At 41.8% G+C, this 72,089-nt stretch overlaps 1 protein-coding gene across 1 annotated transcript; it reads right to left on the reverse strand.

Moving 5' to 3' along the window:
* Nucleotides 1-11,278: 11,278 nt before the first annotated feature.
* LOC100352643 (uncharacterized) lies at nt 11,279-59,626 on the reverse strand. Its single transcript, XM_070067735.2, is given in 5 exon segments — nt 11,279-24,320; nt 24,323-26,653; nt 30,092-30,184; nt 30,429-30,555; nt 58,836-59,626. Coding segments are annotated over 4 exon segments (2,724 nt in total). The 5' UTR covers nt 30,553-30,555; nt 58,836-59,626; the 3' UTR covers nt 11,279-24,144.
* Nucleotides 59,627-72,089: the final 12,463 nt, after the last annotated feature.

Raw genomic sequence — 72,089 nt, forward strand, 5'->3', positions numbered from 1 at the left:
CATGAACCGGCCGGCACCGCGGCTCAATAGGCTAATCCTCCTCCTAGTGGTGCCGGCACACCGGGTTCTATTCCCAGTCAGGGTGCCAGATTCTGTCCTGGTTGCTCCTCTTCCAGGCCAGCTCTCTGCTGTGGCCTGGGAGTGCAGCAGAGGATGGCCCAAGTGCTTGGGTCCTGCACCCCATGGGAGACCAAGATAAGCACCTGGCTCCTGCCTTCAGATCAGCATGGTGTGCCGGCCACAGCGTGCTGGTTGCGGTGGCCATTTCGGGGGTGAACCAACAGAAGGAAGACCTTTCTCTCTGTCTCTCTCATTGTCTATAACTCTCTCTGTGTGTGTCTCTTTCTCTCTCTCACTGTCTACTCTGTCTGGCAAAAAATAAATAAATAAATAAATAAATACATAAATAAATAATTGCACTGTGGAACTCAGCACAGCAACTCCAGAAGCTGCCATTAACTCAAGTAGGGAAGACTACCTAAGGGACAGGTATGAGAAAGAATAATATTAGTAATATTTTGGACGTGTTGGGATTTAAATACACAATAGGTGATCAAAGAGAAGTCTCAAGTAGGCAGTGTGATATACCAATCTGAAATTAAGGAGGGGTTCCTGCACTGTAGATACAAATTAGGAAACCATTAGTACAAACAAGGTTGTACAAATCATTAGAAAGGATATCAAAGATTGAGATCTACAGCACTTCTATATTTAAAAAGGAGGAGATGAGAAATAAAAACAGACTATGATGGGTACACTAGAAAAGCAATAGTAAAACTAGGTGAGTGATAGTTTTCATGCTTATTTCAGAATATGTATGGTTGATAATGAGCAGCATTTGCCATTTTTTATTTTGGATGATAGCCATTCTAACTGGGGTGAGGTGACACCACACTGTAATTGTTATTTGCATTTCCCTGATGGCAGTGATCCTGGAATTTTTTCATCTGTCTTTTGCCCACCCTTTTTTTAAGGATTTATTTGTTTATTTCAAAGTCAGAGTTACACAGAGAGACAAGGAGAGGGAGGGAGAGAGAGAGAGAGGTCTTCCATCCACTGGTACACTCTCCAAATGGCTGCAATGGCCGGAGCTGAGCCAGTACAGAGGTAGGAGCCAGAAGGTTCTTCTGGGTCTCCCACGTGGGTTCAGGGGCCCAAGAACTTGGGCCATTTCTACTGCTTTCCCAGGCCACAGCAGAGAGCTGGGTCAAAAATGGAGCAGCCAGGACTTGAACAAACACCCATATGGAATACTAGTACTGCAGGTGGTGGCTTTACCTGCTATGCCACAGTACTGGCCCCATGTTGGCCCTTTTTATTTCATCCTTTGAAAACGCTGTTTATGCCCTTGGCACATTTTTAACTGGATTATTTTGTTGTTGTTGAGTTTCTGCAACTCCTTATATATTCTTGATATTAATCATTTATAAGATGCATTTTTTCAAATATTTTCTCTCATTGTTTTGATTACCTCTTCACTTTGTTAATTATTTCCTTTTTCGTGAAACAATTTCTTTTTTTTTTTTTTGACAGGCAGAGTGGACAGTGAGAGAGAGAGAGACAGAGAGAAAGGTCTTCCTTTGCCATTGGTTCACCCTCCTTTAAAATGTGAATATGGTTTATTGCCCTTGTCTATCCTCTTGAAGAACAGTGATTTTCTTACTTGATATCTATTGAATTCTTTACTTAGTGGAATTTTAAAAGTATGTCATTGTAAAAATTAAAAGAAAATTTAAGAAAAGAAGGAAGAGGGAAGATGGGAGCAAGGGTGAGAGAGAGGGTTGGTGGGAAGTATTACTATGCTCCTAAATCTGTACATATGAAATACATGGAATTTGTTCACCTTATGTAACTAAAAAATTAAAAAAGAATTCTGTTTAGAACTTCAGTTTCTTTATAGTTCATGGTTAGATGTGATTCTTTATTAAATGGCTCAGAAATAGAATTGCTTTCATTTTTTAAATTTGGAAGGCATAGAGACAAAGAGATAGGAATGTAATGAAAGAGCTAAACTCTTCATGTCCACTCCATGAGTGCCTAAACACTTGGGGTTAGGTCAGCAGAAAAGGCACTCAATCAAGGTCTCCTAGGTGGGTAGCAAGAGCAGTTATCTGTCTCCCAGGGTCTGGATTATCAGGAAGCTTGAGCCAGGTTCTAGAGCCAGAAATGAAACCCAGGGACTCTGACATGGGATGCAGGCATCTTAACTGCTAGGTTACATACCTGCTCCACAAATGAAATATTCTAGCACAATTGAACATTGAAATGCTGAACTGAAAGTTGACCTATCATAAATTTATGTGATAATAAACAGAAACACTAAGGACATGCTGAATATAATATAGCCATTTGTTTCCCTCCCTAGGACTCCTGGAAAAGGATGACATGAGGCAGCTGTGGGAATCTCTTCAGTGTAGACACTTGAGAATTAACTTTTTTTTATTGGAAAGACAATACTGGGTTATGCTGCAAATTTGGGCTTTAGGTTTTGCAATTCACTTTCATGAAATTAATTTTATTTTCCATTTAGAGTTCTGATGGTTTCTTGTAGTAATAATCATTAGTTTTTATGCAGAAGTGTAAGTTTACCTACTTAGAGCTTTGAATGTAGTAAATTATTCAAAGGAAATAGCTGCTATTATTATTATTAGAGCAGTGCATTTTTAGTAATAATGTCTATTACTGTATGAGTGTCTCTAGAACAGTTGTCACAGACTTGGTGTTCTTTTCCTTTTGAGAATTACCCTAACAGTTTCCTTGAAAACCCCAGGAGGCCAATGAAGTGATCCTAACCACCCCCAAACTTAGAGAAAACAAATGAGGACATTGATTTCATCCTGGAAGGTCTTCACTTGTGGTGAAGAAATGAGCAGAACTCAGCATACACTTTGGTTATTAACATCTGTTTTGTTTAGATAATTCTGATTTCACAAGTTGGGAATTTGTACAACTGTTGTGTGTGCATGTATATTTTGCTGCATCAAAGTAGCTGCTATATGTTATTCAGATTTGATTTTTTTATATTCTTAGTTATACTGTAGGATTTGTGTGTAGTAAAATCTGATTCTTGCATCACATGCATTTGGGATTGTCTTTTAATAAAGAAATAAGAATTTTAATTACTGTTTTCTGAAGGCCAACTTCATATGTATTTAAATTTCATAGTAGTTCTGCAAAGTTGATGTTTTATCTCTGCAGATGAGGAGACAGATGCTGAGGAGCAAGATAATTGGCTCAAAGTCTTGTGACAGACTAACATGTTGCAGGACCTGGATTGGAACCAAGACTGGTGAGTTAAGTACATGTTGTCTCTACTACTCAAACCTGAATTACACACTTCTCCATATTTCTTTTTATTGTGCCTTGTCTTCACTCGAGTTTGGCTTACCAGTCTCTCTGGTCCATCCAGCTACAGAAGCTGGGGATGTTGAAGTAGGGCTTGGGGATGGGGTATAAGCTTCAGTGCTGCTGAACAGGGTACATGCCAGCTGATGAATGATGATGGCTACAGTTCAGCTAGGGGGGGAGTATGGCATCTGTTTGATGGCTGACATTACCAATAAGGCACGAGACCCTGGACCGATGCTTCATGAGGTGGAGAACATACTACAAGCATCATGTTGAAAAATGTGTTTCTCTTGTCTCATTGGAGTCAGCCTAACTGGATTCTTTATCTGTCTTTTCTTCCTGGGGCATCTCAGTTTCTGGGAAGCTTGTTTCTGAATTTTGGAAAGCAAGAACTTTTGGTGTGGACCATCACTCTTTCAGCTGGGGTTGGCTTTTGCTAGCTCAGAGCTTGCACTCTTGTCCAAACTCTTTTCTTCCTCAAACTGCCAGCTGCCTCCATGAAAAAAGGAAAAAATAGCAGCACCCTAGGTTCATTTTCTTATTCGTTCCATGATGCTATGTTATCTCTTTGTCCTAACGTAGTAAGTAGCTGATCTAATAATCTAATGAATTTTAATTGGCTAATAGAAATGTGTTAGAGGAAAACCTGACCTTTTTTTTTTTAATAGGGAACTCTATGCTGTCTGTCTTGATCCAACTCCTTGGTGACCTTAGCCATGAGAACTTTAATCTACGGGCTCTGGGAAGACACAAAACCCATGAAGTGTGGGATTGCTCTTGTCTTTTTTTTTTTTAGTGCCTGTTTGTTGAAGGATGTAACAGTGACCATTGAATGACAGAGTGGCTGCTTTTGGAGGTAGAAGCACACAAGTGTCCAAAAAGCAGCATCTAAACAGGAGATGAAGTGATTTGCTCTTCACATTAGTTGGCAGGTGCATTCTTTTTCAGGGAGTGAAGAAGATACAGAATCCAAGTTAGAGAGGGCAGTTTGTAGGAAGGAAGGTGCGGTTGGGAAAATGAGCTTAGGGTGAAGCCTTTCTCATAGTGTTCTCACAAGCATGCATCCAATAAAAGCAATTTGAAAGATGAAATTTAGCCATTCCTTAGCATTATATATATGACAGTGTCATTGACCCTGTTATCATAAATGGCTATGATTTTTCAGGGTGCTGTATAATAGTTGTTTATTCTCTAGGGAAAATGAGAAGACTTGGTATATGTACTTTAGAAAATAAAATATTGGCAATCTATCACAGATTACCATTTTTATTATAAAATTTTAAAATTTAAAAGCCATGTTTCTTTCCACCGTGACTACTATGGACATGCATTGGTTGTTCAATAAGTATTTGTTGAACTCAATAATAAACAATTGAACAGATGAGTAAAAGCCTATTGATGAATTTCTTGAGAAAAAATAAATCAAGGATTGGATTAAGATGGAGGAATAGAGGGAGCTTATTGTTGTAGAAGATAGTATGAAAAAAGTGGAGAGAGTACAGTCTCAAGGAAGAGTTAGGGAAAAAAATGGCAGAGGAAACTCCACACAAATAAGAGGGACACTGTGGACCATGTGCAGGGTGTGGACATGCACAACTCAGAAACCCAGCAGCCAAGAACCTCAGCAGCAGCTCAGGAAGTGAGACCAAACTGGAGGAACCCAAGCCACTGGTGATAAAGTTGCAGAAAGATCCTGGTGGGAATCCAGCTAGGAGCCCTAGGTAGGACAGTGTACCTGCCGTGTTTCTGTCTCCCTGACCACCCTGAAACTGGCATTCTGTAACAAGCTGATAGAGAGCAGGCATCATTTTGGACATATGTAATAGATGCACCAGTGTCTGTACATTCAGCAAACAGCAGAGCAGAGAAACTTGAATTTGGTGGGGAGAACTGATGGGGGGCTGGGTGCTCATGACTGTGGGAGGCTTGTGTGCTGGGACTGTGAGAACACTGATGCTGTGTGGGAGGGCTCAGGGTGTGGCTGGGAATTTGGGCAGTCACTGTGGGAAGTTGCATGTACTCAGGGCTCACTGATTACCTGGAGAGGATCACTGCATATCGGTCTCCCACATATGTGCCAGGGGTCAGAATATGTGTGGAATCCACTGCTGCTTTCCCAGGAGCATTACTATAACTGGTTTGGAAGTGTAGCAGCCAGAATTCAAATCACCACTCATATAGAATCCCAGTAGTGTAGGAGATGGCTCAACCCATTATTTTTTTTTAACTTTTATTTAATGAATATAAATTTCCAAAGTATGGCTTATGGATTACAATGGCTTCCCCCCCATGCCGTCCCTCCCACCCACTACCCTCCCCTTTCCCACTCCCTCTCCCCTTCCATTCACATCAAGACTCATTTTCGATTCTCTTTATATACAGAAGATCAGTTTACCATACATTAAGTAAAGATTTCAACAGTTTGCTCCCACACAGAAACATAAAGTGAAAAATAATAGATGATTTTTTAAATGATGATGAAATCAGATCAGACCTATTGTCATGTTTAATCCCAGTGAGAGTCAAGTTGGGAATTGATAATTTTTTTTTGTACAGAAGATCAGGTTAGTATACATTAAGTAAAGATTTCAAGTTTGCACCCCCATAGAAACACAAAGCGAAATATACTGTTTGAGTACTCGTTATAGCATTAAATCTCAATGTACAGCAAATTAAGGACAGAGATCCTACATGAGGAGTAAGTGCACAGTGACTCCTGTTGTTGACTTTACCAATTGACACTCCTGTTTATGGCATCAGTAATCTCCCTATGCTCCAGTCATGAGTTTCAAAGGCTATGGAATCCTTTTGAGTTCTCCGACTCTTATCTTGTTTAGACAAGGTCATAGTCAAAGTGGAGGTTCTCTCCTCCCTTCAGAGAAAGGTACCTCCTTCTTTGAAGACCTGTTCTTTCCACTGGGATCTCACTCACAGAGATCTTTCATTTAGGTTTTTTTATTATTTATTTATTTATTTATTTTGCCAGAGTGTCTTGACTTTCCATGCCTGAAATACTCTCGGGCTTTTCAGCCAGATCCGCATGCCTTAACTGCTGATTCTGAGGCCAGAGTGCTGTTAAACAGTATTTTGAAAAGAAGTTTTTGGGGCCATGCTTTGGCATAGTGGGTAAAGCTGCTGCCTGCAGTGCCGGCATTCCATATGGGTATGACTTTGAGTCCTGGCTGCTCCACTTCTGATCAAACTCACTGCTATAGCCAGGGAAAGCAGTAGAAGATGGCCCAAGTACTTAGGTTCCTGCACCCACATGGGAAATTCAGAAGAATCTATTGGCTCCTGACTTCAGCTCAGCCCAGCTCTGGTCATTGTGGCCATCTGGGGAGTGAACCAGCAGATAGATGATCTCTCTCTCTCTCTCTCTCTCTCTGCATCTGCCACTCTGTAATTCTGCCTTTCAAATAAATAAATAAGTCTTGAAGAAAAGAAGTTTTAGACTTTGATTAAGTGTAAATTATCCCTGTACTCAATTATAGATTTTAATTTTTTCTTGTATCTAGGAAATCTTTGCCTAACTTAAAGTAAAAAAAAAATTTCTTCTATGCTTTTTCATTCTGGAAGTATTGTAGTTTTCAGTACTACAGTTAGATTTGTGGCATATTTTCTTTTCAATTTTGTAAATAGAAGCTATTTTATTGGAAATTAGTATCTCATTGTGTTAACACCAAGTGTTGAAAATGCTATACTTTCTCCCCTGCACTGCAATAGTGCCTCTGTAGAAAACCTGTTCACTGCTTGCTAAATGAAAGATCTCTGTGAGTGAGATCCCAGCAGAAAGAATGGGCCATCAAAGGAGATACCATTCTCTGAAGGGAGGAGAGAACTTCCACTTTGATTATGGCCTTATCTAAATAAGGTTGGAATTTGTGAACTCAAGAGGCTTCCAGAGCCTCAGCAGCTATAGATAAGAGCCTTGGGTGATTACTGACATCATAAATAAGACTGTCAATTATTAAATCAACAATGGGAATCACTGTGCACCTGCTTCCCATGTAGGATCTCTGTCCTCAATGTGTTGTACTATGTGAATTAATGGTAAAACTACCACTCAGGCTGGCGCCATGGCTCACTGGGCTGATCCTCTGCCTGTGGCACCAGCACACTGGGTTCTAGTCCCAGTTGGGGTGCTGGTGCTGTCCCAGTTGCTCCTCTTCCAGTCCAGCTCTCTGCTGTGGCCGAGGAAGGCAGTGGAGGATGTCCAAGTGCTTGGGCCCTGCACCCACATGGGAGACCAGGAGGAAGCACCTGGCTCCTGGCTTTGGATTGCAGCAGTGCACTGGCTGTAGTGGTCATTTGGGAGGTGAACCAATGGAAGGAAGTCCTTTCTCTCTGTCTCTCTCTCTCTCACTGTCTAACTCTGCCTGTCCAAAAAAAATCAGGCAGACTTTATTTTTTTTAAAGATTTTATTTATTTATTTATTTATTTGACAGGTAGAGTTACAGACAGAGAAAAAGAGAGACAGAGAGAAAGATCTTCCATCTGCTGGTCACTCCCCAAATGGCCAGAACTGGGCCAATCCAAAGCCAGGAGCTTCATTCTGAGTCTCCCACCTGGGTGCAGGGGCCCAAGGACTTGGGCCATCTTCCACTGCTTTCCCAGGCCAAAGAAGAGAGCTGGATGAGAAGTGCAGCAACAGGGACTCGAACTGGAGCCCACATGGGATTATGGCACTGTAGGCAGAGGCTTAGGCCACTACACCACAATGCCAGGTCCCAGACTTTATCTTGAAACTTAACTTTACTCTGACTGAAGTTATCCCATCTCACAGATATTCATCTGCATGTTCAGGCTGTTGAAACAGGATGTGGTATAAAATGCTAATGGACCACATGATTTGTGAGCTCATTTCCTTTAGCAATAAAATTTTTTGTATGATATGTTATGACCACTTAGATTGTCCCCAAAGACCACCAAGGAGCCTATACTGTTGTAAAACACATGAGTTTTATTGCAGGTCTGGGCTTGGGTGATCAACTATCACTGATGCCTTGGGTCTGGTTGAAAGCCCCAACTTCAGTGAAGGGGGTTTTTATAGGGTTTTCAGATACAATCTATACATTCTAGCACCATTCAGCAAATCATCTCATTCCATGAGAAATTTAAAGAACATCTCTTAAAACTGATTAGTGCATCCAGCGGCAGGCGTGGACCTATTAAAAGTGGTGGGATGGCTTCGGGGTTGATGCCTTTTAAAATGATTGGCTAAAGTATAGGGTCTGAGCCACTAGGGTATATGTGCCAAACTGCAGGATCTCAGGATATAATCAGTTACCTTAAGTGCCTGAAAAGACACCTGAAACTTTAGGTATCTCCCTGCTATCTGATGATTGGCTGTTGTTAGGCAGGGTTTATTGCAAGGGGAGTCCTTTCAGTTGGATAATCTTTGCATTATGGATTAGTCCAGATGTATTCTTCCTCTTTGTCATTTGAAAAGTGTGTAGAATTACATTGGTTTTTCCACTTTTTCTCCAGTTTTATTTACTTCTTCATCCTGTCACAATGAAATTGATTATGAAAACAGGCTGGTGTTCAGACATCGGGACAGACAAGTGCTTTTGGGTGCTTGGCTCAGGGGCAGTGGTGTGGCTTCTTTATGTTGACACTATCCTTGCTGACAGAGGCCATGCCATGCACTGAGCAGTGCTGTGGGGCCTGCTTCACCATGTCTGAGATTAATTCTAGGCAGCCAAGGCATGAGCCAAGTTTTGCATGGAACTAAGGCCTCATAGCCAGCATGATTCACGTAGTAACCAGTCCTGAAGTGAGCAATCCTCTGCCAGCAACAGGAAGTCCACCAGAGGCACACTCACTGTCCTCTGTGAGACATGGGGAACTCCTGGCCACACTGCCATGGGTCCTTGACCCTTGTAGAGACTCCAGCTCCAGGCTCCACCTCTGTCACTGTGGGACTGTCCTTGTTCTCTGCAGTGATGCTGGCAACCCAGTTTCCTGTAACAGAGAATGGGGAGCCATGCCGGGATCATGCTGAGGTCAAGGTGGTCAAAGTCAGAGGGGCCTCTGGGTCCATGCAGGAGGTGCTGCATATCCTCAGGCTAAGTTTTACTGATTTTCAAGTGCAAATGATCTATGGCCTGACCAGAGTCACTCCATTTTGTCCCTGATTGTCCTCTATTTTTTTCTAACCAGTCCCACAACTGCTAGCTACTCAAAAAATAATCTTCTGAGAGGTTTTTTTGTACGTTTATTTACATTAAGTACTGGGAAACTTGTTAATATCCCCAAGATAAGCATAATGTTGCTTGCTCTAGCTCCTGCAACAAATGCTTGGCTTTGTAATTAACTTCAACAAGATATGCTTTTGGCCTTTAGAAGCTTAACTTTGAGCTCCTTCAGGGCAGTATGATTTGGAGAGCACACGCCCCTGTGCAGCCACTGGCTTTTAGAAATAAAAGACTCCATAATTAGGCCCTGAGACTTCAGCACTTATTAATATTTCTGAAATTAATAATCTGTGTGGGTTCTTGCCATGAATTCAGAGACAAATTCTGAATACTGGCTCAAATAGACCAGATGATAAGCTGAGTTTTTAAGCTTTTATTCAGTGAGAGAAACACATAGGAGAGTGAGGGCTCTATCTAAAGGAGAAAGGAAAGTCTGGAAATTAAGTAGGGGCCATACCAAGCAGGGAGCACGCCAAGAGCTGTGTACTTGTCTTGTGAGGCCCACACCATCGGGGAGGGTGAGGCAATGGTGTTCTTCCACTGGAAGCACCGGGGACAGGCTTCAGTGAACATGTCCACCTTTATTAATGACCATGTACCCTTTCAAAGGGCAGGCAGAAGGGGCATAACTAATTCAGGGCAACCCTAACTCTATAGGATAGAACCAACACTGGCACCAATAAGCATCTCCAATTAGCTTGAAGGTCTCATAGTTAGAATAACTTTCTAGGTGGGCCTGGACCACCCACAGCAACAGTTTACCTAATTAGCAGAAGGTGGGGGTGGGAGAAAATGTGCCTGAGGCTCCCACCTCCCGCCATCAAAAAGGCTAGCCACATGGGCTAGGCAGAAAGTCTCACAGGATCACCCACATCTCCCCCCTTTGTTTTAGGGCAAGTGTGACTCTGCTTAGCATGACACAGCAACAAGCCACAGCCCACAATAAGCTTTAAATGAAATTGAAGAATGCCTAGCATGGGGATTAAGGCAGGGAGGAAAAGAAGGGCAAAGGGAAAAAGGCCAGGCCCACCATGTTTCAGGCCTTTGTAATTGGCAGGCGGTGCACAGGTATAGGAAAGCAGGGGCATGAGATCACATGGGGGCTGGGGACAGTGTGATGAGGGTGTAGCCTTCCAGCTCTTGTCTAATGATATATGACTGCCTGCACCATCCCCCCTTCAGAGACTCCATTCCCTTAATCCTAGGGATGTTGAAGGGTGTAGAATCATCACATCCTCTATAGCTGCTTCCTGTTTATGAGGGATGTAGTGCAGGCCCTGCCTGTCCTCGGTCTGGAAGTCTCTGCCTACCTCATCTAACAAATTCTCTTTGTGAACTGGAGCAATCTTGGTCACCACCAATGTCTGTGTCCCCTGTATGGTCAGTGACTCCCAGAAGTTGTTGAGTTCTGGAACATATAAGTTTCTTAATTAGTATGAGCAAAACTGGAACATGACCAATTGTAAATGGAGTGCCCCTTTAAGATGAAAAGAACACATCCTACAGACTCCCAGATAGTGGGTGGTGATACATTATAAACCCATTTAGCTCGAGTATAGAGAATTATATTAGAAGAACATATTAGGAGTTTTTTTTTTAACTTTTATTTAATGAATAGAAATTTCCAAAGTACAGCTTATGGGTTATAATGGCTTCCCCCCCATAATGTCCCTCCCACCCACAACCCTCCCCTTTCCCACTCCCTCTCCCCTTCCATTCACATCAAGATTCATTTTTGTTTCTCTTTATATACAGAAGATCAGTTTAGCATACATTAAGTAAAGATTTCAACAGTTTGCTCCCACACAGAAACATAAAGTGAAAAATACTGTTTGAGTACTAGTTATAGCATTAAATCACAATGTACAGCACACTAAGGACAAAGATCCTACATGAGGAGTAAGTGCACAGTGACTCCTGTTGTTGACTTAACAAATTGACACTCTTGTTTGTGGCCTCAGTAATCACCCTAGGCTCTTGTCATGAGCTGCCAAGGCTATGGAAGCCCCCTGAGTTCACCGACTCTGATCATATTTAGACAAGACCATGGTCAAAGTGGAAGTTCTCTCCTCCCTTCAGAGAAAGGTACCTCCTTCTTTGATGACCCATTCTTTCCACTGGGATCTCACTCGCGGAGATCACTCATTTAGGTTTTTTTTTTCCCAGAGTGTCTTGGCTTTCCATGCCTAAAATACTCTCATGGGCATTTCAGCCGGATCCGCATGCCTTAAGGGCTGATTATGAGGCCAGAGTGCTGTTTAGGACATCTGCCATTCTATGGGTCTGCTGTGTATCTCACTTCCCATGTTGGATCATTCTCTCCCTTTTTGATTCTATCAGCTAGTATTTGCAGACACTGTTCTTGTTTATATGATCCCTTTGGTTCTTAGTCCTATCATTATGATCAATTGTGAACATAAATTGATCACTTGGACTAGTGAGATGGCATTGGTACATGCCACTTTGATGGGATTGAATTGGAATCCCCTGGTATGTTTCTAACTCTACCATTTGCGGTAAGTCAGCTTGAGCATGTCATGAATTGCACATCTCTTCCCTCTCTTATTCCCACTCTTATATTTAACAGCAATCACTTTTCAGTTAAGTTTCAGCACTTAAGAAGAATTGTGTATTCATTACAGTATTCAACTAAAAGTATTAAGTAGAACAAACAAAAACAATACTAAGAGGGATAACATATTAAGTTGCTCATCAACAGTCAGGGTGAGGGCTGATCAAGTCACCATTTCTCATAGTGTTCATTTCACTTTAACAGGCTTCCTTTTTGGTGCTCAGTTAGTTGTCACCAATCAGGGAGAACATATGGTATTTGTCCCTTTGGGATTGGCTTATTTAACTCAGCATAATGTTTTCCAAATTCCTAACAGGGATCACTTTTCAGTTAAAATTTAAACACCTAAGAATAATTGTGTGTTAATCACATTAGGAGTTTTATTGTTAATAACAGAGAGAATCAAAGAGGCAGGTACACCATGCCTGCCTTCAGGAGCAGCACTCTTGATGTGAGGAAAGCAAAGGCTTTACTTTTCTTTTTGCTTAAGATCTCTGGTTTACAGGAATAATCAGGCATGTCTTTTGAGTACACCTGTGAGGACTTGAGAGGTAGACATTTAATCCTAATTTTACCGAGGTAGTCATGTTCAGTAGCACCTGGTAAGGTCCCTTCCATTTAAGATGTAGCCCATCTGAAGAGGATCTTTCTATGAATGGCTTGTTCAGGGAAAGGTGCTGAAGTTGGTTTGTAGAGGGTCAGCTTTCAGAGACTGGGTCCAGCATTTGGCATTTCAGGCTGCTATCCACACAGGCTGCAGAGTGATCTCTGGAAAGCACAAGCAAAATGTTTGCCCATCATTATGAGGGGATCAGGCCCCTTCCATTGTTGGGTGGTTGGGTCCCTCCATCAAACCAGAGGCAATTGGGTTGCACCTGTGAAAGGTCTCCAGTGTCTCACTGCTGGTGGCTCTCCAGGGGGTGAGACCTGTAAGAACTTTATGGTGAAAGGAGCAAAGTTAACACACTGATAGTGGGGGTACCGTACTCTCCCCTCTGTTTTTTAAGCATAGTCTTAAGGCCCTGCATGGGAAATTAGTGCACAGTGACTCCTATGGTTAATTTAACAATTCACACTCTTTTGTGTGCTGTCAGTGATCACCCAAGGCTCTTGACATGAGCTGTCTAGGCTATGGAAGCCTTCTGAATCCACAAACTCAATCAATATTTAGAGAAGGCTGTAAGCAAAGTGACAGTTCTCCCTTTGAAGAGAGTACATCCTTCTTTGATGACCACTTCTTTCCACAGGAGTCTCACCCAGGGAGACTCTCCATGTATGCACACCTTTTTGCATAAGTGTCCTAACTTTCCACACCTGAAATGCTCTTTTGGGCTTTTTAGCCAGACCAGAATGCCTTTAGGGATGACTCTGAGGTCATTGAGCGTTACTTAGAGCAATTGCCATTCTATGAGTCTGCTGTATGGACTACTTCCCATGTTCAAGCATTTACTACTCTTTAATTCTGTTGATATGATCACTTTAACAATTAGTGCCTCCTATATGACCAATCTAAAACTTAATGGAATCAAATACAATCACTTTTAAACTTAATCATATATATATATATAAATATGTTAAAACTTAAAATGTCACTTTCACCATCTAGCCCAAGGGGATTTGGGATCCCATGGTGAAGTAAATCCAGATGCGAAATTATGATTTAAGCTCTCATTTTGGCTATGTTGTTACGCAGAATATGTTAGTCACTCCTTTCATAAGATCTAAAAATCAAACTACATCTTGAGGAATCCCTCAGGACAGAGTCAGTGTCACATCTTAAAGAGAATAGAGAAATGTGGGAGCAAGTCAGGCTTGCCAGAATGCCCACTGACAAAACCACTCTTAGCAAGTGGTTTTAACCATTAAATAATAGCTTATAAAATATTTACCGTAGGTCCAATGCCTTCTATAAATTTTAAGAATACATGTATTTAAATATATCTTAAATATCTAACATGATGTGGCTTGTTTAAACAGCAAACAGAAACATAAAACATTTTTTAGTTTCTTTCTATTGACAATTTAAAACATCTGACAAAGAGATTCAGGTCACATGAATCAAATGTATCTTCAATTAATTTTAACTATTAAATTTATGAGCAATCTTTCCTTTATAAACCAATTAAGACAGAGCTCAAAATAAATTTTCCCATGTAGACATACAATATGAACACACACATAACACAACATACAAGGCAGAACAATAAAGAAGTTTTAGTAATAGTTTCCTAAAATCTTTAGCTTTTTTTTTATTACCAATCAATTAAAATTACTTTCTGTTCTTGGTTAACTTGATTAACCATACTTTCTTCCAGTTGGAACCTGTAGTGCATTATTCACTTCATCTGTTTACAGAACAATTCAAAACTACTGAATTCAATAGAAGTGGCTGGGAAAAAATCCATCAGAACCTCTAGGAGGGCAGCTAAACACAGAACCAACAATGTTTTAGTTTAGAGCAGCAAATCTGATATACAAAACTGTGGATGAGAAAAGACTTTAAATAGCTATGTTTAACATGATAAACTCATTAACCAATAAGAGACATTTGCTTACTTTACACAGTATTTTCAAAAGTACCTGTAGGATTTTACAAAACATTTAATTCTTTTAGGCCTCTGGGCCTTTCTCATTAAGATAACCATCATGTCTAGTAACACAAGATCATTAGACTTTTTAACTTTCAGACATTTGTATCAGTGGCATTTTATATTATCAAAACTTAAAATTTAGCATGACTTCACATTTTAACAATACCTGTAATATAACCTAAATAGCCTGATTGATTAGCTGGTGTCTCTTCAAGATGAGAGACATATATCCTTTGACATTTCCAGAAACCTAACTGGAAATATCAAAGTCCAAATTATTTGGAACTTTGATTTTTTTGAATGCCCGTGAAAGATGACAAGAAGTCTTAAAATATCTGGTTAAAATAAGATCCTTAACATCATGACAAAGTATAGACCATATTTGATCAACTCATAACTTCTTTAAAACTCAGTTGTTTTAAACAATTAGAACTTAAGAGGCATTAAGAGAACATAATAGATTACTTTAAAATAACACAAAATCTGTCTCTTTGGTTGTTCAAAAGTCAGAAATAAAACCTTAAATTTAAGACCTGGTGCATTGAATCAAATCCCATAATTTGGAACAGTTTTAAGAGTCAGAACTAGGGAAAAAAGAATAGCACCCTCATGGGACACCAGGAGGAAGCACCTGGCTCCTGGTTTCAGATTAGCACAGCATCCTGGCTGCAGCGCGCCAGCCGTAGTGGCCATTTGGGGGGTGAACCAATGGAAGGAAGACTTTCTCTCTGTCTCTCTCTCTCTCACTGCCTAACTCTGCCTGTCAAAAAAAAAAAAAAGAAAGAAAGAAATCAACAAATGACAAAACTGATGAGGATGTGGAAAAAAGTTACCCTGGTCCACTGTTGGTGGGAATGTAAACTGGCACAAGCCACTGTGGAAGACCGTATGGAGATATCTTACAAATCTGATTATAGACCTACCATTTGATCCAGCCATCCCACTCCTTGGAATTTACCCAAACCAAAAGAAATTAGAATATGCAAGAGTTATCTATAACCCCATGTTCATTGCAGCACAATTCACAATAGCTGAGATCTGGGAACAATCCAGATATCAATCAATTGTTGACAGGAAAATTATGGTATATACACACTATGGCATACTACTCAGTTATTAAAAAAAAAGGAAAGAAAAAGAAACCCTGTCTTTTGCAACAAGATAGATGAAACTGGAAACCATTATACTTATATCCTATGTTTTCCCTGATCTGAGGTAGCTAATAGAGTACCTAAAATGTAATGTATTGGAGTTAGATACACATTTTGAGATTTGATGATTGTTTAGAGCCCTTGTCTCTTCCATTGAGGAACAGTGATTTTTTTTTTTTATTTTTTTGCTTCATACTATTTGCTGACTTGTTGAACTCTTACTTAGTGTAGGGTTAACTATACAATCATTAAGTAAACTGAAAACAGATTTTGTAAAAGTTAAGTGGGAATGTGAGAGGGAAGAGGAGAAAGGGTTGGACTGTGTGTGGGAGGGAGGGTATCAGGGGAAGTGTCACATTCATTAGTCTGTATATATGAAATATATCAAACTTAAAAAAAATTTTAAAAGGAAGTAAATATTTAAAATTCAAAAAATTTATACCAATAACATGGAGAATTTTAAAGGTGTTTATATATAATATATATGTGTGTGTGTTTAATTTATGACATTACAATATAAATGTACATATAATTTGTAATATAAATATATATAGAGCAACATTTTGAAATGTTTATAATGTATTTATCATCAGAAAAGAATAGCTCAGCTTTCTGTAATAATCCAGTTTCTGATCATTACAAGAATGAAGAGTAAGCCACCAAGTTGTAGCTCATAATCTCTGTTTCTCTGTGTCTCCAAGTCTACCAACCTCTAAAATTAAATAAACATACATAATTCTGGGATAGAAATCACATTAAGATCCCACTATTTTCCCGCATAATTTTCAGAAAATATACTAGTATCTAAACACACAGTGGCAAATTTATCTATGTATAAAATATATGTATGTTATATATGTTACATATATTCATATATATGAATTATATATAAAATATATAAATTATATATATATAAATTGTATATAAAAGAATTATTACCCTTGGCTAAAATGGCCCTGAGACACTGTGTACCTGACAGTTTCCAGGGCAACTTACAGAATGTTGGGGGTGATGATGATCTTACAATAAAAGTGAAATCACCATGGCCACAGAGTCACAGAGCTAGGATTGGCCTAGAATAAAATATTTGTGCAAAAGAGTGACTCCAGTGAATTTAAAATTTTACTTAAATTTTCATTATTAAAGGTTAATTTCAAGTTCCATGAATGTCTGTAAGGCGAAGAATGAAATCTCCTGCTAATGAGTGATGGAACTGGCCTTAAATTGTTCTCATATACTGTGAAAATAAAATTTGTACATCTTCCAGAATTTGATGGCCTTACAATATTAAAGTAAATCATGGTAGACTGAAGTTCCCTGTACTAGAATTGGCACAAATTAGGTTATTATTTATTGAGGTGGTAATAATAAATTTGAATCAACATGAAAAATAGAGAAATGTATTCAATATATTGACAGTTGTGTGTACAAATGGTAAATTTAGTAGAAGCAGGAATAAGGTTACAAGGAGATGTAACAGATATTAATAAAAATAGCCCTAAATACACATTTAAATACAGAAAATTTGTGCTCTCTTAAATCAAAGAAAGCTTATGCCATTGAATTCAGTAATTTTAAAACCAAGATAAAATTGTCTTGATCCAATGCATGGAAATTTTAAAGAGAATGACAATTTTGATTCTCGAAACATAAAGAAGCTATAAAAAAAGTGTCCTTGAAAGTGTAAAAGAATGTAATGTTCTAAAATTATTTGATAGGCCATAAAGATGGAGGTTGCTAAGACAACTTGAACATTATTTAGTGCATTCATGATATGAAAATATAAGTGCCCAAGAGAATCATCATTCCTTGGCAGTGCTAAGATTGCTTTCCATGTGGATATTGACATACTCAGATGAAATTAAGAAAATGAAAGACAAAATAAAAAATAGAAACCTGATGCACATGGAAATTAAAACTTTGCCTTGCCATTAGTAACAATGTGTATTTTAATGTGAGCCATAGCTAAAAAATATGTGGATATTTGGTGAAAAAACAGTCCGGAATAAACTGGAAAAATTACAGTATGATACAGACTTGCAGTTTGGAAAATTTCCACAATCAGAAAATAATTTACAGTTCCAGGAGCATCTAGAAACATTAAGAATGTATCCTATGCTGATGACCATGATGGTGCTGGCACTGCAATGTACTCAAATCCTATACACATGACAGTTGCTTGGACAACTTCCAGCATTTAGAGTGAGTTGATGACCACACAATTATAAATCAAACCATGGTACCCATCATTTCCCTGTTAGGAATGTCACAAATTGGGTTATTCATTACACATGCAGGTGATAGTAGTAAATGACAAAATAAATATGCATTCCATGGAAGACATTTAATTTTGATTATATGGTGTATAAATTAGTAATTTGGAAGAAACAGAGTCATAATCATATAGAGATGGGCTAATAATTGGATGGTAGAGTAGGGAGGGAGCTTACTGCTCTAGCCCAGGAGAAGATAGTTTTAAAAAAGTGGAAATAGAGTAGTCTCAGGGAAGAGTTAGGGAAAAAATGACAGAGGAAATTCTACTGACATGAGAGGGACACGGTGGACCCACATGGAGGGCATGGTGCCCACGGCTCATGACTCCAACAGCTGAGAGTCTATGCACTAGAACTGGAAAGTGAGGTGAGACAAGACCACAGTAGCCTGAGCCACCAGCAAAAATGTGGCAGGAACCTAGAGGGAATGAGGCTTATATATCTGAGGGAAAGTGTGCCAGCCAAACTAGAGGAGAGGAAAAAAAGGGACACTACAGACACGTTTCTCTCTCTCCAATCACCTCACAAAGGCATGCAAGCTGATAGAGCAGGAGCCATTTTGGACATACATAACATCTGTGCCAGCTTGTGTCTACACCAGGCAAGCAGCCAAGTGGAGACTCCTGATGCTGGTAGGGAAAAATAACAGGAAACTAGGAACTTGTGACTGTGTGAAACTTCTGAAGCGGGACTGTGAAAAAATAAAAAACTGAGGGTGTGTAGAAAGATTCGCGGTGTGACTGGGACTTTGAGCACTCTCAGTGGGAGAGGCCACAAGCTTGGGGGTTCCTGGTTACCTGATGAGAGACATTTCTGGAGAATCTGAATTTATACTGAGGACTACACAGATCCTTTATGTGGTTCTTTGGACAGAGCGGACAAATATTATACCTGCTGTGAGTCTAATTGGAGATCCTCTGAGAGTAATCTGATGTTTCTCTTATGCATTTTAGAATCTTCTCTTTTTGTTTCACTGTGGCAGTTTGATTACAATGTGTCATGGCAAGGTTGTTTTCTGATCATGTCTATTCAAAGTTCTGTTTGCTTCCTGTACTTGGATGTCTCTTTCTTTTTCCAAACCTGGAAAGTTTTCTGCTAGTATTTCACTAAAAATGTCTTCTAATCCTTTCTCTCTCACCATGCCTGCAGGAACTCCTAGAACCAGAATGTTGGTTTTATTTTTTTTTATATATAGTATCCTGTAGATTCCCAACAGTCTTTTTTAGATTTCTAATCTCCTGTTCTTGTGTTTGGTTTGACTGTATACTTTCCTGTACTCTGTCTACTAAGTCTGGTATTCTCTCTTCTGCCTCACTGATTCTGTTTTTAAGGCTCTCCACTGCATTTTTTATTTGTTGTATTGAATTCTTCATTTCATTTTGATTTCTTTTTAATATCTCAGTTTCATGTTCTGTTGAATTCTTCATTTCATCTTGATTCCTCCTGATAATTTTTATTTCATGGGAGAGATTTTCTTTCATGTCCTTCATGGATTTCAGTAGTTTGTGCATTTGCTTTTGCTTACTTCTATGAAATCTTATGACCAAATTTTTGAGTTCTATTTCTTGCATTTCTTCTCTCATCATCTTCATGACCTAGTATTGGAATGTCATGTTCTTTTGGGAGCATGATGATGTTTTCCTTATTCTTGCTTCTTGGATTCTTGCATTTGGCATTTGTGGAAATACTCATCTTTTTTTTTTTCCTGGCAGTTTTTATCATTGTATTATGACTGTAGATAAATGGACTTCCTGCTTTCACTGAATCTCTAGAGGCTTGTAGTGGGTGTGGCCAGAGAGCTCTGTTCAGTTTTCAAGGGTAAAGGGTATGCCTAAGGTGACACACCCAGGTTTGACATGGTAAATCTTTTTTTAATCAGAAGGAAGTTATATTCTGTTCAGCTGAGTTCTTCTCTTCAATGGAGACCAGTGCCTGAGTACTAAATCAAGTGGGTATAATATTCACTATGTCCCAAGGACCACATAAGGATCTGTGCTCTCAATGTGGGACCTCTGTCCTTAGTGAGAATTAACAGTAAATCTAGTCTTCAAACACCTGTTTAGCTGGGAGCCTAGGAAAAAGTGCTCAGGCAAGTAATATTGTGAAAAATTAGTTCTAAGTAATATGAAAGATAACCCAGACAAAACAGCAGTCCAGCAAATCATTCAACCTCACTGAAACTACCAGAGGCTACATCATTCATTTTCTATTAAATCTGTTTATAATAAGATTTAATTTGATGAACACTTACAAGAAGCTGTGGGGACTTAAACAGGGATGAAGAGCTATTTCTTATGGGTAGTAATGGAGGTGGAATGGATTAGTTGCACAGCTATTATCTAGATGGGAAATAAAAGAGTTACTGAAGCTAGATGCATCATAGCATTTGTAGCCCTGTTATCATGGGATAGCCAAGCAACCTAGGAAAAGTGTTCCTCCTGAGGGTATCCTGAGGAACTAACTGAATGTAAATCAGATTTATATCAATCCAGAAAGGACTTTGTAAATTGGAAGGAATAAAAGTACACATTTTCAATAAAAATGAGGGCCACCTGCAGGAGCAGGGAATAATGCAACAAAAAAAGGTTGTGAAAAATTACAAGTTAAATTAATACAAAAGTGTACTACAGGGGCCAGCACTGTGTCACAGCAGGTTAATGTCCTGACCTGAAGTGCTGGCATCCCATATGGGTGCTGGTTCGAGACCCGGCTGCTCCACTTCCAATCTAACTCTCTGCTATGGCCTGAGAAATAGTAGAAGGCCCAAGTGCTTGGGTCCCTGCACCTACATGGGAGATCTGGAGGAAGCTCCTGGTTTTGGATCAGCACAGTTCTGGCCATTGTGGCCAACTAGGGAGTGAACCATTGGATGGAAAATTCTCTCTCTCTGCTTCTGCTCTTTTTGTGTAACTCTTTCAAATAAATAAACCCTTTTTTTAAAGAATTACTACATTTATGCTCCTGCTTCTCTATTGCAACGGGTACCACATGGATAGACTTCATTCCATGTTCTTGTCTCAAGGCAATTAGGAATAGAATGAAAAAGAGTAGAAAAGTGGCATCATGAATGAAAAAGGTATTATGCACTCAGTTGTCACTCCCCCTCTTCATAGAGGAACGACACTAAACCCTGCCTAGGTTTCCTATCTGAGTCACGGCACCATTATGTTGCTCCCCCTCTTCGCGGAGGAATGACACAGGACTCTGCATTGTTCTTTTGTCTGCTCGGCCCTTCCCGGGTTTGCTGCTGGTTCTTCCCGGGTTGGCTACCGACCCTTCCACCTCCGTGGAAGGGCGGTTCCCCCTGCCACTTTCCCCACTTCCACGGGGGAGCGGCACACCGCCAGCTGGCTCTCTCGGGGGCTGCTCAGATGTTATTCGGATAGATGTTCCCCTTAGATGTTCCTGGTGCATGTTGTCTCTCTCCTCCTTTATAGTCCTCTTCCACCAATCCCAACTCTGCTACCCACATGCCGAGTATGCTGCTCTCCTCCAATCAGGAGCAGGATCAGCTCCTGCAGGTCATCACTCAAGTTGGCGAGAGGCAGCTGCGTAGAAGTTGTTACTCCCTTCTCAGCGCCATATTGTGGGAGAGCAGATGCATAGAATAAGTCTTAATTCCAGTAACAGTCTAGTCCGAGTTGCTCCCCACACTCAGTAATACAGGAAAATTCAGATGAGTGTTGCAACTTATAGGGTTTCAGGTTGTCCCTTTAAAGAATGAGAGTAATGTGTGTGGCAACATCTACTTGCATATTCAAATAGACCTTGGGTAGTGGAGTCTAATCCAGATGTGCACACAGATAAGTTGAAATTTCTCATGGGTATATAGGTCACCACACACTCATTCCATTGTGTTGCACACAACACTTATTATCCAGGGCCGGGGTACACTATTCTGGCTGGAACATGTGTCACTTGATATGCCTATGGTCACATCATTGGTTTCCACTACAATAATGTGGGGAAAGGGTCCTGGGTGGCCAAAAAAGCAGCTATAGAACAAGTAACTTTGTAATTGATGAAGATGGTATTCCAAATAACTGTTGAAATAACTGTTACTCAACTTTTAAATATTTATTAACAAAATTTACACAAGAGAGCACAGTTCAGTTCATATACTTCATTCCACTCAGAATAATGAGAAACCAAAAGTTCCGGTTGAATAACAGAAAAATTTCTGAAGAGCGGTTAACCACTCTCTGTCACAATTCATCATGAAAATTGCCCAATACTCACTAAGGTGTGATTCCACCAAAGAATTCTTCCAAACAAATTATACTTCAGGGACTTCTCTCTGTAATCTTGCTATGTTTTGGGGAAGTTTGCCTAATAATAAAGGTATTTCCCATTACAATAAGTCATAGGATTTTTTCTTTCTGTGAGTTGTCAGGTAACCATTGAGAGGTGACATATGGTACATGACTTTTCTATGCATGTATGTTTTCTCATTTCGGAGTCTCTTCATGTGAATTGATTAATGGCAGAAAAATTTTTTCACATTCATTAAATTGACATTTTACTGTATGAATTCTCTGGTGTTAGTTGATGTTTAATTTCTCTTTTTTTAAGATTTTTATTTATTTGACAGAGTTACAGACAGTGAGAGAGACAGAGATAAAGGTCTTCCTTCTGTTGGTTCACTCCTCAAATGGCCACAGTGGCCAGAGATGCACTGATCTGAAGCCAGAAGCCAGGTGCTTCTTCCTAGTCTTCCATGTGGGTGCAGAGGCCCAAGCACTTGGGCTGTCTTCTACTGCTTTCCCAGGCCACAGTAGAGATCTGGATTGAAGAGGGGCAGCTGGGACTAGAACTCGCACCCATATGGGATGCCAGCATAGCAGGTGGAGGATTAATCTATTGCTCCACGGCGCCGGCCTGATGTTTAATTTCTGGCTATGGTTTTTTGAGGTCTATTGCACTTGAAGGATATCACCTTTTTTGAGTTGCATATTTATGCAAGCCTGAATTCTATGAAAATATACTTCCACATTCATTACACTCCTAAGAAACCACTTGTGTGAATTTTCTGATGTATAATGCCATTTCTGACAAATGACTTTTTGTCACACTAATAATATTTCTGAACTTCTTCATTTTCTTTAAAAATTTATGTTATTTATTTGAAAGACAGAGTTAGAGACAGACAGAGAAGCAGAAAGTGGTCTTCCAACTGCTAGTTCACTCCCCAGATGGATGCAATGGCTGGAGCTGCAGCGATCCAAAACCAGGAGTCAGGAGTTTCTTCTGGGTCTCCCACGTGGGTGCAGGGCCATCTTCTACTGCTTTCCCAGGCCATAGCAGAGAGCTGGATCAGAAGAGGAGCAACTGGGACTAGAACCAGTGCCCACATGGTATGCCAGCATTTCAGGACAGGGCTTTAACCTACTGTGCCACAGCGCTGGTCCCAACCTTTCTTCCTTATGGGAGTGCCTATTGTATGGGATGTAATTTCCAGCAAAAGTCTCTGTCACATGGTTATGTTGATTTTGCAAAAAGTCCTTCACATTCATTATATCCTTAAGTTCTCTCCCTTGTTTGATCTACATGTTATGAGGTATTCCTTCTGTCAAAAGGCTTTCCCACATTTATTACAAGATTTCCACCATGTAATAAATTCTCTGATGTTATATTGTGTGATTTTGGCAGAGTTTTCCAACATTCATTCCATTCATAAGGTTTCTCCCCCATGTGAATTCTGATGTTTTATGAGGTGTTACTTATGGATAAAGGCTTTTCCATATGCATTATATCCGAAGTGTTTTCTCCCATATGAATTAGATGATGTGCAATGAGGGCTGAATTATGGGGAAAAGCTTTCCAAGTCATTATGTCCAAAAGGTTTCTCTTCATGTGCATTTTCTGATGCATTCTGAGATGTGACTTATTGCCAAGGGCTTTTCTACAGTCATTGCATTCATGAAGTCTCTCCCTGGTGTGAATTCTGTGGTGTGATATGAGCTATGATTTATAACATATGATTTATAAAGGCTTTTCCACACTTACTAGATTCATAAGGTTTCTGCCCTGTGTAAACTGTTTTGATATGAGTATAACTTATACAAAAAGGCTTTTCCACAGTCATTACATTTATGAGGTTTCTCCCCTGTGTGAATTCGCTGGTGTATGATGAGGTTTGACTTTCGTCCAAAGGCTTTTCCACAGTCATTACATTCATGAGGTTTCTCCCTGTGTGAATTCGCTGGTGTCTGATGAAGTTTGACTTTTTTGTAAAGGCTTTTCCACAGTCATTGCATTTATGAGGTTTCTCCCCTGTGTGAATTCGCTGGTGTATGATGAGGTGTGACTTTTGTCCAAAGGCTTTTCCACAGTCATTACATTCATGAGGTTTCTCCCCTGTGTGAATTCGCTGGTGTATGAGGAGGTCTGGCTTTCGTCCAAAGGCTTTTCCACAGTCATTACATTTATGAGGTTTCTCCCCTGTATGAATTCGCTGGTGCATGAGGAGGGATGACTTGTGTCCAAAGGCTTTTCCACAGTCATTACATTTATGAGGTTTCTCCCCTGTGTGAATTCGCTGGTGCATGAGGAGGTCTGGCTTTCGTCCAAAGGCTTTTCCACAGTCATTACATTTATGAGGTTTCTCCCCTGTGTGAATTCGCTGGTGTATGATGAGGTCTGGCTTTCGTCCAAAGGCTTTTCCACAGTCATTACATTTATGAGGTTTCTCCCCTGTGTGAATTTGCTGATGTATGAGCAGGGCTGACATTTGTCCAAAGGCTTTTCCACAGTCATTACATTTATGAGGTTTCTGCCCTGTGTGAATTTGCTGGTGTCTGATGAGGTCTGAGTTTTGTCCAAAGGCTTTTCCACAGTCATTACATTTATGAGGTTTCTCCCCTGTGTGAATTCGCTGATGTTTCCTTAGGCCTGACTTGTGTCCGAAGGCTTTTCCACAGTCATTACATTTATGAGGTTTCTCCCCTGTGTGAATTCGCTGGTGTATGAGGAGGTCTGGCTTTCGTCCAAAGGCTTTTCCACAGTCATTACATTCATGAGGTTTCTCCCCCGAGTGAATTTGCTGATGTATGATAAGGTCTGGCTTTCGTCCAAAGGCTTTTCCACAGTCATTACATTTATAAGGTTTCTCCCCCGAGTGAATTTGCTGATGTATTATGAGGTCTGGCTTTCGTCCAAAGGCTTTTCCACAGTCATTACATTTATGAGGTTTCTCCCCTGTGTGAATTCGCTGGTGTATGATGAGGTTTGACTTTCGCCCAAAGGCTTTTCCACAGTCATTACATTTGTGAGGCTTCTCCCCTGTGTGAATTCGCTGGTGTATGAGGAGGGATGACTTGTGTCCAAAGGCTTTTCCACAGTCATTACATTTATGAGGTTTCTCCCCTGTGTGAATTTGCTGGTGTATAAGGAGGGCTGACTTTTGTCCAAAGGCTTTTCCACAGTCATTACATTTATGAGGTTTCTCCCCTGTGTGAATTCGCTGGTGTATGATGAGGTTTGACTTGTGTCCAAAGGCTTTTCCACAGTCATTACATTTATGAGGTTTCTCCCCTGTGTGAATTCGCTGATGTATTAGGAGGGATGACTTGCGTCCAAAGGCTTTTCCACAGTCATTGCATTTATGAGGTTTCTCCCCTGTGTGAATTCTCTGGTGTACTATGAGGTCTGACTTCCACAAAAAGCCTTTTCCGCATTGAAGGCATTTATAAAGTTTCTCTCTTGTGTGAATTCGCTGATGGTTTATGAGGTATGACTTCTGTGTAAAGGCTTTTCTACAGTCACTACATTCATGAGGTTTCTCCCCTGTGTGAATTTGCTGATGTTTCCTGAGGACTGAATTTTGTCTAAAGGCTTTTCCACAGTCATTACATTCAGAAGGTGAATTAAAACTGAGTGATTTTCCACAAGGTTTACATGTGTAAAGTTTTTCCCTTGTATTTAGTTTCTGGTTTATTGCAAGATGTGACTGGTGAATGACAGGTTCAACATACATAATGTACTTATAAAATTTCTTTCTTGTGTGAGTTTGTTGATGCATATTGAGGCTAGAATTTTCATGGATAGCTTTTTCTATTTGCGTTGCTTTTCCAAAAGTGACAGTTGACTTATTACAGTTTTCTGCCATATGAACCCTCTCAGATTTACAGAACATCTTTCTTGTGAAGACTTTTGCTTGTCCAGTGGGTCCAAATGGCTGCTTCATGATGTGAATATTGTCAAGCTGGCTAAGAGGCTCACAGAACTGGAGAGATTTTCCAGGTATCTTAGTGTTATCAAATTTCTCTCCAGCCTGTAGTTGATCAGGCCCACTGGGGGGATACACAGTGTGACATTTATTGCATTCCTCAGGCTTCAATCCTGAATAGATTCCCTTTTTAATAATCAGTGTTGGAACATGGCTTGAATTTAAACTAAGTGTTTTTCTTAATTCAATTCTCTTGAGAGATGATGTCTTGTTATTTTTCATAAAATCCTGATTCAGATTTTTGTCCTGACTTTTCTGGTTGATCCTAATCAGGTCATCCCTTTTCATGACCACTGAAATGAGAAAAAAGCAATCATGTCACTGAATCACATGTAACTGTTTCTCCTGGCATACTCATGTAAAGGGAATGAAGTTACTTGTTATCCAAGTGGCATAAGATGTTCACAAAATCAGTATGATGTAATTATTTGTGACCATTATATGGTTTTTCTCCTTAATACATTAATATACCATGACGTTTCCCAGTGTTCAAACATAATCCTTTTTACTATGGGAATTTGTCAAGGATGGTAGAATGACATTTGTGCTATGATGTGTGGGATACCTGCATCTCAAAACAGTGTCAGTTTGAGCCCTGGCTACTCTGCTTTCAGTACAGCTCTCTGCCTATATAAACTGGAAGGAAGCAGATAATGGTTCATGTGCCTGGGAACCTGTGAGAAACCAGGGAAGACTAGAGGGATTCTAGAGTTTTGGCTTCAGACTAGTTAGACCTAAGTGTTGCAGGCATCTGGGAAGTGAGCTAATAGAGGACCTCTTTCTCTCTCTCACTATCACTCTGCCTTTCACAAAGATGAAATAACTATAAAATATTTTAAAGAATGGGCAAATATTTAATAAAAATATTCACCCACTACCTAGCAACCATTTTTTTCCCTGTCCTTTTTTCCCAGTTTATTTTTATAAAAATTGTGTGCTTTTTGCTTCTCTGATATCTCAACCATAAACATGAAAAAGTTTTACTGATCATTTACTTGCAGGTGGAGAAGAGTGAAATGTGCCTGTACTTTAAGCAGGACAACATTTAAGGAGTAGGATTTAAATCTATGAGTGTTTCATGCTCAGTCTTCCTAGGTAAACATCATTTGTGGGATTTTTCAAATGAAAAATGACTTTGTCTCTACTCTATGACAACTTCCCCAAATTCCTAAGGACACCCAACACCTTCAGCTTCTCAGAAGTACAACAGGTACAGAAAATTCCCAATATACCACTTTAGTTAAACACTCCCAATCAGTTTGAAGAATTTGTTTCTGCAAACCGGGATGTGTTCATCTTCTTTGAAAGATGGTTTCTAACTCATTCTGAAATCATCAGTGCTGGTTACCTCCTCTAAATTCTTTCTAGAAACATTCCTGTGTGATAATTTGAATTTCTGGAGGCATTTGATCAGTTGCCTCCTATTTTCACTGAAAGCTTCATTTCCTATGCTTTTCTTATCTTTTTATTTGCTTATTTTCAATGATACTGAAAAATAAGAGAGAAATCATACTTCAAACTCCACCCTTAAAGAAATCTGAGTCACTCAACATAACCCCATGAGGCTACTTGACCTTGGGTCTCAAAATCTCATTACTTTCTTGGTGAGTCTAGGATCACTTATTTTCATGTTTAATGTAAGTTCATCCTTAGTTTAGGATTTCTTTTTTCAAAGATTTACTTTATTTATTTGAAGGCTAGAATTATAGAGAGAGAGACAGAGAGAAGTCTTCCATCTGCTGGTTCACTCCCCATATGGGAACAACAACCAATGCTGGGCAAAATGAAGTTAGGAGCCAGGAGTGTCTTTCTTGTCTCCCACATGGGTACAGGGGGCCAAGGATTTGGGCCAACCTCTGCTCTTTTCTCAGGTGCAATAGCAGAGAGCTGGATTAGAAGAGGACCAGCTGGGACTTGAACTGGCACCAATATGCAATGCTAGTGTTGCAGGCTGGAGCTTTAACACACTGCACCACAGTGTCATTCCTAGCTTCATAATTTCTGATGTCACAGCACAGAGGCTTACTCATGACCATCTTTTTTTTTTTAAAGATTTATTTATTTGAAAGTCAGAGTTATAAGAGAGAGGAGAGGCAAAGAGAGTAAGGTCTTCCAACCAATGGTTCACTCCCCAATTGGCCACAATGGCCAGAACTGTGCTGATCTGAAGCCAGGAGCCAGGAGCTGCTTCTGGGTCTCCCTCAGGTACAGGGGACCAAGGACTTGGACCATCCTCTACTGCTTTCCCAGGCCATAGCCAAGAGCTAGATCAGAAGTGGAGCAACTGGGTCTCAAACTGGTGCCCATATGGGATGCTGGTGCTTCAGGCTAGGGTGTTAATTCACTGCGCCACAGCGCCGGCCACATGACCATCTTTTAGCATTTACTTATTTACTTACTTGAGAGTAAGAGAGACAGAATGAAAGATAAAGACAGACTGAAACAGAGGTTTGCCAACTATAGGCTCACTCCTCAAATGTTTCCAACAGACTATAATTTTCTTATTTATTTGAGAGGCACAGAGGAAAAAAAAGAAAGAGACTAAGAAAGAGAGAGTTCACATTTATTGATTCAGTCCTGAGCAAGTTCTATGCCTGGGCAAAATCATGAGTGGGAACGCAATCTGAGCAATGAGTTAGAAATAAGTTTCTGGGGGCTGGCATTGTGGCATAGCATAAAGCCACCACCTGCAGTGCCAACATCACTTATGGGCACCAGTTTAAGTCCTAGCTGCTCCACTTCTGATCCAGCACTCTGCTATGGCCTGGGAAAGCAGTAGAAGATGGCCCGAGTCCTTGGACCCCTGTACTCATATGGGAGACCTGGAAGAAGCTCCTGGCTCCTAGCTTCAGATCAGTACAGCTCCAGCCACAACAGCCAATTGGAAGGTGAACCAGTGGATGGAAGACCTCTCTTTCTCTCTCTGCCTCTCCTTCTTCTCTCTCTCTGACTTTCAAATACATAAATAAATCTTTAAAAAAAAAACAGAAACAGGCTGCCGTGGTGGCTCAATAGGCTAATCCTCTGCCTGCGGCACTGGCACACCAGGTTCTAGTCCTGGTCGGGGTGCTGGATTTTGTCCCAGTTGCCCCTCTTCCAGGCCAGCTCTCTGCTGTGGCCCAGGAGTGCAGTGGAGGATGGCCCAGGTCCTTGGGCCCTGCACCCACATGGGAGACCAGGAGAAGCACCTGGCTCCTGGCTTTGGATCAGCGTGGTGTGCCAGCCACAGCACACCAGCCATGGTGGCCATTGGAGGGTGAACCAATGGCAAAAGGAAGACCTTTCTCTCTGTCTCTTTCTCTCACTGTCCACTCTGCCTGTCAAAAAAAAAACAAAAAAACAAAAAACAAAAAACAGAAAAATTAATCTTAAAAAAATAAGTTTCTGTATGTTGCCTAATTAACAAGCACTGAAGGAACTAATATAATAAGTGCATGAAGGAAAAGGTATGAAAGTGTAGAGAAGGACAAGTTAGAATTGGGGGAATGTATCAAACCTAGATAAAAGCCTTAGTAACATCAGAAAATGACTGGATTTTTTTTTTTTAATCAAAGAACATCTTCACTAAGAACAAAAGTTAGAAAGATATTGGTATCTCTAAATGTCTGTGTCTGATGCACAAAAGCAGCTGTCATCAGGAGTAAGGCTTGAGAAAAATTCATGGAAAGAACACCAGTCAACATCTGCACACTTTCTGCCTTGGCCTCCCTGTCTCTTATGTGCAGACTGACCTGAAAGGCTCAGATTCAAGCATTCATCCACCATCCATGGCTCTTCTCCTTGCTCCAACTTGAAGATCAAGTCAGGTTTGGTAATGCAGTGCCCTATTAATGGAAACAAAGTAAGACTTTGTAAAATCACTATCTTGGGTTATTTAAAGGACTACAGCTTGGTTCAGGAGCTATGCAACAAATGTTCCAATTTGAATCTTTTGTTAGATGGTAGATATTCAGATTACTCATGGACTCAATTTCTAATCCTGCCCAATATTAAACATTATAAAGTGTTCCCTTATTTATCAAATAGCAAGAAAATGTTATCACTGGGTGTGTGATGGGTGTCACTCACCCAAGGAGAACAGGCTGCTGTAGGTCTCCAGCATCACATCTCTGTACAGGATTTTCTGAGCATTGTTCATTTTCTGCCATTCTTCCCATGTGAAGTACACAGCCAGGTCTTCAAATGCTGTCATCACCTATAATAATACACTTCCAGTCAACATGTTAACTCTGTCACAAAATAAACACTGACAGTTGTGTATGGATATGAAGGAAAAAAGGAAGGATATGGTTTCACATTAGACTTGTGGAGTGTTTAGAAAGCCACATGGAGCATTCAACAGAGTCAAACCCATGATCTACAGGCTGTGAGACATGCCCAAGCTGGAGGGAACCAGGAGGTTCAAATCACAAAGGCCACATCTGTCAAGGGGAATTGCACAGCAGGCTAGAAGAGGGGCAATACTGACTCTTGACTGGGCAATGTTAAGGAGAAGTATGTAGAAGCATTGAGAAAAAAGGCAAGAAACCATCAGTGAAACTACGATGGGAATGAACAGAAAACAATTTCCAGGAAAACACCATGCATATCATTTCCAATATGTCAGAGAAAAAATATATTAAAAGACAGGGCAGACATTTAGCTTAGTGTTGTTTATGATGCCACCTCAGAGTGTCTGTGATTTGCAATGCCAGCTCTAGTTTCTAGCTCCCAGATAATGCAAACCTGGGGAAGCAATGGTGATGTCACCAATGAAGGAGGCCTAGATTCCATTCCTCAATCCTGGCTTCAGTCCTGCCCCACCTGTTTGGTATGGTTATCTAGGAAGTGAATTAATGTGTCAAAGCTCTCTATCTCTCAGTCCATCAACTTTTTTCTCTATCAAGCTAATAAATTTTTTTTAAGTAAAAGAGAAAATACAGGTAAGACAAAGAATACAAATTAGCTTTTGCCCTTGTCTATGATTATTCTAGTGATAAACAATTGAAATAACATTATACCTAATTAAAGTGAAAGCAATGGAAATACTTGCCCAAAACATTCAAATGATAAACATTTGAAATAACATTATACATAATTAAATGAAAGCAATGGAATTATTTGCCCAAAAAGAGAACCTGGGAATGTCTGCAGTACAATCTGCATTTGTGACTCACTGAGAAAAATGCTTAGAGATTCGTTTCAGAACCTGCAATAGTCACCAGAATTGTGATCCAGCAGGCTAAGCCTCCACCATCAATGCTGGCATCCCATGTAAACAGAGGACTTGAGTCCTTGCTGCTCCAATTCCAATCTAGTTCCCTGCTAACCTGATTGAAAGAGCAGTGAAAATGGCCTGAGTATTTGGACCCTTCCACCAATGTGGGAGACCCATGGAGTCCCAGGCTCCTGGCTTTGGCCTGGCCCAGTCCCAGCCATTGTGGGCATTTGGGGAATGAACACTAGAAAGAAGATATATCCTTTTGTCTCCCTGGCAGGAGTTCAAAGAAAACTCTAGAGGCCAACGCTGTGGCATAATGGGTAAAGCTGCTGCCTTCAGTGCCAGCATTCCATATGGGGTCTGGTTTGAGTACTGCCTCCTCAACATACAATCTAGCTTTCTGCTATGTCCTGAGAAAGCAGTGGAACATGGTCCAAGTCCCTGGGCCACTGCACCTGCATGGGAGACCCAGAAGCTCTTGGGTCTTGGCTTTGGATTGGCTGAGCTCCGGCCTTTGCAGTAATTTGGAAGGTGAGCCAGCAGATAGAAGACTTTCTCTCTCTGCAACTCTTTCAATAAATAAATGAAATCTTTAAAAAAAAAAAAAAACCCTCTGGTTTCCTTCTGCACTGAACAGTGGGGAAAAAAAGGATATAATAGAATGAATAAAGAATAATAAATACATTAACCAAGAAAACATCAGCTTCACTGTGGAGGAATAATTCTGTAAAAATAGAAATATATAGGAAAATGCATCCACCTATATTAAGTGGCACAGATTAAACAGAAGTTATCATTGGTTTAACAAAAGCATTATCTACAAATTTTGTAAAATAATAATGTAAAAGTAAAAAGAAAAGTTGAGTGTTCAAATGAATAAGGTTATCAGAGATAAACATTATGTTGTTATTAAAGTTTATACTAAAGAAAGTTAACAAATACACATAATGTATATTTAATGCAGTGCACTTTACCAGTAATGATTCCAAGTAGCACCTTTCCCTGTATTCATCCCTTCACAAAACCCTGGATTGGGGCTGGCACTGTGGCCTAGTGGGTAAAACTGCCACCTGCAGACTGGCATCCCATATAGGCACTGGTTTGATTCCCAGCTGCCCCACTTCTGATCCAGCTTTCTGCTATGGCCTGGGAAAGCAGTAGAAGATGGCCCAAGTCCTTGGGCCCCTGTACCCATGTGGAAGACCCAGAAGAATCTCCTGGACCCTGGCTTTGGATTGGCACAACTCTGGCCATTGCAGCCAACTGGGGACTGAACCAGCAGATGGAAGAGCTCTCTATCTCTCTCTCTGCCTCTCCCTCTCTCTGTGTGTAACTCTTTCAAATGAATAAATAAATCTTTTTGAAAAAGACCATGAATTTCACCATTTCAATTGATTTACCCCATGAGATACCAGTAAATGTGATAGAAATAGACAATTTGTTAAAATATTTATTTATATGAAAGAGTTACACAAAGAGAGAAGGAGAGGCAGAGAAGAGAGAGAGAGAGAGAGAGAGAGAGAAGGAGGAATAAAGAGAGGTCTTCGAACTGCAGGTTCACTCCCCAGATGGCTGCAATGGCTGGAGCTGTGTAGATCCAAAGATATGAACCAGGAGCTTCTTTCAGGTCTCCCACAAGGGAGCAGGGGCCAAAGGACTTGAGCCATCTTCTACTGTTTTTCCAGGCTGTAGCAAAGAGCTGGATCAGAAGTGGAGCAGCCGAGTCATGAACTGACACCCATATGAAATGCTGGCACTGCAGGCGGTGTCTTTACTTGCTATGTCACAGAACCAGCCCCAGAAATAGACAATTTGTAAAGTATTTGCCTTCTCAGCTTTTCTTTTTCTGACAGTTATCTTCTGAAAAACCCTGGGGCCTGCCTGTTGAAGAGATAGTATGTAGGCTGGTGCCATGGCTCACTAGGTTAATCCTCCGCCCGTGGCACTGGTATTCCAGGTGACAGTCTCAGTTGGGGTGCTGGTTCTGACCCAGTTGCTCCTTTTCCAGTCCAGCTCTCGGCTTTGGTCTGGGAAGGCAGTGGAGGATGGCCCAAGTTCTTGGGCCCTGCACCCACATGGGAGACCAGGAGGGAGTGCTTGTCTCCTAGCTTTGGATCAGCAAAGCATACTGGCCATAGCAGCCATTTGGGGGGTGAACCAATGGAAGGAAGGCATTTCTCTCTGTCTCTCTCTCTCTCACTAACTCAGCCTGTCAAAAAAAGAAAAAAAAGAGATAATATGTAGCCAAGATTCACCACAAACCCCAGACACTTAAGTGAACCCTCAATCAGTTCCCCAAATGGCTGAACTCTCATTTCTGCTCCTGGACTGATCATAGGAACTGCCCAGCTGAGTACAGCCCAAAACACAGAGTCAGAACTGCAAATCAACTGGCTATTTGTTAAGCCATTGTGTTTTCTGATTTGTCCTACATCAAATGCTGATATATATCAGTAAGTATGGCAGAAAGTTGAATTACATGCAAACTACAATGCATACAACTTCAAAATTTCATTTGGAAGTTCCCATAAAACAGGGCCAGCATTGTCACATAGCAAGTAAACCTGCCGTCTGCAATACAAGCACCCCATATGAGCACTGGGTCATGTTCTGGCTCTTTTGCTTTTGATCCAGCTTCCTGCTGATGGCCTGAGAAAAGCAATGGAAGATGATCCAAATACTTGGGCAAATGCTACCAATGTGGGAGATCCAGGTGAAGATCTTGGTTCCTGACCTCATTCTTTCCTGGCCCTGCTCAATGCAGCCATCTGTGATGTGAACAAGCAGAAGGGAGATCTCTCTGGGTCTCTCCTCTATATACAATACTTTCAAATAATTTTTTTAAAAAACTTAGAAAAAAGCTCCTATAAACACAATCTTTGCCTATCAATTAGACCTTAGAGGTTTCACCTCACCCTGGTTAGAATGGCTCACATACAGAAATCTACCAACAACAGATGCTGGAGAGGATGCAGGAAAAAAGGGACACTAACCCACTGTTGGTGGGAATGCAAACTGGTCAAGCCACTATGGAAGTCAGCCTGGAGATTCCTCAGAATCCTGAATATAACCCTACCATACAACCCAGCCATCCCACTCCTTGGAATTTACTCAAAGGAAATTAAATTGGCAAATAATAAAGATGTCTGCACCATAATGTTTATTGCAGCTCAATTCACAATAGTTAAGACCTGGAACCAACCCAAATGCTCATCAACAGTAGACTGGATAAAGAAATTATGGGACATGTACTCTATAGAATACTACACAGCAGTCAAAAACAATGAAATCTGGTCATTTGCAACAAAATGGAGGAATCTGGAAAACATCATGCTGAGTGAATTAAGCCAGTCCCAAAGGGACAAATAACATATATTCTCCCTGATCTGTGACAACTAACCAAGCACCTAAATGGAAGCCTGTTGAAGTGAAACGGACACTTTGAGAAACAGTGACTTGATCACCCCTTTTCCTAACTATTGATGAACAACTTAATACTTTATCCCTTTTAGTACTTTTTTGTTCTACTTAATACTTTGGTTGAACTCTTTAATTAACACACAATTATTCTTAGGTGTTTAACTTTAACTGAAAAGTGGTCCTTGTTAAATATAAGAGTGTGAATAAGAGAGGGAGGAGATGTACAATCTGGGACATGCTCAAGCTGACTTGCCCCAAATGGTAGAGTTAAAAATGTGCCAGGGGATTCCAATTCAATCCCATCAAGGTGGCATGTACCAATGCCATGTCACTAGTCAAAGTGATCAATTTCAGTTCAAAATTGATCATAATGATAGGATTAAGAGTCAAAGGGATCACATAAGCAAGACTAGTATCTGCTAATATTAACTGATAGAATTAAAAAGGAGAGAACTATCCAACATAGGAAGCGGGATACACAGCAGACTCATAGAATGGCAGATGTCCTAAACAGCACTCTAGCCTCAGAATCAGCCCTTAAGGCATTTGGATCTGGCTGAAGAGCCCATGAGAGTATTTTAGGCATGGAAAGCCAAGACACACTGGAAAAAAAAATTAAAAAAATAAGAAATAAAAGCCTAAATAAAAGATCCCTGTGAGTGATATCTCAATGGATAGAACAGGCCTTCAAAGAAGGAGCTACCTTTCTCTGAAGGCAGGAGAGAACTTCCACTTTGACTATGACCTTGTCTAAGTAAGATCGGAGTCGGTGAACTCAAAAGGCTTCCACAGCCTTGGCAACACATGACAAGAGCCTAGGGTGATTACTGATGCCATAAACAAGACTGTCAATAGTTAAATCAACAACAGGAGTCACCGTGCACTTACTCACCATGTAGGATTTCTGTACTTAATATGTTGTTCAATGTGAATTAATGCTATAACTAGTACTCAAACAGTACTTTACACTTTGTGTTTCTGTGTGGGTGCAAACTGTTGAAATCTTTACTTAATATATGCTAAATTGATCTTCTGTATATATAGATAATTGAAAATGAATCTAGATGTGAATGGAATGGGAGAAGGAGCCGGAGATGGGAGGGTTGCAGGTGGGAGGGAAGTTATGGGGGGGGGAAGCCATTGTAATCCAAAAGCTGTACTTCAGAAATTTATATTTATTAAATAAAAGTTAAAGAGAAAAAGAATACAGTGGGCAGAAGCATAGCCCAGGTACTAAGTATATAACAGACTAGATTTTAAAATGATGCTTGATCTTACCTATTAAAATAATTTGTGGACCATCAATGGATCATATTTTACAGTAAAATAGTAATAATTTGGTGCATTAATATGGCTGGAAAACAGGGTGAATGCCTTGTAAAGTCTTTGTGAATATTTAAAACTGCACTATCTAGAAATTCTTTACCCAAAACATCCTGAATTCATCTATCCATCACATCCAGTTATCTGTATATTTTTAACAAAGCTATATTTAAAAAAAAAAAAAACTGCAGTTAAGTAGTGGTTTCTGACACAAATTAGGCAAGAGACAAATATTAGGGTGTCATGGAGCTCCTGCTTTTACTCCTCTTCTAGTCTAAATGAGAATTGCCATGAAATTATAGACAAACTCTTGAGGATTTGAGTGATGGTCTCATGGGCCATTGACTGTTGGCCCACAGCTACTGGTCATTTTTTCTATGTATAGTGTATGAATTGTGCCATGCAAATGCCTGTATCAGCACTTATCTGGTAATTGCCTTTCAGTGACTTCATTCTGCAAATTGAAGGACCTCAGTCTTGAACTTCAATCTTACATAACTTCACCTCAGACCCAGAATAAAATTATTACTTAGTTCCCAGCATCATACAATGTAAACAGAAAATGAAGTTGTAGGCATCAAACAAGAATAGTATCATGATATAGTGAATTCCCTTGTCCTTTCTAAAAATTATTGCTCCCCATAGTGGTAGCCACACACTTCTGACAGCAGGAGTTGCTGATTTTAGAATTATGCTGGAAAATTCTGTGGGGATTCCTGAGAAGAAAGTGGGAAGGCAGCACGCAACACTCAATTGTTGTTGATTGATCTTTTACAATTCATTGTTTTTATTTGACAGGTAGAGTTACAGACAGTAAAAGAGAGACAGAAAGGTCTTCCTTGTGCTGGTTCACTCCCCAAATGGCCACTGTCACCAGTGCTGCATTGATCCAAAGCCAGGAGCCTGGTGCATCTTCCTGGTCTCTCATGGGGGTACAGGGGCCCACGCACTTGGGCCATCCTCCACTGCCTTCCCTGGCCACAGCACAGAGCTGGACTGGAAGAGGAGTAACCAGGACTAGAACCTGGTGCCCATATGGGACACCAGTGCCACAGGTGGAGGATTAACCAAGAGCCATGGCACCAAACCCTAAATACACCTTCTGACCAGCATTTCTAATTTCAAGCACTTAGAAATAGGAGCTCTAACACTTGATTTTACTAAATCAATAATGAAAAATATAGTCCCTAAGATATAAAGAGAGTGAGGATCACAGACTGAAACTAATTCAGGATCCTACAAGGACTAAATTTGAGGTCAAGCTTGAGCTACTTATCACTAATAGAAGCAACCAGTGTTATCTGATCAAGTTTTACTAGATGGGAATGGTATCCCATATTTGTGCCAGTTTGTGTCCCAGTCTCTCCACTCCTGATCCAGCTCCCTGCTATTGAACCTGGGAAAATAGCAGCAAAAGATGGCCCAAGTGTGTGGGCCTCTGCCCACACCACAGTGCCAGCCCTAAGAAGTCTTAAAAACCTAAAGAAAGAAAATGTATAATATATCAACTATAGTTGTATATAGGTATAAATTTCTGAAAAGTACATAATTTCATTCTTTTAGTCATCTAAAACTTATTTGTAAATTATATAATTAAAAAAAGATAAAAAGACATTGATTCTTATGTCTCTTCAGCATAAGACATCAACTTTTCCAGGTTCTAGATGCACTTATTCACAGAGTTTCATAGAAGTAATCAGTAATGTGGCTCAAATAACAGTCTTACCCAGGGAATCCCCCTAAATTTAAACAGGGTGCTCAATACCATTTTAGAAAAGTTCCAAAATATGTATCAGAAGAAAAAAATTATTTATTTGGTACATCTCATTTTAACTATAGTATTACCTAAATTTCCAATAGTCAGATGTACTCAAAAAATCCCACAGGTGGGAGAGATGGCCTAACACAGCAAGTAATTATTAAAATATAAATGTTAAGCTACAACTTAACTAGGGAAAATAACACTCCACAGGTCCCAAACTAAAATAATTAAGATGACATAATAAAAGGAAACTCAATGTCTTCATGCATTAAAATGTATTACATTAAACTTAATAAACAAAAAGGTGATTATTCCAGCTGTTTCCCACTTGGCAGCCCAATTTTACCTGTTGAATCTGGAAAAAAAGTAAATGGCATCTCATGGTAGATTACTAAAATCTTAATGCTATAGGCCATCGATTATGTCCACCATACTTTATATCTAATATTAACATATCTGATGCTTCTTAGTAGATAAATGACCTGTCTTAACTATTACAAAAGTGGCAAATGTGTTTTTGCTCAAAGTTTTTCCAACAGCTCCTCAGTCTAGTTTGCCTTCACTTTGGAAAGACACTTTTTCTAGGGTATACATGAGCATCTCATTGACTTGGCCATCAAACATAATTTTTGCAAAGAATTTAACTGTACCCAGCTTTTATCAGGAGCACAAGAATATATCACATTGATGACTTCCTCCCTTCATGAGACTATTTGACACACTTGTGAAGAACATACAATGCTAATACCTTTTAGTCCTTCCTGGGTTTTGGTGTAATGCATGCCTCATTTAAAAAATTAATTGTCATGGATGCTACAAATCAGTCCAGCTTATATGGCCCCCCTTCCAATGAAAAGTCAAATTGAATACTGTGGGCACTATCCTTAGTGCTCTCAGTGACTTCTTCACTCGAGGAGCTCATATGCCTTCTAAATTCTCTGGATCATTTGTGATATCCACTGCTTCTCAAGGGCTGTGATGCAAGGAATAACCTCTCTTGGAACCTTGCTATGTGCCAGTAAAATTAAATTAGATTTCTATTAATTGTGCTATACTGGAAAAATAGTCACCTACACAGCTTGAGCCTGTGATTCTCCAAACCTTGTTATCTAGTAGGACTTTGGCCATGGATATAGAACAGTAAAACATGAGAATGGCTACTAAGGCCTCCTTAATAGATGATGGACCCAAACTTGGCATACTCCATTTGGCAAAGGGGATGGCTTCCAATGTCTGCTGTCTATGTCCAGATGCCAGGGTACAGCAGGAGGTCACTATTCTAACAATAATAAAGAAAAACCATTTAAGTTCAGCTGGACACCATTCTACTGACTGTTGATTTCATTACTATTAATCTGGATGCCTTCACTGGTGACAATCCAGAGACCCAAAGTAGTCACAGCATTATCTGCTAACAAAAGCTTAAACCAAGAGTTATGGATTAATATCTGTTATAACACAATTCCTCAGAACCCATCTAGTCCAAACCTTGAGAGTTGGAAGCTGTTATACTTGGCCCACCCATATATAGGACGTTAATTGTGCCAGATGGGCTCTATATCCTTGTACTGCAAGGAAGATGTCATAGATATTGATGCTCCAAATTTATCCAGCTCCCTGCTAATGTGTCTGGGAAAGCAGCAAAGGCTTGCCCAGATGCTTGGGCCCCTGAACCCATGGGATATCTGGAAGAAGCTCCTATCTTACAAGATCAGCCTGGTCTAGCCCCAGTCATTGCAGCCATTTTGGAGGAGAACAAACCAGAAGGAAGATCAGTCTCTCCCTTTCTCACTCTAACACTACCTTTCAAATATATAAATAAATCTTTTAAAATGTAATCATTTCAATAGATTCCTCAGTGCTCAATCGTGATGACTTTTACTATCTTAAGGACATTTTCATTTCTTTTTTAAAGATTTGTTTATTTGAAAGGCAGAGAGGAGGATGGTGTGCTGCAGTATGCAAAGCTGCCATCTGTTATACTGGCATCCTATATAGGTACCAGTTCAAGTCACACTTGTTCCACTTCTGATTTAGCTTCATGCTAATGGCCTGATAGAGTGGAAGATGGCCCAAGTACTTGGGCTCCTGCCACCCCCATGGGTGACTCAAAAGATGCTCCTGGTTTCAACCTGGCCCTTCACCTGCCATTGGAGAAATCAGGAGTGTGAAACAGATGATAGAAGATCTCTCTATGTCTCTCTCTCTCTCTCTGTAACTGTGACTTTCAAATAAAGAAGTAAATAACTTTTAAAATGATTTTAGAAAGGGCAGAGAAACACACAGAAAGTGGGTGAAGAGAGAGAGGAAGAGAGGTCTTGCATATGTTGGTTCACTCTCTAAATGTCTGCAACAGCTATGGCTGGACCAGGCTCTCAGGTCCCCTAATAAGTAGTAGATCTTGCACTTAGGTGAAAGGAACTGAAGAATTTGAGCCACTACCCCATGCTTCTCAGAGATATTAAGCAGGAAACTAGTTTGGAAGTGAAACACTGAAAACTTAAGATTAGCACTGCAATATAGAATGTGGGCATCACATGCAATGACCAACAAATTAGAAAACCTGGAAGAAATCAAGACACATGCTAGGTAAAAAAAATTGAGCCATGAAGACATATAGAAAACCTAAACAAACCAAAAACCAAAACAGACATTGAATCAGTAACAAAAACCCTCCAAAGAAAAGCCCAAGACCAGAAAGCTTCACTGCCAAATTCTACCAGACTTTTAAAAATAGAACTAATTGGCCAGCGCCGTGGCTCAATAGGCTAATCCTCTGCCTTGTGGCACCAGCACACCGGGTTCTAGTCCCAGTTGGGGTGCCGGATTCTGTCCCAGTTGCCCCTCTTCCAGGCCAGCTCTCTTCTATGGCCCGGGCGTGCAGTGGAGGATGGCCCATGTGCTTGGGCCCTGCACCCCATGGGAAACCAGAAGAGGCAACTGGCTCCTGGCTTTGGATCAGCACGATGCGCTGGCTTCAGCATGCCAGCCGTGGCGGCCATTGGAGGGTGAACCAATGGCAAAGGAAGACCTTTCTCTCTGTCTCTCTCTCACTGTCCACTCTACCTGTCCAAGAAAAAGAACTAATTCCAATTCTCCTTAAGCTATTCAAAGCAATTGAAAGAGAAGAGTATTCCCAAACTCCTTCTGTTTGGCCAGTGTCACCTTATTTTCTAAACCAAAAAATGATACAATAGAGAAAGAGAATTAAAGAACAATATCTCTGATACCCACAGATCCCAAAATTCTCAACAAAATACTAGCTAATAAAATCCAACAACAGATCATAAAGATAATTTACCTGGACCAAGTGGAATGTACCCATGGTATGCAGGGATAGTTCAACATATGCAAATCAATAAATGTGATATGTGACACTAGCAAACTAAAGAATAAAAACCACATGATGATCAATAGATGAAGAGAAAGTATTTGATCAAAAACAGCCTTTCATTATAAAAACCTTAAGCAAGTTGGGAATAGAAGGAACATTCCTTATCACAATCAAGGCAATATATGACAAATCTTCAACCAACATCATATTGAATGGAAATCATGGAAGCATTTCCACTAAGATCTGAAACCAAAGTTGCTCTCCCTCATTACTGCTGTTCAATATACTACTGACAGTTTTAGCCATGGCATTAATGCAAGAAAAAGAAATCAAAGGAAAACAAATTAGAAAGGAGAAAGTCCAATAATTTGTTTGCAGATGACATGATCCTAAATATTGGGAAACCAAAAGACTCCACCAAGAGATTATTGAAACTCACAAGAAAGTTTGGCAAAGTTGTAAAATATGAAATCAACACACAAAAATCAATAACCATTATATACACAAAAATGCCATGGCTGAAAAATAACTTATCAGAACAGTGCCATTCTCAATAACCATAAAATTTTTTATTACCTTGGAATAAATTTAGTCAAGGGTGTGAAAGATCTCTATAAGAAAAATTACAAAACATTAAAGAAAAAAAAGAAAACACAAAAAAAGGAAAAATCTTTGATGTTCATAAATTGGAAGAACAAATATCACCAAAATTCCCATTCTACCAATAGAAATTAGTTTTAATTTTACTTTTACAATCATTTATTTATTTGAGAAGAAGTTATAGACAGAGAGACGGAGAGACAAAAAGCGATGCCTTCTAACTGTTGGTTAATTCTCCAAATAGCTGTAATGGCTGGTGCTGGGCTGATCTGAACCCAGGAGCTAGGAGCTTCCTCCTCATCTCCTATATGGATACAGGAGCCCAAGCACTTGGGCCATCTTCCACTGCCTTCCTAGGCCATGAGCAGAGAGCTGGATCAGAGGACCAGCTGGGACCCAAACTGGCATCCATATGAGATGCCAATGCCACAGACAGAGGCTCAAACTACTATTCCACAGTGCCAGCCCCTCAAAACCAATTTACAGATTCAACATGATCTCAATCAAAATACCAACAACATTCAGAAGGAAGACCTTTCTCTCTCTCTCTCTCTGTCTATAACTCTACCTGTCAAAATAAAAAAATAAAATAAAAAAATTTAAAAAATAAAAGAACATACAGCATCACCTGATGGTTCAGGAGCATGACAAGTAGGGCCTTGTGGTGGCTTATTACTGAATAGTTGCTCAAGAATTGATCTAAGGGTGTTTGTTGTCAGCCATTGTTTGATCATTATGTATTTCACCAAGGGGGTCATTTATATGCCATGCAAACTAGAATGAAGATTCATAATAAAACTCCTGAGTGTCATAAATTTTTATCAAAATTAACAGGTCAGTTAGGAGCTCTTAATAAATAGTTGGGGGGCTGGCACTGTGGTGCAGCAGGTTAAAGCCCTGGCCTACAGTGCTGACACACCATATGTGCTCCAGTTCAAGTCCCAGCTGCTCACTTCTGACTCAGCTCTCTGCTCTGGCCTGGGAAAGAAGTAGAAAGATGGCCCAAGTCCTTAGGCCCCTGCACACATGTGGGAGACCTGGAAGAATTTCCTGGCTCCTGGCTTCAGATCAGCACAGCTCTGGCCATTGTGGCCATTTGGGGAGTGAACTAGCCCATGGCAAAGGCCAACTCTCTTTCTGTTAGACCGAACTTGGATGGGACTCAATTATCCCAATGAGAGACTTCAATGATGCAAAAGCAAAGAGGTTTATTGTTCTAGCTTGATCTAGGGTCCACTCCAATCATCACAGTGGTCATCTGATGAGGACCCATCCCATATACTTTGTGGGGTTTATATAGAGTTTTCAGAGACATTCTACATATTATAGCACCATTCAGCAAATCATCTCATTCTGTGGGAATTTAAAGAACATCTCTTAAAATTGATTAGTAAATCCAGTGGTGGAATAGACCTAGTAAAGGTGGTTAGATGGCTTTGGGGTTGATGCTTTTTAAAATATTTGCTAAAATGTAGGGTCCAAACCGCTAGGGTGTATGTTCCAAACTACAGGGATTTGGGATGTTATCAATCACCTTAATGGCCTAAAAGGACACCTGGAAAAGATTCAGATTCCTTTTGAAGCATTCATCAGTAGCCTCAACCAGTTTTTATTGTCCATTTAATGGCTCCAATAATTTATGGGTACATAGGGCTGATGTTGGCAAGATCCTAAAAACACCCTTTGAACCCTGCTTCAGCAAATGAAAACACAGAAGATATATATTGGAAATAAGCTTTATTAATTTACAAACATGAAGAGAAGTTTTTAAAAGGCATACTATTTGGACAGATCATATTACTTTGCTGTAAAATTCTAAATCTAATGAAAGAGTCCAGGATTGTCTAGATTAGAGATTATCTTTTTGCTTTCCTTAAGGCTTATAAAACAAATACAAATGTCCTAAAGTGCTAGATTAACCTGAGTTTAACATTGACAGAAGGGAAAGTCATTCAGTAAAGAGGTAGAAATGCTTTCAGACTTAATATTAAGAATGTTGGTTTCCCAAATGCTTTTTCTTATCCATTCAGCTTAAGGTGAATTGGTATTTGTGCATCAGCAGTCTGACTGCATGTCTTAGGGAATGAAAAGTAGAGGTCTGTAGAGATGCCTGAAGAGTTGGTACTTTTGTTAATATTCTTCTCAGCTGCTGAGGAGTACGTTCCATCGAGTGCATAACTATGAATGATTCAGAAGATTTATAAGACTTAAGATACTCAGTTGTTAAGTTTATGAATTTTGTGGGAAATTATGGACTTACTGTGTCACCTGAGTTTGCTGTGTTAAAAAAATGAATACAAAGATTCTTTTTAAATAAAACTTAAAAAAAGTATAGGCTTGTATTGAACAAGATGTATCTAAACTTCATAAAATGCTGTTATTTTAATATAAAACATACATAAGCATATGTTTTAAACATAAATAATTGATTATAAAAGCTTGTGTTTCTACTCAAATACACTTGTGAAAAGAAATTACAATTTATCCCCAAAATAATCTAGAATTTCCTAACAGTATCTAACTTAAATAATGAAGGAAAACATCCTAAAACATCTTTTGTTTGTGTGAACTTAATTACAGTACCTTAAATTAGCATTCTCCATCCCAAAGGCTAATAAAAGTTTTGAAAGGGAGATAAACTCCATGAGGTTGGTAGATTTTCTGTTCTAAATTCTTCATGTACTTGGGGCTGGTGATGTGGTGCAGAGGTTAATCCTCTGCCTGTGGTGCCAGCATCCAGTATGAGTACCGGTTCTAGTCCTGGCTGCCCCTCTTCCAGTCAGTTCTCTGCTATGGCCTGGGAAAGCAGTGGAAGATGGCCCAAGTGCTTGGGCCCCTGCATGGGAGACCAGGAAGAAGCAGCTGGCTCCTGGCTTTAGATCCATGTATCTCTGGCCATTGCAGCCATCTGGGGAGTGAACCAATGGAAGGAAGACTTTTCTCTCTGTCTCTCACTCTCCCTCTGTCTGTAATTCTATCTCTCAAATAAATAAATAAAATCTTAAAAAAATATATTCTTTAAATATTCATATTAATTACAACCTCTTATTTTAGAACAATGAGGGTTAATGGTTTATGACTTCTGCTAGTCTGTGATTGTTACAAAGTAAAACTTCTAGTCAAGGTATGAATTTGTAAATTCCTTATTGGCAATCAAATCATTATAACAAAAATTGTCACACTGAGTTAACAGTCTTTAAATAAATACAAATTAGGAGAATATTTAGCAACTTAAAAACACCTGGTGGCTGGCACCATGGCTCACTAGGATAATCCTCCACCTTGCGGCGCTGGCACACTGGGTTCTAGTCCCGGTTGGGGCATCGGATTCTGCCCCAGTTGCCCCTCTTCCAGGCCAGCTCTCTGCTGTGGCTTGGGAGTGCACTGGAGGATGGCCCAAGTGCTTGGGCCCTGCACCCCATGGGAGACCAGGAGAAGCACCTGGCTCCTGCCATCGGATCACCACGGTGCGCTAGCCAGTGCATGCCAGCTGCAGCGGCCATTGGATGGTGAACCAATGGCAAAAGGAAGACCTTTCTCTCTGTCTCTGTCTCTCACTCACTGCCCACTCTGCCTGTCCAAAAAAAAAAAAAAAAAACAACAACAACAAAACACACCTGGCTATCAAAATTATTCAGATGCAGACAAGATAAGACTCCTTGTGGGGTAACCACATGCTGAATATCTGGTTTTTTATTTACATGTCACTGTCACAGGCTGAACAGCAACAGAACACAGTATGAGAATGATGAGCACTCCTCTAATTCTAGAGACATATGTGCCCTGTCAGGACTTCATTGGCCTAGCTCATCAAAAGACTCAGGAATAAATGTTTCTGTTTTCAAGAGAATTGTGGGGCCGGTGCCATGGCACAGTAGGTTAATCTTCCACCTGTGGCACTGGCATCCCATATAGCCACTGGTTCTAGTCCCAGCTACTCCTCTTTCACTACAGCTCTCTGCTATGGCCTGGGAAAGCAGTAAAATGTGGCTCAAGTGCTTGGGCCCCTGCACCCATGGGCAACTAGGAAGAAGCACCTGGCTCCTGGCATTGGATCAAGCAGCTCTGGCTGTTGTGGCCATTTGGGGAGTGAACCAGTGGATGGAAGACCTTTCTCTCTGTCTCTACCTCTCACTGTCTGTAACTCTGCCTCTCAAAGAAAGAAATAAAATCCTTCAAAAAGTCTGTTAAAGTGAATTACAACCACCATTGTATGTTTACTTTCACAACTTCAAGTGGACATAGCTCATAAAATAAAATAAATCATAGGCTGAGGCCATGGCTCACTTGGCTAATCCTTCACTTGTGGCATCAGCACCCAGGTTCTAGTCCCAGTTGGGGTGCTGGGTACTAGTCCCATTTGCTCCTCTTCCTGGGCCCAGGAGGGCAGTGGAGGGTGGCCCAAGTGCTTGGTTCTCTGCACCCGCACAGGATAACTGGAGGAAGTACTTGACTCCGGGCTTTGGATCGGCAGAGCACTAGCCATAGTGGCCATTAGGGGAGTGAACCAACGGAAGGAAGACCTTTCTCTCTGTCTCTATCTCACTGTCTATAACTCTGCCAAATATAAATAAATAAACAAATAAACAAATAAATAAATAAATCATAGTTTCATAAACACTAAAGCTTAGACAATTGGTACCAATGCATAGCTTCTTTCATAGTCTCTCTTTATAAATAATTAATAAACCAATTATTTTCTTCCTACTCTGCAAAGCCAGTCAACGTAATTGATTTCGAATTTAGAGTTTCCAAATCACCCTGAAATGCACAATGTTAATGCTTCTGCAGCGTTATAAGAGCATAAAATAATAGCAATTTTTAATTCTTGCACTTTTTAACATTAGAGAGTTCTAAGACATTAAATGGCATTTTTTTCTAACCCATGTAAGACTAACAATGTGCAGAAAAACATGAGGATTTTTGTTATGCAGATAAATAATTGTGCTTTGCCTAGAATCATGCTTCAACTGTGGTTATTTTTCCCCTCCACTGAAGCCAGGAAGAAGAGAGTCCTGTGAAACTAATGAAATGCCCCTGGTGTTCTTAAATGATTACTTTCTGGCAGGAACTTCCAAGGAACAACACCACAGTCATAGTGAACTTTTTCTATGGTTGGAATCTTCTCTTTGCTTCCAGGAGACCAAGAGAAGCCACCTGGAGATCTCAGGGGAAGGTCACGTGGGAATGGAGAGTCATTCATCTCCTCTGGAAGCAGTTGTGTCTGTGAAATTTTTTGCTCATAGTAAATTTGACAGGTCTCTATCCATTGATAAAGAAGAGACTCATAAAAATTAGTAATACATAAAAAAAATCATTGAAATCTCATTTTTTTCTGCCACAGGCAAGTGGAACCACATCTCTCACAGTAAAACAGACTGTAAAGAGTCTATCCAATATCTCTGGCTCTCCTCACATTCTAAGGACAGACCTCGGAGAACTTCCAGCTGCCTCTTCCAGAGAGGTAAATCAATAAATAAATTGTTAATAAAAAGAAAAAAGAGGGCCGGCGCCACGGCTCACTAGGCTAATCCTCCGCCTAGTGGCGCCGGCACACCGGGTTCTAGTCCCAGTCGGGGCGCCGGATTCTGTCCCGGTTGCCCCTCTTCCAGGCCAGCTCTCTGCTGTGGCCAGGGAGTGCAGTGGAGGATGGACCAAGTGCTTGGGCCCTGCACCCCATGGGAGACCAGGAAAAGCACCTGGCTCCTGGCTCCTGCCATCAGATCAGCGCGGTGCGCCGCCCGCAGCGCACCAGCCACGGCGGCCATTGGAGGGTGAACCAACGGCAAAGGAAGACCTTTCTCTCTGTCTCTCTCTCACTGTCCACTCTGCCTGTCAAAAAAAAAAAAAAAAAGAAAAAGGAAGTAACTTTTTTTCTGTATTTCTGGATAGGATTCCTGTCTTTGAATCAATATCTCATGATATTCATTTTTCCTTCTTTGGAATTGGAGTAGGAGTAGGCAAAAACATGCATGAAAGAAGGGGGAAAAAAGCTTAAAGTACTAGATTGTAAAGTAGGAACAAATGGACAGGAAGGCTGGAGGTGAAAGGGTAAGACTAGGTTAGGGAAAAAAAGCCAGCTTATTAAATCCTTAAAAAGAGAAAGGAAGAAAGGAGGGGGCAATAGAGAAGTATGGTTATGTTCTTCTGAATTACCATCTTATGCAATCTGTTCTCTTTGTATTACTAAAAATAAAAATGTTTAACAACTGAAAGTTCATTCCTTTATTGCATCACTACTGCCTCATTCCAACACTCTATGAAAGCAGAAACTAAAGGCAGGCATGGGTTGCAGGGTGGAAGTGACAGTGCTAGCTCTATTTCTCTAATGTCAACCTCTGCACCCCAACTTCTGATCCAGCAAAGTTCTATACAGTACCCAGAATCAGCTTCATAAAATAAACCACTTAGGGCAAAAGCTCAGAAAAAATCAATGTCCCCATTATTCTTTGCCTATGAAGCACTCATAAAAATTAGCATGCTGCTAAAGAAAATGAGATTGTGGCCCAGCTATGTATAAAGAACGTAGGGATGCAAAGTCAGGAGGCAGTTTGGTGTTTTATGAGCATCCAAAGTGAACTGCAGATGATGGAAGGGGGTGCATTACAGAATGGGAGCTGAGTAGGCAGCCCAGCCAGTAGTGACCACCAAGCCTTTAACCTGAGATTTGTATTTGTGAAGTGTACAAATGAGTTCTACCTATAACAACAGTAATTACTTTTGCCTTAGGACACAAGGCAAAGCACACTTTTTCCAATTTTTATCTGTTTTTCATTTTATTTGAAAGGTAGAGGGAGATGGAGAGGGAGAGAGATTTCTTCCATTTTCTGGTACACACCCAAATGCTCACAACAGCAGGCAATGTTCAGCTTGAAGCCAGGATCCCAGAACTCCATGCAGGCCTGGGTGAGTTCAGTTGATTCTGAGGACACACAGTCTTCAGTGACACCTGTCTTTATAAAGACACATCTCAATACAAAATAAAACTCCCTACTCAGGACTCTTGAGATTCAAGAGAAAACTCAAATATTTTCCAGATGAGTGCAAAACAGAAATCTGGAGCCAACAAGTTCCCTGCCTACCTGAGAATCAGCCTGCTCACCAGGGAGATCTAGGGAAGAGGACTAAGCAAAGCCACTTGGGACCTGTGCCCAGAGTCTTATCTCTTGAGTGAGCATAAAGGCAGCCCAGTCATTGGGCACTGGCAGTTTTGGACCACCTTAATCCTGAAGTGGCTACACAAACTAGTCAACTCCAATTTGGGCTGAGTTATCAGACTGGAAGTCTGGTCAAAGATTGTCACCCATTAAGGAATCTGGACACAGGAATGGCCAAAAAAGAACCATTAGGAGATACGCACAACAGGAGTCAGAGTACTAAGGGGGTAATAAATGCACAGATCCTAGACCAAGGCAACAGGCAATGCCAACCTTCTCTTTTGTTGCAAAGTTTTCTTATTTTATCTTAAAGGCCTTGAGAAACAGATCTGTAGACATCTCATGTGTAAGACAAACATGCATCATTCATAATTGGCCTATAAATATTAGCATTCTTGGCCTGATCAATAAGCCTCAGGAACTAGCTCAGGGAGGGGCAAGGAAAGGGAATCACTTCTGTCTCGTTTCTAGGGAAGTACACTTCCTCCATGAACTGCTTCTTACAAAATATTTCTCCAATTTTCCAGGAGAAATACATCAACTCTGAAAAGGCTACTTTGTTTTTCCATAGAGCCCAACACCTGTCTTGGGAATCACCTGTGATGCCAGGTAGATGGATAAGAAAGCCAATTGGAATCATCTACTAGAAGACAAGATACTTTACCCAAATCACTATATTTTACTCTACAGAAAAATGCAAACTGAATCTCAAAGAACTCCAGTCGATCAATCCCCTGGTTTAAGCAAAGGGCATATTTGCATTACTCCAGATATGCAGGCCTCTCTTTCTGCTGTACCTTCATGTGGACTATCTGCATAGGGATACAGAGTGAGGGGGAGGCTGCAGCAGTAAAAATGGTCAATGTTTCAATTATGAAACTGATTTTTCATTATCTCAAATTCAGTCATAAAAATTCTGCTTTAAGCAAGACACACATAAAGCCAAGCTCATCCCTTTCTCAACAAAAATTTAATGCTAACTGCATATTTAGGAGTGTACTATTGCATTTAATTCCAGTACTTCTCTACATCTTATTTTTTAAGATTTTATTTATTTGAGAGGTTGAATTATAGACAGTGAGAGGAAGAGACAGAGATAAAAGTCTTCCATCTGCTGGTTCATTCCCCAAATGACTATAACTGATGGAGCTGCACTGATCTAAAACCAGGAGCCAGGAGCTTCTTCTCTGTTCCTCCTTGGGTACAGGGGCCTAAGCACTTCAGCCATCTTCTACTACTTTCCCATGTCATAGCAGAGAGCTGGATCTGAAGAGGAGAATCTGGGACTAGAATGGTGCCCATATAGGATGCCAGTGCCACAGGCAGAGGATTAAACTACAAAGCCACAGTACCAGCCCCTCTATATCTTATAAGGACATCTTATCTGTAAGAAGAAAACTGAAAAGTGAGTCCAGTATATCACAAATTATGTTAGAAATTATCTCTAATTTAAAAAAAAAAAAAAAAGGAAAACCCTATAATAGAAATCTGCACAAATGACCTGTGTCCTATTACTTTATCCTTTGGAATACTTTTCAAGATTTCTTCTGGCCTTCCCATCTTCCCTTGTTCCTCATACCCTTTCAACATCACTACCTCTCTGTCCCTGCTGCTCTCTCCCTTTGGAAGCAGTCTTGTGGACTGTCAATCATTATTTCAAAATGTATTGTAGGAAGGGCCTGAATGGCCTTCTAACGTCCCTTAAATATTTCCATAAAACAGATGATAGAGGGGCTGCTACTGTGTCCCAGCAGGGAAAGCTGCTGCCTGCACTGCTGGCATCCCATGTGGGTGCTGCTTTGAGTCTCGGCTGCTCCATTTCTGATCCAGCTCTCTTCTAAGGTCTGGGGAAGCAGTAGAAGATGACCTAAGACCTTGGGCCCCTGCACCCATGTGGGATAACTGGAAGAGGCTCCCGGCTCTTGGCTTCAGTTCAGGGTAGCTCCAGCCATTGCAGCCATCTGGGAGTAAACAAGAAGATGGAAGGCCTTTCTCCCTCTCTCTCTCTCTCTCTCTGCCTCTGCTTCTCTCTAACTCTCTTTCAAATAAAAATAATAATAATAATAAAAACAGACAGTAGAGCATAGTGGGAAAGCTGTTGCCTGTGATGCTGGTATTCCATGTTGTGCACGAGTTCATGTCCCAGCTGCTCTACTCCTGATCCAGTTCTTTCATGTGCCTAGGAAAGCTACAAAGTTTGGTGCCTATGCTCCTACTCCCACATGGGAAATGTGGAAGAAGATACTGGCTCCTGACTTTAAACCAGTTTCAACCCCAGGTGCTGTGGCCATTAGGGGTGTGAAACAGTGGATAAATGATTTACATCTCTCTTTCTCTCTTTGTGACTCTGCCTTTCAAATAAATGAATATTTTTAATTTTTTAAAAAATTTAACAAATGGCCCTAAATATTCTGACTCATCTTGACATGTAACAAGAGCCAAAAAAGTTGCTGCTGACTTTATGTAGTGCCTCCTCAATCCATTCTATAAGGAAAAAAATATGTATTTCTTTTGCTCTCCAAGCACTCAAATCCAAAAGAAATAATACTACCCAGTGCGGCTCTCTTTAAGGCTGCTCTTGCACTGAAGAAAAGTAAAGGAGCAAGGGGCCCAAACCCTGTGTGGCAGGCTGGCAGTCCCCTCCTCACTCTGCATCTGAGTTTCTGGTTAGAGATGGAGACAAAGGCAACTCCAGATGCTGCAGTGGTCCACAAACAGCCTCAATCACAGACACGCCTTGTGTGTGTGCAACAGAAGGAGAGCACAGAGCACTATGTAAGGGAGGAATACAATGAACAAAAAGGAAAGGATGTGAATGGACATAGCCAAGAATTTCCCCACTCTGCTGATCATGATCTCAAGGATGTCCAGGCCAGAATTCCATTTCACTTTGGAAAGCCCACTCCTTGAAGTTTTCTCCTCCTAGGTGTATTCTTCTGTGAGGAATCTGTCCTCCTGTGAGAGAGGGCACCACCACAAATTGAAAACCAGTCAAAAAGCAGAGTGATGGCTTTAATTCTAAGAGGTGAATGGACAACCACATCTATGAATTCTGCATTAAAAAATAAGCTTCCTTCTGCTCTAGGAATCTGATGTAGGTTTGGGCTAAAATGAGAAACACAGAGACCAGCTGGGTCTGTTAGGTGAGAAGAAAGGAAGCTTGATTTCCAGTTGTTACTTTGTAGCTTGTTACTTTTGAGAGGATTTCATTTTCCACTTCTACTTGAAGAAATGGAAAGGTAGAATCAGTGCCAGCCTAACACACAGCAGCTTTAGCCACTGATGACATCACAGCTTGCTACCCAAAAGTGGCAGCCAAAATAAACTCAACAAATGAGAACCAAAATAAAACAGAAGAGTCTACCATAATACCAACAGTTGTTCAGCAGATATTACCCAGATCTTGACACACAAGTCACCAGGATAAAGGGTAGGGCTGGCTTTGTGGCACAGTGGATTAAACCACCACCAAATAAAATGCTGGGATCCAATATGTGTGTCCATCCTTTAAAAAAGATTTATTTATTTGAAAGTCAGAGTTTTGGGGGCCAGTGCTGTGGCACAGCTGGTTGAGACACTGGCCTGCATCCCATATGGTCCCTGGTTCAGGTCTTGGCTGCTCCACTTCCAATCCAGCTGCCTGCTAATGTGCTTGGGAAAGTGGCACAGTATGACCCAAGTCCTTGGTCCCCTATATCCACGTGGGAAATCCGAAGAAGCTACTGGCTCCTGGTTTCAGATCAGCTCAGATGTGGCCACTGTGGCCATTTGGGGAGTGAACCAGAAGACTGAAGACCTCTCTATCTGTCTCTATCTCTATCAGTAACTCTGTCAAATAAATAAAATACATCTTAAAAAAATGTCAGAGTTATGGAGAGGAGGGAGAGTCAGATGGGATGCCGTTGTGGACTAGCAGGTAAAGCTGCTGCCTGCAGTGCTGGCATCTGGTATTGGCACCAGTTCATGTCCTGGCTGCTCCACTTCTGATCCAGCTCTCTTCTAATGGCCCTGGAAAAGTAGAAGATGGTCCAATACCTGGGTCCTTGACACCCAAGTGGGAGACCTGGATGAAGCTCTTGGTGCCTGGCTTGGGCCTGGCCCAGTCTTGGCCATTGCAGCCATCTAGGAAGTAGACCAGCAGATGAAAATCTCTTTCTCATTCTCTCCCTTTCTCTATCTCTGCCTTGTAAATAAATAAATAAATGCTAAAAAAGAGAGAGATCTTCCATCTGAGATGGCTGCCATGGCCAGGGCTGAAGCACACAGAAACCAGGAGCCAGGCACTTCATCTGGGTCTCCCACATGGGTTACAATGGCCCCAACACTTGAGTCATCTGCTGCTGCTTTTCTCAAACCATCAGCAGGGAGCTAGGTTAGAAGTGGAGCAACTGGGACATGAACGGCTGTTCATCTGGGAAGCTGGCATTGCAGATCGTGGCTTTCCCCATTGTGCCACAATGCCAGCCCGAGTCACAGCTGTTCCACTTCTGATCCAGCTCCCTGTAATGCAACTAGGGAAGCAGAAACAGATGGCACAAGTACTTGGGTCCTTGCACCAATGTGGGACACTGGGTTGGACTTCCAGGCTGGGCCAGCATTATTCATTGCAGTCTCTTGAGTGAACCAGCTGATGCAAGATCCCCATCCTTCTGTCTCTGCCTCTTTCTCTGTAACTCTGCCTTTAAAATAAAAATTTTAAATCATAATAAAATAAAGAGAGAGGGTGAGAGAGTAGCCACAGTAAAGTAACAGAGCAAAGCTACAGTTGTGCTGTCCCTCAGCAGCCTTCTGCCTTAAGTGGGAAGTCTCCAGCTTACAGACACTGACATAAAAGACACATTCACAACACATTCCAAAACAAGAGATGAGAGGTTTACAAGGCATATTGACTTTATGATGACTTTCATTCATTAGGTACACTGGGTTTAGCTATATGCCTTTTGTGCAGCCAAGTTAACCCAGGGTCTAATTCAAAGAGACGTAATGAGGAAGATGTGCTGCCAGGGGAGAGAGCTGCAATATCCCACTGCTCTTGTAACATCATAAAGAGAAGGAAAAGAAATGGTGCCACGGCTCACTAGGCTAATCCTCCTCCTTGCGGCACCGGCACACTGGGTTCTAGTCCTGGTTGGGGTGCCGGATTCTGTCCCAGTTGCCCCTCTTCCAGGCCAGCCCTCTGCTATGGCCCGGGAGTGCAGTGGAGGATGGCCCAGGTGCTTGGGCCCTGCACCCCATGGGAGACCAGGAGAAGCACCTGCCTCCTGCATTTGGATCAGCATGGTGTGCCAGCCACGGTGGCCACTGGAGGGTGAAGCAATGGCAAAGGAAGACCTTTCTCTCTGTCTCTTTCTCACTGTCCACTCTGCCTGTTTAAAAAAAAAAAAAGAGAGAGAGAGAGAAGAGAAGGAAAAGGGCTACTTATGTCCATGGTTATAAGGAGGACAGAAGCACAAACATTTCAGAAAGGGGGAGCAAATTACAAATATAGTAATTTTAGGAAAATAAAAGGAAGTAAATTTCAGAATATAATGTGGGGTAGAAACACACCATCAGCTCATCAATTCTCAAGGGATCCAGGAAAACTGCCCTGCCTACCCACAGACCAAATGTTTCAAAACACATTTTTTGATTAAATTCAAAAGATTACAGGAATCAGCACTCTGGGTGTTCAAATGCCAAATTAAGTTTTAGTTTCCACTACGGGCAGATGTAGCCAATCACTCAGATCATGAGAAAAACTTTTCCATAAGAAGGAACATGAAATATTCAGTCACACAGAATAACTGTGCTTAGTGCTCAAAGTGAACCCCAAGATAAGCACCCAGAAAACCTGTTAGGTCTTGGGGCCAGCACAGTGGTGTAGCATGTAAATATTTATTTATTTATTTAAAAGGCAGAGTTACAGAGAGGCAGAGGCACAGAGAGAGGTCTTTCATGCACTGATTCACTCCCCAAATGGCTGCAATGGCCAGAGCTGAATCTATCTGAAGCCAGGAGCCAGAAGCTTCTGTCAGGTCTCCCATGCGGTGCGGAACCCAAGAACTTGGGCCATCTTCCACTGCTTTCCCAGGCCACGGCAGGAAGCTGCATCTCAAACAAGCACCCATACGGGATGCCAGCACTGTAGGTGGCAGCCTCACCTGCCATGCCACAGTGCCAGTCCTCCAAATAATCCTATTTTAAAAAGCATTTTAAATGAGGGATGGGAGAGTTTGTTTATCCAAAGCAAGGATAGCATAAGATAACTACTACACAGAAGAAGCTCCTGGTTCCTGCCTTTGGATCGGCACAGCTCCGACCACTGTAGCCAACTGGGGAGTGAACCAGCATATGAAGACTTCTCTCTCTCTGCCTCTCCTCTCTGTAACTCTGACTTTCAAGTAAAATAAATAAATCTTTAAAAAAAATAAGATAACTACTAGTACTCATTAACTTAAAAAATATTGAAATTTAATGAAATTCAAAATATAACCAAAATCATCATCTACTACACATTATAATCTTTATTTTGAGAGTCATATTAGAAAAAATTTAACCCCTCCCCCTCTTTGAAAAATGCACATGGGACTGGTGTAGTAGGTTAAGCAGACCCTGGCAGTGCCAGCACCCCACATGGGCACTGGTTCAAAACCTGGCTGCTTCATTTCCAATATAGCTCCCTACTAATTCACCTGGGAAAGCAGAGGATAATGGCCCAAGTGTTTGGGCCCCTGAAATCAAGTGTGAGAACCAGAAGAAGCTCCTAGCTTCTGGTTTTAGCCTGGCCCAGCCCAGGTCATTGTGGCCATTTGAGGAGCGAACCAATGGATGGAAGACCTCTCTGTGTCTCTCTGTAAATCTGCCTTTCAAGTAAATAAAATGCATTAAAAAAACCCTATACAATGTAGTATTTGGTGATTCCCTCATACAAGGAAAGCTCAGATAAACTGTAGAGGAATCCTCCTGGCTTGATGCAATTCAGAAGGAGGATTGCTTCTGTCACCCTGTGGTAGACATCAATGAGAGTTATTAATGGGAAGATGAATGGACACATCAGACTGCTTCCTCACATGGCACCTTTTCTTAAAGACATCACTGCTGCATTACCAGATTATGTCTCTCATGTGAAATATGTCTCTCCTAAAAATTTTAAAGAACTTGCCAGAAACTTATTGCAGAGCAGGGAATGATGTGCCAAGGACAGTGAGTTAGCCTGAGTAGTCCAGGAATCCTGTTCTTGGCTGTTTTCAAGTTCGTATTAATGTACACACAACATAGTTGCTGAGAAAGTGTCTTACAGTTGTTTCCTGGGTGTGAAGCAGCTCTTTTCAGCAGAAACACATCACTGCTTGTCCACTCGAAAGCACTGTGATAGGGAGTACATGCGAGAAAAGATCAAAACACACTGGGTTTGAGAGGAAGAATGCTGTCACCCTAGCAACCTCTATCCAGGATTCCCTTTCTATTCTTACTTCCTAGGTAACCTTACTATGCTAAATGAGTTTCACAGATTAGTAATCTGGTGACAACAGGACTCTAACAGAATCTATGAATCACTCAGTTAATCAAGTGAAAACTTCATTACACTGAAAGTTAGTCTATAGCAATAGTTTTCAGGGCCACATCTCTCTTTTTTTAAAAGATGTTTTATTTATTTATTTGAGAGGTAGAATTACAGATAGTGAGATGGATAGACAGACAGAAAGGTCTTCCTTCTGCTGGTTCACTCCCCAGTTGGTCAAAATGGCCAGAAGAGCTGCACTGTTCTAAAGCCAGGAGCCAGGAGCTTCTTCTGGGTCTCCCACATGGGTGCAGAGGCCCAAGCACTTGGGCCATCTTCTACTGCCTTCCCAGGCCATAGCAGAGAGCTGGATCAGAGGAGCAGCTGGGACTCAAACTGGTTCCCATATGGGATGCTGGCACCACAGGCAGAGGATTAACCTACTGAGCCACAGTGCCAGCCCAAAGCCACATCTTTTACCGTACTGTGTGGGCATCTCTGTGGGGGAGAGGGGCACATTTTCTCTTTTCTTCCTTACCCATCTTCACATTAACACCTTGTACAAAGGCGTCCACAGACCAATCATTTTGAAAATCTATCACTAATATCCTCCCGTGTTGAAAATGTCATGGGGTTAAACACAGAACCCAGAATAAGAAAAGTAACTTGAAGCTGGTGTTGTGGCTGAGCGGGTAAAACCATATGGGTGCTGGTTCAAGACCTGGCTGCTCCACTTCTGATCCAGCTCTCTGCTATGGCCTGGGAAAGCAGTGGAAGATGGCCCAAGTGCTAGGTCCCCTATACCTGTGTGAGAGACCTGGAAGAAGTTCGTGGCTTCTGGCTTCAGATCCATGCAGTTCTGGCCATTGTGACCATCTGGGGAGTGAACCAGCAGATGGGAGCTCACTCTCTCTCTCTCTCTCTGTGTGTCTTTGCCTCTCTGTAACTCTGCCTTTAAAATAAATAAATAATTTTTTTTTAAAGTAACTGGCCGGCGCCATGGCTCACTTGGTTAATCCTCTGCCTGAAGCGCCGGCATCCCATATGCACACCGGATTCTGTCCCATTTGCTCCTCTTCCAGTCCAGTTCTCTACTGTGGCCCAAGTGCTTGGGCCCCTGCACCTATGTGGGAGACCAGGAGGAAGCACCTGGCTCCTGGCTTCAGATCAGCACAGCGCACCAGGCATAGTGGCCATTTGGGGGGTGACTATCGGAAGGAAGACCTTCCTCTCTAACTCTTCCTGTCAAATTAAAAAAAAAAAAGTAACTGCCCCCTTAATTAAAACCGTATGGACTGTAAGATAATCAGCTTGGTGGAGCATTGAGTGACTGTAAAGAACTAGACAAGAAAAATTGATACTTTTCTGTATTTATGTTTTCGTAGCTCTCCACTATGAAAATGCAGATTGAAGTAGCTCATTATTAACTCACACGGTAGACTTGCATTAATTTCAGCTCACTTCTCACTTTGCAAAGGGATTAGTAGCAGGTAATAAAAGTTGACATCCCTAATAACATGAGAAGAAAGAAGGGTTGAAGACAGAAATCGAAACGCAGGAAAATAAATCAGTTACATTTCCATGGCCTCAAGCTCCAGATTGAAAAAGAGTCTGTTAATTAAACACGGAGGAGCGATCAATCCACAAAGCTACTGCACAAGCTTCACGTGCTGCTGGGAAAGTCAGCCAAACACACAGCGCCCCAGCTGAAAATGTGTCCGCGGGGTCCAGCATGGGGGCCAGGAGCCAGAGCCTACTCTGATCTTCCATCTCCACCTCTCCACTGCCTCAGGCTCTGGCTCAGGGCCACCGAGCCCCGCCCAGCGGGAACTACCAGGGGATATAGCCGGAGGCCAGCCACAAGGCATTCTCTGATCCACCCAAAGTGAGAACTGGGCTTATTTAAATCTAGGGGATGGGACTCCTTCCTTCAGCGTGCTCTCAACTGCCCTGCTGGTGCTGTTCCTCACCCAGTGTACTTTAAGGAGAATTTGAGTAAGGCAGCCCGTGGGACTGGCCGAGCATCAGGAGACTGGGAAGTGGCGGTGGGAGACACAACACCTGGTTCCCAGACTTGACTTTGCTGGAGAAGCTCCCAGCATCACTGAGAAGCAAGTGATCGAGGTCTGGGAGCCGCCACCCGCCATCGCACCCTCCCCTCTCCCACACACACATCTGTGCCCCTCCTGTTCTCCATACTTGCTGTGGAAAATCTCGGGAGCACGTCCCCTTTCTTCAGGACACACGGGGAGCAAAGCGGAGAGTGTGGGACAGGAGAAGTCGCTGGAACTTGGGGCCCACGGTGGCAGATGCAGAGGCACAGAAGCAGTGGGCGGCAGGTCCGGGGTGTGTGCTCCCGAACCGCCTGCAATTGCACTTGCGCAGCAAGTCTCCCCAGTGAATGTGGGAGAAGGAGCAGCGCGGCCTCTCAGGGACCTCTCTGATCAGTAAATGAACTTCTGTTCCCAGCCCCGAGCCACAGGGAAAGGCACGCATGCGCACGTTCTCCCACATGCACACGCACAGGCGTTCAGAGCACGGAAAACGTTGGAGCACCAGGTGACTCTGGGAAATGGAGTCCAGGCCAGGGCATTCCTAGATAGACTTACTGGCCCTCTCCTAGGGCTTCAGTGCGGGGTGGGTGGAGACAGGCTGGGAACCAGAGAGCGTTTGCTTTTGTTTCCATCCCTCCTTCCCTTCCTTCCCACCCCAGATCTCAAGGGTCAGCTGCTGTTCTTCCTTTCTTGAACAAAATCTTAAGAAGTGACAGCCACTGCTGCTGAGTCCCAAATCCCGGTTCCCTCACACACGCTGTTTCCCTCAGGAAAATCCCCTGCTGCTTTATTCCTGGACAGCTTCTCTCAAGTAACCAATGACAAGGATTTCAATGTAACTCTCAGCACAGGTCTACACGGCACAGTTTAACATCTAGATTTGAGAATACGATTTTTACTTGTGTCTTTTATTTGTGGTTCTTTTCAAAGCATTTTACACCACCCTCTAATTCACCAAGTACAAAAAAAAAAAAAAAAAAGAGAGAACTGGATACAGGACTAACATTGCCAAGTATCTTCTAGGGGCCAGATTAACAGAGTAAATGCCTTACTTTGTATCAATTATACCTTGGGTTAATTCTGGAGACCATATTCTCAATTTACAAAGAGAAAGCTGAGGTGGAAAGAGATTAGAATTGAATTTGCCCATGGAAGTATGGTAAAAAAAAAAAAGTCTAGGTTAAAGGCCAACCAACATGAAATATTGGTTTAAGAAGTCTTTCGGGACCAACACTGTGGCATAGTGGGCTAAGCCTCCGCCTTCAGCACCGACATTCTATACGGGGGCTAGTTCAAGTCCCTGCTGCTCCACTTCCAATACAGCTTTCTACTCTAGCCTGGGAAAGCAGTAGAAGATGGCCCAAATGCCTGGGACCCTGAATCCACATCAGAGACCCAGAATTTCCTGGCTCCTGGCTTTGGATTAGCTTAACTATGGGTATTGCAGCCATTTGGGGAGTGAACAAGTGGATGGAAGACTTCTATCTCTTTCTCTCTCTTTCTCTCTCTTTCTCTGCCTCTGCCTTTCTGTAACTCTGCCTTTCAAATAAAACAATCTTCTTTAAAAAAAGAAATATTTCTTTTATCTGCAGGCTCAGTTTCTAAAACCCCAGATTTCTCATCTCTAAAATAAAAAGTGAGGGAGAGGAAGAGTATCTACAATCCTAATCTTCATTGTAGAGAAACACAGTGTGTTGAAAGAACTACCAGCCACATGATTTTCCTAGTTATTGGAATAAGAGAACCTGAGCAATCAGAAAATGGATGAAATAAGAGGCTTTACACAAAGGTAAGAAAAACAAAAAGCAGAGAGGTCAATTAAAAAGTATATCAAAGGTAATTTAGTAGGACCTGAACCAAGGTATGGTGGTAGTGGGAATGAAGAAGAGGCAACAGATTACAGGGAGATCCAAAAGGCAGAAACAACATGATTTCAATGGTAGATGAAGGCAGGAGGGAACTCATGTGTAAATCTTCAATTTGGATTTTATTATTTAAAGGACAAGAGTTCTCAGTACATTCATGTTCATCAGTAATAAAAGGCTACCTCCAACTGACATAAACTTCCCCTAAATCCAAGACACAATTTCATGGGTAGCTACTATCTATAAGCCTTATGTTGATCATCAAGCCAAATATTTTTAACTGCTACAATCTACAATGGTCCTCATTATGATGCAGTTACTTAGAAACTAGAAGACATAATCCATTTCTCTAAATAAAAAAGTAAAATTCAGGGGCTGGTGCTGTGGCACAGCAGGTTAACACCCAGGCCTGAAGTGCCGGCATCACATATGGGCCCCTGTTCAAGACCTGGATGCTCCACTTTCAATCCAGCTCTCTGCTATGGCCTGGGAAAGTAGTAGAGGATACTTGGTCCCCTACACCCACATGGGAGACCTGGAGGAAGCTCCTGGCTGATGGCTTTGAATCAGCACACTTCTGGCCATTGTGGCCAATTGGAGAGTGAACCATCAGATAGAAGACCTCTCTCTCTCTCTCTCTGCCTCCCCTCTCTCTGTGTAACTCTGATTTTCAAATAAGTAAGTAAATAAATATTTTTTAAAAAGAGTAGTAATGGTCAATATTTATAAAAAGGCTGACGCCGTGGCTCAATAGGCTAATCCTCCACCTTGTGGCACTGGCACACCGGGTTCTAGTCCCGGTCGGGGTGCCAGATTCTGTCCTGGTTGCCCCTCTTCCAGGCCAGCTCTCTGCTGTGGCCAGGGAGTGCAGTGGAGAATGGCCCAAGTCCTTGGACCCTGCACCCATGGGAGACCAGGAGAAGCACCTGGCTCCTGCCTTCAGATCAGCGTGATGCAATGGCTGCAGTGCGCCGGCCACAGAGGCCATGGGAGGGTTTAACCAATGGTAAAAGGAAGACCTTTCTCTCTGTCTCTCTCTCTCACTGTCCACTCTGCTTGTCAAAAAAAAAAAAATTATAAAAAAAAAGTTAAGTTAAAAAACCCACAAAATCATATATTTCAAAGCTAAATTTGGAATACCTCGCTAATTCACAATTTATAGATTCATCAACCTTAGATAACTAAAGCACAATTAAGCAGGAAAGAAGTAAAAAAAAATTCCTTGGGGAGGGGGCAGCACTATGGCATAGTGGGTAAAGCTGCCACCTGCAGTGTGGCATCCCATATGGGCATCGGTTCAAGTCCTGGCTGCTCCACTTCTGATCCAGCTCTCTGCTATGGCCTGGGAAAGCAGTAGAAGATGGCCCAAGGCCTTGGGCCCCTGCACCCATGTGGGAGACCTGAAGAGGCTCCTGGCTCCTGGCTTCAGATTGACACAGCTCTGACCATTGCAGCCAACTGGGAATGAACCAACGGATGGAGGACCTTTCCCTCTCTTTCTTCCTCTCCTTCTCTCTCTGTGTAACTATTTCAAATAAATAAGTAAATCTTTAAAAAACAATTTCCTGGAATAGCCAAAATGCACATTATAAAGTCTAAGTAAGGTGTCTAGCCACTGGCTCACCATCATGACTCATAAAAACTCACTCTGTCCTGGCTACTCTGATATGAGTGGATGGACACAAAGCAGAAAAGAAAGCAATAGGTTTGAGCAGTGAATAAATGGAAAGGGCTCCAACAACAATGCTGCAGAGCTCTGTGGCTCCTAACTGAATGGGATATGCAGGCAGGCATCTCCTTAATTTCTGCCATGCTCTCAGTTGTCATAGGACCATGGAACTAAGCACAAGAATCAGAGCTTTCAAGTCCAACATCCACAATTCACTTAGTGATAGTGGAGCTCTGTAGCTTCGCTTCATGAGTACAACTAAACCTCCACACTTGATATGTCCTCCTGTTAGGATCCACTGGAACTGGAGAGTGTATGGGGTCAGAGGGAGTAGAGGAGCATGGTGTGTGGGTCTCATGGTGGTGGTAGCTGTGCAGAGGGAGGGGTGGAGGAGGAGAAGAGCAAGAGCCCCTAGCACTGTGGGAATGAGGAGCAGAGGAGGAAGGGAGACAGGGGTGACTTGTCTGCATTATGCCTGGTACTCTCCTGGGTATGATTGATGCAATACGAATAATGTGAATATCATGATTACCCTAAAGGTGATTTCAGTCCTGGTGGGCAAATGACAAGGACATAGATAATTAAAAACAATGTGACAAAAGTTGTGGGTGCAGAATACAATCACCAACATCATTTGTGGATGCCATGCCCATCAGGCAGGAACCACCAGGTTAAGGTCAGATCTCAGGGCTGGCATTGTGGTGTAGAGGGTAAAGCTACCCCTAACAGTGCCAGCATCCCATATGGGCACTGGTTCAATTCCCAGCTGCTCCACTTCTGATCCAGAACTCTGCGGTGGACTGGGAAAGCAGATGGCACAAGCCCTTGGGCCCCTGCACCCTCATGGGAAGACCTGGAGGAATCTCATGGCTCCTGGGTTCTGAGCAGTGCAGCTCCAGCTAGTGCAGCCACCAACTGTGAAGTGAACCAGTGTATGGAAGACCTATTCTCTCTGCCTCTCCTTCTATCTCTGTGTAACTCTGACTTTCAAATAAATAAATAAATCTTTTTTTAAAAAAGAGTCAGATCTCAGAGGTAGCAGAGCCCAGAAATGACACCATTGTATGAAATGAAAATAGGCAGATGGTAGGTAGAAGCTTGGTAACTAAAGCTGGGATCAGCACATGGATCTTGACTGGCAGGCTGTCAAACCAATCATCAACTTGGACTAGGCTGGGATCTCCCAACTTGTATCCTAGTGCCCATGTCTTGGCAGAGAGGCATAACCAAGAAAGAGAAAATCATCTCTGGCCTTGGCTGAGGGGACTGTGGGAGCTCCCCACATTTGAAGCCAGAATCTTTTTAACCCTGAGATTCCCTCTTTCATAGGAAGGCTCATTCCTGACCTTGTCTTCTTAGCATAAACCTTTCAAGCCACCAGACCTCCCATAGCCCCACATCACCGGGCACATGTGAATGTGAATGGCTGAATGAAGAGAATCTTGAGGTATCATGTAAATGGAAGACTCATGAATCTATTCTCACCTTATGGGTGTACTTGAAGGTGAGAAAACTGAGGCAGGGGACTTTGGTCATGTTCAACCATAGAGTCCTCCTTACAAAGCAAAAAAAAAAAAAAAAAAAAAAAAAAAAAAAAAAAACCAAAACAAAACACAGAAAATCCTGTTCACACTTCAGAAGTGCCCAGCCAACCACCCCTGAGTACATGCTCCTGGAACAATGACAAATCCCCTAAGACCAGAGTTGGGCAGGCACTGTCTTGACAGTGTAGAAAACATTTGGGGAGGAAAGGCCCTGCCCCTCTAGAACCCATTGATTAAAGGATCCAGCAGAAGACTCAGAGGCTTGCCACATCACACATCTGCCCACAGAGTAGGATGGTCACAGATGTGCTGTGAGCTGTGGCCTCGTGGTACTGGCTGCAGCTGTTGACACATCAGGGATGACTGGTGGCAGTGGTTTGAGCTAATCCTGCCTCTGTCTGGCCAGCATTGCAGTATGCATGGAGCAAGTCTGCTCCTGGAGTGCCTGATGAGGCCAAGGGATATGTGTAGACCTACAGTCAGAGGAAGTATGAAGCACTGGCCTCAAGGTTGGAAAGTTGCCATAGCAACAATATTTTCAGAAGGTGATGTGGCAGGGGTAGCCCTGCAAGGCAGGGTGGACTCCTGACTACATGCCCATCCCCTTATGCTCCTCTGAACTTAGATGAGCCTCAATTGAGTACAACAAGCTGGGTGGGTGATGTTGAGAGACCACCAGATGAGATTCTGGTTAATGTATACAGGCTGTGGGTCATAATGACAACTTAATGTGCAATGTTGGGTGCTGTCTCATGTGTTCACTCACATGCCTGATATGAATGAGGGTCAGACAGAGGGAGAGTGGGCAATGGGATTTTCTTTTCTTTTTCTTTTCTTTTTTTTTTTTTTTGACAGGCAAAGTGGACAGTGAGAGAGAGACAAAGAGAAAGGTCTTCCTTTTGCTGTTGATTCACCCCGCAATGGCTGCCGTGGCCAGCGTGCTGCAGCCGGCACACCACGCTGATCCGATGGCAGGAGCCAGGTGCTTCTCCTGGTCTCCCATGGGGTGCAGGACCCAAGCACTTGGGCCATATTCCACTGCAAACCCTGGCCACAGCAGAGAGCTGGCCTGGAAGAGGAGCAACCGTGACAGAATCCGGTGCCCGGACCAGGACTAGAATCCGGTGTGCCAGTGCCACAAGGTGGAGGATTAGCCTAGTGACCCACGGCGCTAGCCGTGCCATGGGATTTTCAAGAAGAACCTATGAGCAAGTGAAGCAGGCTGATTTCTTGCCTGTCGCTACTAGAGAAGAAGAAAGGTTTGCAGGCTAGAAAATGAGCAAAGAGACAGGAAACACAGCATCTCCTTTGCCCCTTCCCCAAGATGCACACCCAAGGTTAGTAATTGCCTTCCTCTTAAATCTGAATTGGTGCCAGTAATGATGTTGGAACTTGTGAATAAAGGGCCTAATGTGGCTAATATTCTGCTTATCTTTCCTACACATGGCCCAACAAATGATATTTGCTTAAAACAAATATAGGCATGCACATAGCTTGAGACTTGACTGAGAGTTCTTGCAAAATGTAAGTACTCCTTGCTGACTTGAAAGATGCTAAATGTGTGGCTCCATATTGGGATTGGGAGTTCTGTCATTAGAGCTGGATTTTGCCATTGGTGGTGCACATCATTTTCTCAACTAGGTCTCTGACAACTCCTATGGCATTCACCCTTGCTAGACATTTCCTCAGGTTCCCAGCTGAAAGGCAGCCAAACATGAATCCCATTACCTAAAGACTGACATCTGTGGTCTCTTTGCGTGAGACCCTCAGCTGTTCGGCTGGAAGAGCAACAGCATCTCTCCACAAGAAACACTGGAGACAGGCCTGATGAGCCTGTCTGTTTTTTAGCAATCAGGCTCAGAATTTATAGGGGAAGAGGGGAAGAAAAAACCTTGGGTGGCAACAGCAAGTCTATAGAGCAGAAGGGGCAACATGCCAAAAGGCCTCCAACTAATTGACTTCTAGGTCACTTAGCACACATAGGCCCCTGGGCTCCTTTGTGCAACCAGCCCATGTCTGGGAGTTGCTTATCAGCTCTCTGTTTATGAACCACAAAAGCATAGCCACAAGGCTTCCAACAGGAAGAGGGGATGGAGGAAATGGGCCTGGAGTTCCTGCCACTTGCCAGCAGCCAGGCTGTGGGGTCCCTCCTGGGAGGCATAGCGCACCATGCCCTCTCAACCTCCTGCATGGGCAGGGCAGGCAGTCCCATGGGATCACCCACAGAAATCTATCTGAACTGCAAAAGATTGTGATTGGCTAAATTTTATTATAGAATTTATATCAGAAATTTCCCACCAAAGTCTGCTTTATTCTGACTTTGTCATACACAGTGATGGAGAAAGGACAAAAATCCTTATGTCCATGTTGATCTCTCACCTACACAACAAGCAGTCCCCTGTTTCTCTGACTTGCTAATACAGCCTCTCCCCCCCACCCTGCCTTGACCAGCCTTGCTCTGCCTCAACTTTTGGACACAACACTATGTGAAAACTCTGCTATCAGCCTGAGATCTCCCCCACTCCTCCCAAGCTGTCTCCCTCTATCTCAGTGCTCAGCCTCAGAGCCCAGCCTCAGCCCAAACCCCTCCCAGCTCACACTGTGACTTCAAAGGACCTTTAAATCTAGCCCAAGCTCTTCTCTATCTCAGCAGCCCTGCTTTAGCTCAGACCTCCAAGCTCCTTCCCACCACTTTGTGCTATATAAAGCACCAGTCTGTAAGACAGGGGGTTCTCTCTTTGCTGTGTTTGCTGGGAACTCTCTGCCATGCATTCACCTTGGAGGGAATCAACCTTCTGAATAAACCTGGTCTGCCTGTGGCTCCATGCTCTGTCTCCTCTTTCTTGGCACACAGCTTGTCTTGTTTTGTGGACTTGTGCATGGAGATTTAAGATTACTACCCCAATCCCTGACCATTTGAAAGCTAATTTATAAACATGGACTTGGCATATTGCTCCATTAATGTGTGTCTGTGATCTTCGAAGTTCTTTTGGCTGCTTTTATTGGGAGGTGACTGTCAGGAAATAAACTGCTAGGAAGAGATTGATGAGATTTCCTTTGAATTCTGTGGTGCTTCACTGAAACTTGGAACACTTTGGTGATCTAAGATGAAAAGCTCATTAACAATTCTTGCTCAAAGATGCTAAAAATAATCAGCAATCTAGATCATAGACCTTGGATAAATGTTCTCTCCAACTTGAAATTTCTTTTCTTTTCTTTTTAATTTGACAGGTAGAGTTATAGACAGTGTGAGAGAGAGAGAGACAGAGAGAAAGGTGTTCCTTCTGTTGGTTCACTCCCCAAATGGCTGCAATGGCCAGAGTTGCACCAATCTGCAGCCAGGAGCCAGGTGCTTCTTCCTGGTCTCCCATGCAGGTTCAGGGGCCCAACCACTTGGGTCATCCTCCACTGCCCTCCTGGGCCACAGCAGAGCTGGACTGGAAGGGGAGCAGCTGGGACTAGAACCTGGTGCCCATAGGGGATGCCAGCACTGCAGACAGAGGATTAACCAAGTGAGCCACGGCCCTGGCCCATCCAACTTGAAATTTCTAGAGAAGACTTCACTTAAATGTTTTCAGCATTGATGTTTTCAGAAAGGAAATACAAAGAGCTACCCTTTTCCTTTGACTTAGCTGAACTTAGTTGTGGGAAGGAAGGGGAATGTGGAACCCAGTGACTGGTGATGTCTGGAGACCTAAACTCCTAATGGATACTGCCATGATTTCCTACAGCTTTTAAATCTGAGTGAAATCAGGTGAGAAACTCTAGTGTGCAAGCAAAGCACTCTGACAATCAATATGTGGTCCACAGTAGAGACTAGGGTACCTGAGGAGTCAATATAGTCATTTTTCAGCATGGTAACTGCCTTAGAGCCATGAGCTTCAGCCCCCTGGGTGTAAGAAATTCCCAATTTTTGGTCCCCCAAATCCAGAGAGGATTTGGTACAGCTCATGACAAGAGAAGTTTTGACCAAACATGTGAAGCCCTTTTTGCATTCTTGATAGGATTTCTCAGGATCAAGGTTCTAAGCATTTTGACCTTGAGATTTCTAGCTGGACCCTTGGATATGTCAAAGGATAATTTTGTATTTTCTAAAAACACTTGAAATCAGTTTAGCAGAAAATATTCTTAAATACAGATCTTAGGCTACTTTAGACACTAATTTCCAGAATGCTGCGGCAAAGAAAAAAACTAAAAATCTCATTAAACTGCTAGTAGAGGGGCCAGTGCTGTGGCACAGTGGGTTAAAGCCCTGGCTTGACACTCCAGCATTCCGTATGGGCACCAGTTTGAGTCCTGGGAGCTCCACTGTTGATCCAGCTCCCTATTCATGTTCCTGAGAAAGCAACAGAGGATGGCTCGGGTCCTCGGGCCTCTACATCCACATGGGAGACCCAGAAGAAGCTCCTGGATCCTAGCTTCAGATTAGCTCAGCTCCAACTGTTTCAGCCACTTGGGGAGTGAACCAGCAAATGCAAGTGCTCTCTCTCTCTGTGTGTGTCTCTGTCTCTCTCTGTAACTGTCTTTCAAATACATAGAATTAGTTACATGAGATTGAATTAATCATATTTATGGATTTCTATGCTTTTATTTAAATGTTTTTGGTTCTGCATTTCAGTGTTTCATCTAGATTCAGGAAGATTTCTACAATTTCTATTGGTTACTATACTTTAGTATAGTTTTATAAATAGGTGGAAATGTTTACCTTTCTACCTACTTAATTCCTCTAAAATGCAAAACTTTTTTGATTTCTTGTGGCAACGTTATTGTATGAGCCCAGTAAGAATCCATTACCAGGGCCGGCACTGTGGCATAGCAAGCAAAGTCGCTACCTGCAGTGCTGGCATCCCATATGGGCAATGATTCAGGTCCCGACTGCTCCACTTCTGATCTGGCTCTCTGCTATGGCCTGGGAAAGCAATGGAAGATGGCTCAAGCCCTTGGGCCCCTGCACCAGTGTGGGAGAACCAGAAGAAGCTCCTGGCTTCAGATCAGCCCAGCTCTGGCCATTGTGGCCATTTGGAAGAGTGAACAAGCAGATGGAGGACATCTTTCTCTCCCTCTTGCCTCTGCCTCTTTGTAATTCTGGCTTTCAAGTAAAAATGAATAAATTTTAAAAAAGAAGAATCTATTATCATCATACCACAATATCCCTGAAAACGTTAGCATATACAAAAATTATGCACAGAGTATCTGGCATCATGAACTCCTACCCTTGCAATTAGTGAATAGAGTTTTCACTTCTTAGTGAACCCCAAAACTTGAAAATACCAGATATTGCTGGTAAAAAAGAAAATATAAGCCTGTCTTGGATTCAATTTTTAACTTTCAGAATTTTTGGATCAGACATTATACATATTTAATGTAAGTAGTTAGCACACTGTAATACTTCTTTCAGATCACAACTCTGTTCATTGTTTTTGTTTTATTTCATAGATTTAGTTTTTCATTTATTTGAAAGGCAGAATTACAGACAAAGAGGGAGAGACAGAGAAAGAGAGGTCTTCCATCCATGGTATACTCCACAAGTGGTTGCAATATATGGAATGGGGCAAGGCTGAAGCCAGGAATCAGGAACTTCATCTGAGTCTTCCCCATGGGTGACAGGGGTCCAAGCACTTATGTCATCTTCTACTGCTTTCCCAGGTCCATTAGCATGGAGCCAAATAAGAAGTGACTCAAATTGGCACTCGTATGGGATGTAGGCATCAAAGATGGCAGCTGAACCACTGGGCCACAATACCAGCCCATGTTCATGGGCCTGAAAACTTTCACTGAGGTTAATAAGCATTTCCTGTGTACTTATATGATGTTAATTATGGTATTCTGCTATTCGCTTGTAACCTTGTTCATTGTTTTAACATATAACTTCTGTATAGCTTATATGTATAGATGTAACTCAATTTGTTATCATCTTGTTGGTTTTGTTAAACACTTTTATTTTGAACTTTGGGCCTATTGAATGGCATACTTCTGCAGAAGTACAATTCCCAGCAAAATAATCCTGGCTAGGTACTTCAGGGCAACGTCTTCTGTATACAGAACAGATAGATCTAAGTTTAGCAATGGACTACAGATAAAGTTAGCCTGATGACCACTCCTAAATCTTCCTTGTTAATCAAATGTGACTAAAAACATATTTACACTGACTTCTTCTCATCAAATGTTTCTATCTTGACATGGGTCTGCATGAAAAAGCAGGTCAAATACAACTTTGCAACAAGAGACAGATGGAACATGATTGATCAGCTGTGATTTCAGAACTAGATCTTGATCACATGGAAGAAACAAAAGTCAAGATGTAGTGAGTCACTGGTGTGAACTCTAAAGCAAATTAGATAAAGCAAAGAAGTTATAAAGATTTTTAATGAATGATGGATAGTAACTGGCACAAAAAGACTCTGCTAGAACTACAATCTCTAGAGTGCCCTCCCATTTTGAAAAAGAGAGGAGAACTAGATATGATACTTAATATTCTCACACCTAATGCTACATCTATATGCTATTTAAAATGATTGTCATTCTATGAGTCTGCTGTGTGGACTGCTTCCGAACTCAACATGTCTTAAAATGCAATGTCTGGCCTCATTCTAAGTCTTTTTTATTTTTGCTAAATATTTATTTATTTATTTGAAAGATAGCCTTACAAAGAGAGAGAGGGAGAGACAGAGAGATCTTCCATCTGCTGGTTCACTCCCCAAATTGCTGCAACAGCCAGAGACGGGCCCACCCAAGTCAAGAGCCAAGAGCTTCTCCAGGTCTCCCAAGTGGTTGTAGGAACTGAGGACTTGGGCCATCCTCTGCTCATTTCCCAGGTGCATTATCAAAGATGGATCAGAAGTGGAGCATCTGGGACTCAAACCCATGTCCATATTATGCTGCCAAGACAGGCAGTGGCTTTATCCTCTACACTAAAGTGGAAGCCCCATGCACACAAAGTCTTAATCAATGACTCTTCCTGGTTTTAAACTGAAAGTTTTCAGGCAGAAAAATCACTAATTTCTCTGGTTTCATTTGAGGTACAGAAATACTAGCATGTTGCTTTTATTACTGCTGTAGAATGGTGATGCACCTGCAAGATAAAGCTATGCAGAAACTGGCTGTGTAAACCTTCTATTTATGCAGAAGATCACTACAGCTAAACCCAGAACTTGGGAGTTTTTTCTTAAAGAAACACCTACAGCAGCTGCTGTTGTGGTGTAACAGGTAAAGTTGCCAACTATGACTCCAGCATACTGATTTTAGTCTTGGCTGCTGCACTTCCAATCCAACACTTTGCTAATGGCCTTTCAAAAGCAGTGGAAGATGTCCCAAGTACTTGTGCGCCGGCTGCCCAGGCAGGAGACCATGAAGAAGCTCCTGACTCCTGGATTTGGCATGATTAAGCCCTGGCTGATGCCACCATCTGGGGAAGTGAAACAGCAGGTGGAAGATCTCTCCCTCTCTCTCTCCCTGTTAATTAATAAGTAAGCAAATAAAGAAATTAAAGAAATGCCTACAACCTCCTCTCTTTTCATCCTTAAAATACCCTCACATGACCCCATAAATTTCATGAAGCACTCCAGGCTCTCAATGTTATCTGGATAATTTCTCTTCAAATGCAAAAAGAATTGGTTGACTTTTCCAAACACTTTGTATTGAAGAGACTACTTATTTTTCTTCATCTGTTCTAGACACCTTAAAAGTCAATTGACTGGCCACCTCCACAGCTCAATAGACTAATGCTCTGCCTGCGGCACCAGCACACCAGGTTCTAGTCCCAGTTGGGGTGCTGGATTCTGTCCCGGTTGCTCCTCTTCCAGTCCAGCTCTCTGCTGTGTCCCGGGAAGGCAGTGGAGGATGGCCCAAGTGCTTGGGCCCTGCATCCACATGGGAGACCAGGAGAAGCACCTGGCTTCAGATCAACGTGGTGCGCTGGCCGCAGCGGCCATTCGAGTGTGAACCAATAGAAGGAAGACCTTTCTCTCTGTCCACTCTGCCTGTCCAAAAAAAAAAAAAAAAAAGTCAATTGACTATAGGTTAATGACTTGTTCTCTATTCTGCCCCACTGCTTAATGTATCTGCTTTAGTGCTAGTGATATGCTATTTTGATTACTATAGCTTTGTAAATAAAGTATTGTGACCATTCCAGCTTTCTTCTTTTACTTCAATATTGACTTGACTATTCATTATCCTTCACAGTTCTGTACAATTCTGGGGACTTTAAAATATTTTGTTAAAGAGGGGCTGGTTGGCACTGTGGTTTAGTGGGTAAAACCACCACCTGCAGTACCAGCATCCCATAAGCGTGCCAGTTCAAGTACCGACTACTCCACTTATGA

The sequence above is a fragment of the Oryctolagus cuniculus genome, chromosome 7, assembly GCF_051225735.1.
Source record: "Oryctolagus cuniculus isolate XC-2025 breed Fujian yellow rabbit chromosome 7, ASM5122573v1, whole genome shotgun sequence".
Taxonomy (NCBI): domain Eukaryota; kingdom Metazoa; phylum Chordata; class Mammalia; order Lagomorpha; family Leporidae; genus Oryctolagus; species Oryctolagus cuniculus.